Source organism: Marmota flaviventris, chromosome 8 (genome assembly GCF_047511675.1).
Source record: "Marmota flaviventris isolate mMarFla1 chromosome 8, mMarFla1.hap1, whole genome shotgun sequence".
Taxonomy (NCBI): Eukaryota; Metazoa; Chordata; class Mammalia; order Rodentia; family Sciuridae; genus Marmota; species Marmota flaviventris.
The window spans coordinates 115,354,957-115,427,045 of NC_092505.1; positions in this window are offsets into that span (position 1 = coordinate 115,354,957).

A 72,089-nucleotide genomic window follows, 5' to 3' on the forward strand; every position below is an offset into this window, starting at 1 on the left:
GATCCCCCACTTCAGCTTTTTAAATGTTCCTTTTTTCAGTTCTTCCCATGTTCTTCACAGAAATACCCAAGACTTTCCTGGCCAGTCAGTCACGCTTCAGATGCCTTCTCTCCCTATGGTTTGTCCTTATTAGGATGATCAATAATCATTACAATTTCTATAATTGAAATATCTTGCCTCTGAATATATTTGATAATTGCAATAATCCTTCCTATCCCCTGTGAGTCTGGAAATCAATTGTTCTTAAATCTAAAATGCATATGAGACCACACCTAGAGTTGCCTTCCTTGGCTAATATATCAAGATATGTTTCTCTAAGTAGCTTCCTGCCTCTTTCATCAATATTTATATTCAGTTATAATTAAATCTAGAGCAGCAATTACTTTTGTTACTTCCATTGCCTCAATGGACATTAAAAAAAAAAAAAAAAAAAAACAAGATAACTTAATAGCAGTTGCTTTGTTTTGGTCATGAGATTTCTAGCCAAATCTAAATTTGTGAAATTTCTCCATTCTTGGTGGCTATCTTTGTTATTAAAAACAATTTGATTTGGACAACATATTTCATTGGGTCAATCTTCGTCATAGTTAGCAGCACCCAAAGTATTTTTAATAAAGTGAATATGATTATTAAAGTCAGTAGATGAGCAGACAAGCTTTGATATCAAATTCCTCTTGCCATTCTACCATCTTTCACAGGTAACGAGTCTTCTGAGTCTTTTTATCTGTTATGAAATAGAATCAAATAGACTAATGTGAAAGAGGTATTTTTAAAAATAGTCTAGAAGTTAATCTAATGGCAATAATAACAGAGTCTCTTGTGTTTTTCTCCCCTTTTGATATCCTTACTTAAATGACTGTCTACTAAGCTAAAAACAACCTCAGGCAGTCATTTGTTTTTGTTTTGTTTTGGGCTTTTTATCAAGCACTAGCTTTAAGGAATATTCTAGAACTTTGTTATTTCAACAGAAGCCCTTAGTTGAAATATGTTGGCGTGCGTTTTTATGTGTAACAATTTAAAATGACACAGTATTTTACTAACTCCAAGATGTGTAAATGCCTATTGGTATCATAGAGTAATTGTCATGACAAATCTGTTTCCTTAGGACTCAATTACATGGAGAGCTCTGTAGTTTTGCAAAATCACAACATTCTTTCAAATATTTATATAAAAGTAGGTAATTTGTGAGCTTACATGCCTTGGCATCAGACAGACCTGTGTTTGAGTTTTGGCTCTGAAAATACTGGATGTGTGATCTTAGGCAAGTAGTTATTTTAACTCTCTGAGGCTCAGTTAAAATATCTCAAAAAGTATTGATAAAAGTCTTCAATTGTTTATGAGGAATGAGTGAGATATTGTGATACATTTTATATGTAAAGTTCTTTATCACCTGTTAATTGCTATAATTATTCTTTAAAAGCATGCCAACATACACCAGTGAATAATTAAGGGGTCCATGAAAAGGTGTACAGCAGTATGCATAACTCCAGAGGGGGCCATTTCCAGAGCAGCCTTTGTAAATGGCATTCCCTGTGAGACTTGGCTTTGGCTTCCAGTGTCTTGTGTCCAGACTGCCATAACTCACAAAGATAAAGTCATAAAGATATAGCAAGGTGATGGGAAAACAGACACATAGGGCTCAACAAATCACATCATTTAATTTCAAAAAATAGAGAATTACACTAAAGAGAATCCAGAAGTAAGACCCTTTGTTTTCCTACCCAACTCCTTAGTCCCCATTTGGGAAAGGCTCATTCTTTAGATAGAGGAGTTATCAAAAGCTGTTCCAAGGAGGGTGTGTGGAGGGGCAGAGTACAAGTGTCATGCTACAGCATGGAGGGATAAACTCTGCCTCACTTCAACTCCCACTCAGGATATTTTAGCAAAATGCTGTGTGGAGCACAACTCTACCTGGAGATCCTAAATTCAAAGTAATAAAAGCAGATTCACTTTCTCTTGGGATATGCTGTCACAAAAGATCCACAATGACATCATCCCTTGGCTTATGGGTACATTCAATGAAATATGACTCTGGCACTTACAATAATGGAGCAGCAATTTAAATCTTTATTGCAGTCTTTGGAGAAAATGCAGCATAACTTCTTCATTTTTTTTCCTTTATATCTTTCTCTTTCAATATCTCAAAGCTATGGGTTGGTGGGGATAGAGGAAATAGTCTTCCCATCCCATTTGTTTAAGGCATCAGAATTTTATAGGAATTGGCTTTATTTACAGGTAGAATGAGGATGAGAAGTGATGTATGACAGGTGCTCATTTGCATACATTATGGAAGTCTACATAGTTGGTGGGCTAACCTGCTATATTCCCTTTTTATACCATACAAGTTGAAGTTAGCAGTCTTGTATTACAAATTACTTTTCTTCTCAAAGTCTTGTAAAACATACCGTGAACTAAAGTTTAAATAAAACAAACCACTGCACTTCTTTTTGACTCCTAACCCTAAAAGCTCAGGAAAAAATATATACACTTTGGGATAGGGAGCAGATAATTAATGGTTGCCTGTAATTCTGAAGCTGAGCAGGTTCAATCTGGGTAATTACACCAAATCAGGCAGAAACACTATTATCAACTGTTAAATGCTATTGTACCAGTAGGCTTTTTACCTTTGTTTTTCCACTTGAGATGAGACATGACACCTTAATTGAATATATCCTTAAGTTGATGACAAATTTTAAAATATACAAAAGTACTTTCCCCCTACTGAGTTCTCAAGAACAGTTCTAAAAGTAGCTGAGACCAATCTCACGAGTGTACAGATAATGATGTATTTTACCTGATCTTTCTAAATTCTCTTCTGAGGGCACCAGCTTCCTCTATATTTATAATTCATATTTTAGACTTTTAAAAAATGCTTTCAAACTTTCACTTATTTTATTCATATTCATTCACAGTTCTGAGTCAGATCCTAGTCTGAGAACAAGTTTGAAAAGCAGAACATACCAGAATTAGCAAGTATGTAAGAAATTGTTTTGCCCCAAACCCATTTGTAGATGTGGACACTGAAACTTATCAAATTTAGTTCTCTGCTGGGTGCAGTGGTACATGCCTATAATCTCAGCAGCTCAGGAAGCTGAGGTAGGAGGATCATGAGTTCAAAGCCTGCCTCAGCAACAGTGAGGTGCTAAGCAACTCAGTGAGATGAGACCCTGTCTCTAAATAAAATACAAAATAGGACTGGGGATGCAGTTCAGTGGTTGAGTGCCCTTGAGTACAATACCTGGCACCCCACAAAATTAAAAAAAATAAATTTAGTTTTCTTTCTTGCTTTTATTTTTTTAAGTCATACATGTTGCTTGTAGCCTATCAAGAGCTAATACCACATTTCCATCAATTAACATACTTTGTTTTTAAAGGTTTAGCATTCAGAGCTCAATCTTCACTCAAGAGATGAAGGAAATAACTATTTAAGATCCAATGTAGAATACTCATGAAAATAATGTGCTTGTCATTTTATCCACTGATGTTTATTCCAGAAAGGTTAAAAAACTAGCCTGTGGGAGAGAAGAGAGAGAAGCTAAAGATGGATTTATAGAACCACTGAGGACATGCCAGATAGAACACTCGTTTGGGAAAATTTTAGCTCCAGATTTTATATATATTTAACTTGCAGTGATGTGGAACCATCTAGTTGAAATGGACTAATAATCACAGAGGGATCTGGCTCATAATCCCACAAATTCTAGTTAGTCATTTAGATTGTGCAAGTTTCCCAAGGGACATTTCAACAAAAGGAGGACAAAGGGTCAAGAATGAGAACACGGAACATTCTCAAATGAGACTAAAAATCCGAGACATCAGGAAAATCCACACAAGAAGCACAGGAATTGAAAGGGAAGATGGAAACCCAGTACTGTCTGCCAACGGTGGAGGCAGCACAGCAGTTTGCCCGGGCCAGCCTAGCTGAGCCTAAAGTGCCGCAGGTGGGAAGGGGGCTCAATGCAGACTGCTACCCAGCATGTCCGAGGTCACTGGGGCCCCATATTGCATGCTTCTCTCCTTCCTCCATGTGGATGAACTTGACATGGTAACTCCTTCTTCTGGTCTGAGCCCATCTCCTAAGTTCTACATCATTCAGAGTTGAAACAAAGAATCACAAATATGTTCTCAAATGTTTTACCCTGAGTGGCTGTAGACAGCTATATAGAACAACTGTTGAATCTTAAAGCCATCAGATCTCTAACTGAATGCATGGATATTTTAAGTTTGATGCTTAATACTCCTCTTGAATCATCATTTTCCTTAATGCTAGGCTGGTTTCTTGCAATCTGATCTCTTCTTTCATGGTCTATTATGCCAGTGTTATCAAGACTGTTCTTAGATATTCTTCTCTGATGCTTAGATCTCATGGGTAGCTTGGGCATTTACCCTATTTAACCTCATTTCATGGGAAAGAAGCAGCTACAACTAGACTCAATACTTTGCCAAAAAACACAGCTCCCTGGCTTCAGAGACCGGTCTAAAGTTTCCAGAATGACATTATGAGTTAACTATAATTTATCTCATTTTAAGTGCATATTTACACTATATTAAGGATAGAGCTATTTTATTGGGGAATAATAATGGCAAAATCTCAGCTTTACCATTACTGTTTGAACTTAGATAATTTACTCCAACTTTCAGCCCTTCATTTTTTTCATTTATAAAATAAACATAATGTACTTCTTTAACAGAGTTGTTGTGATAACACACATAAACTCTGAGAAAAATTTCTCCAGATATATAGCAGTCAATATATGTGAATTACATTAGTATTCTTGTTATTTTTTCTTGTTTTGTACAAAACAAACTTTAGACTTCTTTTGGAAGAACGCACAGTGTTGTATACTATTAAGATAATTGAATTAAACTACGTTCCTGAGAAGTTGGTAGACTTAGAAAAATTTTAGTTTGCTTCTAGCTCTGCTATTTATCCACATACACCTGGGAAGTCATGAGCCTCAGTTTCTTCTTTTGCAATGGAAGTCAGGAGATGATTTGGGACTCCTGGAATGGCTACATAGATCAAACAAAAAACATACTGAAAAGAATTGTGTAAATAATAAAGTGCTGTATATATGCAAGGCACTAATTTTCTTCTCTGACCTTGCATGGGACATTAAATTCAGTGGAACTCTGACCCATAAAATTGTTGCTTAAAATAGAATGTCACAGCAGGTTGGGATAACATCATTCATCTTTTTATTTGTACTGCCTGTGCCTGATTCACTTTTCTCCCTTTCCTCCTTCCTCCCTCCCTCTCTCCCTCCTTCCCTTCCTTTTTCCTTCTTCCTTTGCATTTCACCCATTATTTTTGAATGCAACTACAGGCCAGGTCCTAAAGCAAAGAATAAAATGAATTTCTTCCACAAAGCATCTCGTTGTCTAGCCTGGAACACACACACACACAAACACACACACATAAACACAAACATGTGACAAGTACAAAAATAAGTACACAAAATAGGGAGATTTGGTCATTTGATTATTGTACTAGGTCTTCAAGGCTGTGTCTTCACCTATGTGTGTTCTATTTTTATTGCAAAATCTTCAAACATAGAGCAGCTGAGTCCTAACCATGGAGGCTTCGTAGGTTGGCATAGCATTCATCATAGGCTTAGGAGCTGGGTGTACAACAAAGTAGGGAAATGTCTATTTGTCAGATCAATGGAAATGATGATATTTGTGAGACTCGGTCTGAAGACTGCAAAGGGAATTCCAGGAAATGTTCCAAAGAGCCTCTCATCTCCCCTTTGCATGCCATCCTCTGAGTTATTTTCTTTGGTTATTTGTGGTAATTGGGTCACATCCTAACCCTCTCCCCTTCTCAGCTGCGTCATCTCTGAACACCTTTGCATGTGCCCTGGTCCTTTCATCCATGCCCCTGTCTCACTGCTCCATTGCCTCCTGCTGTGTCTCGCTCCTGTCACTCTGGCCCAGCTTTGCTCCCACCCACCTCTTCCTTTTATGCTCCAGTGCACAGTGAGCTCAAAATGGCACGAAACCGATCTCTCTTTACTGGAAGGATCACAACACCATTGCTGCAAAGTGCAGGAAGTTTCTAAGTTGATTTGGCTTCCTTGTCTTTCTGTCTGCTAGTTAAACACCATTTTTAAAAAAGATTTCAAATTGCTTGATTTGGATTGTATCATCTCGACAGATTCCTTGTGGAACTTGAAGATTTGTTTCCAATTCTCAGACTGGAGATTGCATTATATTAACAAAAACTTATTGCTAATAAGGTTTACAAAGTTCACTTTCATATGTAACCCCATGATGAATTCCCCAATTAAATACTTTTATATGCAGGGAAATGATATGTAGGAAAGAAGTAGTCAGTTAATATACTGAGAACTTTTGAAAGTACAGCCTTCTTTTTCTTAATCTAACAGAATAGTTCATCAATTTATTAGTTATTATTTCTAACTAAATTGAGTAAATTCTAAAGAGACAGAGGAAAAAAAAAACACCAAATAATTAGGTAACAAAAGAAGGGAGCTATGACCTGGAGATGGTTAACTGAAGCAGCCAACATGGTGGAGCCATAGGTGCTGTGTACTGCTTCTCGTGAACCTATGGTTCTGATGTAGGTGCCATCAATGTCTATACCTCCCAGATGAGAAGCCTGAGCTATAGGCTGCATAAACCATGTCCAACCTGAGCCAGCAGTATGAGGCCACCCCAGGGCTTGGGCTCAGACGCCATGTTTCCAGAGCTCACTCCCTACCTGCACTCTACTCAGTAACAATATTCAACCTTCTATCTCCCTTCAACATATTTTACATAGAACTTAATAGTTGGGCTCAGCTAGAGGCAATTGATATATGTCATATGTAAATTTTATATTTTCTTATTAACTCTCAAAAACAATAAAGTCAAATGGACCTGCATGATGAATTGATATATGACCTGGTTTTCTCGGGAGGTCATTAAATAGCTTTGAGCATCATTTTCCTCAGTTGGAGCAAATAATATATAATTTATATTATTCATTATTTACCAAAAGACTGCTATTCACCATGACATAATAGCACTAAATGATATTATATATAATTATAACATCATTATATAATATAATGTCATTATATATTATCATTTAGTGCTATTATGTCATGGTGATTGGCAGTCTTTTGCAAATTCATTTCAAGTATTTTGAATTTCAGTGTCCTGTAGTCATTTGTAGTACAGATAATGAATGTGAGCATGGGCTATCAAGAGCAGTTCTCCTTTAAGAACATCTGTTTCCAAATTAGAAATTGTGGAAATTTTTGTAGAACTTCCAGCATTTTCATCTTCTTTTGTCAATGGTCATGTATTTCCTGTGTATTTTCTCATACAACAATGTAATGCCTTCTTCCCTTCCTCCCTCCCTCCCTTCCTTCCATTTTTCCTTTTCTGCCACCTCTGTCTTTTCTCATGGACATTTTTTTTTTTTTCAAAGAACAGGTTATTTTACTTTGTGTTACTGCCACAGATTGGTAGAGAAATTACAAAGTTTCATTGAGGTGTAAACATAAGGATTTTGTTTCTGACTTACATTTGTATCTTCACAAGAATAAACAATCATCAGATGTCATTGATCTTTCATTTTAGTGGAAATAAGTAGAAACTGTGTTAATTCCTCCAGTGCCACAAGTCTAGCGAATTCCCTATGAGTTTAATGCTGTCAGGGTGCTGGGCAACTGTAGGTGGTTGTACTTGTCACAGACTGCAGTTACTCAATGCAAATGGCAACATTCTATGTACAAACAGAGAAAACGTGTGTGCTCACGTGTATGTTTGTGCGTTTTATTTCCAAAACTTTCACTTGGAATGTCGTGTGGAGCAAAACGTGAAATGCATTTTGCTGTTATTTTCTGTTAAAAAAATAAAAGAAAACCGCTTGCCTATTAGATAAAATAAAATCCATATGTTTATAATTAATCCATGCACAGCTCTTTAAAAAAACATTGCCTGTGGAACAAACCACCTGATGTCCACAAAGCCTTTTTGCTTTTTAGAAACTGTCTTTCTAAACAGGAAGTCATACTTTTAACAGGATAAACAAATCTAATTCCCCAAAGACTTAAAGCAAGTTCAAAAAGGTCAGATGGGTTCTAATCTTGGTAAAATCATATTTTCCAGATGCAGCTGAACATATTTAAGGGTTGCTTATTATTATTATTATTTATTTTGGAGACAGAGCTTCTATAACTCAACAACATTAAAACATCCAAAATAGGTGGATTTTAATATACAATCAAAATATCTACATTTTGTGTGTATGTGTGTGGTTTGCGGGATGGAACCTAAGGTCTCATAAGGGCTAACCAATTCCTCTACTTCTGAACTTCAACCCCAACTAAATGTCCACCTTTAATTGTATGAAATTATCAGCAGTGTACAGAACCCTGAACATGGAGACACTTCACTAATCTGTTTGGAAAGCAAAAGTGAGAAGAAAAAAATTAAAGGGAAATCCCCAGGTTTGTCTTCAATTCTCCAAATTTCTTGTTTGGACTTTTCTAAATTCTCTGGTTGTATATTAAAACTTTATTTCTGTTGTACCTTTATAGTTAAGTGATTAGGTTATTACTCCTTTACTCTGAGACATGAAATTGATGTAAATGTAATGTATGTGAGCATCTGACTTAAAGGTGCAGTTTTACATATTTCTTCAATTTTCCATCATATAATATGTACTATATTACACACCTTTAAGTTGTAAATTTTCTTTCACATGGTTAAAAGTATTATTGCCATATTTGTACCAGAAAGTAATTTTTAAGGCTTGTGTATCCATGAAATTATTCCTTTTTATTTTTGACATTACCACAGATTTGGTTACACCGTTGCCTCCTTCTTTTTTTTAATCTGATCCTTCCCAATGTGACTCGTTGATTTACTTCTTGCTCATTTTAAGCAGGTTAATTCTTTAGACTTTATTGTTTTCTCTCTCTCTCCCTCATTTTCACCCTAGGTAAGCTCAACTTTCTCCAGGAGATCAATGACCACATATAACCCATGGCTCCTGATCTCTATTTCCATCTTAAATTTCTATCTTTAAATCTGTACATCCAATTGGTAATTGGAATTTTTTAACTGGAACTTGCATCAAGATCAACATAACTAAAATGAATATAGTACCATCTTTTCCAAACCTACCATCTTTCCACACTCTCAGTCTCAGTTAATAACCCCAGCCAGTTGATTTAACCACAACCCTGGGAATCCCATGAGATCCCCCATCCTGGATTACATGACGTCAGGCACAGATCATGCTGTTCCACTCATAAGAATGACTTACACTCGGCTGTTCCTCCTCTGGCCCTCTGCCACCACCCTCGCTGGAAAACACATGATCAGTTGCACAGACTCTTAGGACACCTTGCTTCCTGGCCTCTTCACTCTACTGGACCTTCCTTTCCATTCACTAGCTTTAAAATCCTCAACCAGCTCTTGCCTCTGTATGGTAATGAGTCCTTCCTATATCTGCTCTAAACTCAAACTAATGAATTTAGTGTACCTTGCAGAGGGGCTGTGCTCTCTCACCCACCTTGATGATGGCCCAGGCTGTTTTCTACCTTCCTGTTCAATTTCCAAACCCTACTCTCTATCAAGTATCTCTCCTTCAGGAGGGAGTTACTTCTCTATTTCTCTGAAGGTGTTCTTGTGATAGATTGTGATCAATTTATCAGTTGATCTAATTACCTAACATATCTGTCTATCTCCTTGACATTTTGATTATGTGTATTTTTATATTTGGCTTTTGTTTTGCTTTTAAAAAATTGTAATTTAAAGGAGACCTAAATATAGAGCTAGGGATATAACTCAGTAGTAGAACACTTGCCTAGCATGTCTGAGAGACCCTGAGTTCAACTTCTAACACTAAAAAAAATGTGTATATATATATACATATGTGTGTGTGTGTGTGTGTGTGTATATATATATATATATATATATATATATATATATATACACACACACACATATATAATGTTTTGTATATATTAAATATAGTTAAAATTTATTTTTATAGGATATTAACATTGTAGTATGAATAGGCAAAAAGAAGCAGAAATCAAGGCCACTGTTTTAGGGAAGCTCATATTTTAATAAGGAAAATAAGACAAATCTCCCTACTTAGAGATCTTCTAAGTTTTATTTAATAAATTTTAGGAACTCTTACTGTGTCAGACATTGTGGCAGACATTATGGATTTTTAGAGTAAAATAGGGTTCCTGACCTTAAGGTCTGTTTTACAAATAAAGAAATGATTCAGATTTTTATCAACAATAGAGAAAAAAAAAAGTTGTTTTACAGACCATTAGTGTTGCTGTTTGACCACAGACACTTATTAATTAGGGTCTTCCACCTACATCCACAGTGCTGATGTGGCTTCCTCAGGTAAAGTGTCAGACTTGTAAGATGCTGACTGATAGCCTTCATCCAAGTTATTAAAACAGAACTTATAATTTAAACAAAGAATTAACTTTACAACTGGAGTGTAAAAACAAGTGCTGTGGACATTAAGAATGTTACGATCTCAAGCGATATGTGAAAAGTGGCAGAATATGCCGTTCCAAACCACACTACTCTGTCATTAGGATTTGATGGAGCCAAAGACACTTGAAAAATATTAAATGAAAAAAGAGACACTCTTCCCTTTTTGTGCCAGGAAAACAAAACTCAAAACAAATAAACAAGAACATACAAACAAAACCCCCTGCATTCTTCTAACCAAAGACCAGAGAAAACTCCCATATGAGAAACAATTTCTCTGTACCAAGAGGGACTTGCCTATACTGTCTTGTCACCAGAAACAGGAAACAGGTACCAGAGAAAGGTGCACATGCAGATCATGTTAAAATAACTTCTTCCTTCCTTTCTTTTCATACATCATCCTTAGTTTTCTAAAGTTGCTGATTTTTCTTTAACCTATTATTTAAGTATTTAAGTTTGGCTTCTGCTTTTGGACTTCATTTTTCTTTGGGGGCTCCCATAAGCAGATAAAAACCCTGCATTTCTTTCTCCTGTTAATTTGTCTTAGCCAGTTTTATTCTCTGGCCTTGCCAGTCACCATGGGGGTGGAGATAAAGTTTTCACTTCCTTCCACATGCATCAAAATGTAAACAAAAATAGAAGCAAATCATTAGCTATATTATATTGCTAATGCATGAACATATATTCTACATGTAATGACTGTAATACATTACCCTACCTATACATTTGGATGTTTGGCAGCATTGCTGGTTACCAGGGAGGAATGAATTTGTGTTGGTGTATGTGCTTTAGTCTCATGATCATATAAACGATGCAGCACTTCTATTAAGTATGTAGCTGCTCATTTGCTTTTGTGCTAGAAAACAAGCAAAATGTCTTAGTGTAAGTGAAAGTCTGTTATAATATGGCATGTTTGCCTTTCAGTCACGTGGAAGTTTTCTGCCAAAATAATTTTATAATTGTACATATATTAAGAAAAATGGAAGCTGTATCTTACAAAGTTTAATGCCTATAATGGCAAAAATAGATAGCCATTCACATAGGGAAAATGATAGCAGAGTTTGTGTGTTTGTTTAATGAAGAGTATGGGGAAGCTACATAAAAATAAAGGTTAATATCTCAAACAACAATGTATAAATGTGATATTCCCTGAGGCACAATTTCTTTAAAGTGAGATTTTGCTTAAATAAATGAACATTCATTGAACCTTCTTCTTTTTTCTGTAACTAAGTTTAAGTAAAGATCCAAGTCGCTTAACTTAGAAATACTACAAAAGCCAAATTCTCAATTTTATTTTATTTCTTAAAAACACAATAAGAATTGTGGTGATTGTAGTTCTGTTCCGACTATTGCAAATGCAGTATAACTTGGAGTACCTCTGGCTAAGTGACAAAGTTAAAGTGATATTCAATATTTCCTGTAGATTCATGTTAATTTGTAGTTTTAATTTGTTGCCATTCTCAGCAGAACAATTTCCTCTCCAGGTCTCCTCATTGAAAACAATCCTCAATTTGCCAGAGCTCCAACCACACAATCTTCAAAAGTAGAGAGGCAGAATTGATTTTCAATAAAAGAGGCAGATTACATCCTTGTACAATGTCCATTATCTCTGAAATATATGTAGCTTATGATAATATGAGTTCTAATTACCTCATTACTCCTAGTTCCAATTATTTACTATGAAATGCCTAGATTTTTTCCTCTTCATCAAGAGAATAGAGTGCTCACCTGATAATTGTTTCCTGACCACAGATTAGTTACTATAAAATGAGTTTGCTACAAAACAAAAAATGGTGAGCAAAGTAGAAGTGAACATTAAATGACACTTTTCAGAAAGATATAGTCAAAGTTGTGGCCTCGGAAATGCCTTTCCTCATTCCCTTAAAAAATGAAAAAAAGGATCCGGGGAATAAAATACTATCAGGGAATACTAATGAGAAATATAAGCAACTATTTTCTATTAAACTTCAAAGCATTTTTTAAAAGATATTCATACTATGTTTAAACATGACTCTGGGAACTGATATTCAACTTCTTCCTCCAAATATCAGTGTAGTTATAAAAAGTCAGTGGAGAAAATACCACCAAATTCTAGTAAGTATTTTCATGAAAGATGGAAACTACTTCCTATACAGTAGATAAACAGCATCCCATGTGTCCTGTGCTGAGATTAAGAGAGAGAGGATTTGATCATGTTTTACTGTTCCCTAGAAGTGGCATTGTTTTGGGATCTACTACCCTTGGGGGTAAAAAATAAATAAACACCACTTTTTTTGCCCTATTCTCCCTTTGCATAGATTTCTATAAGCCAAGATCCTAAAATTTATTGTGGGTCTAAATAAAAAGATGAAAAGAGAAGAGGAAAATTAGAGTAAAGACAAAGATGTTTATCTGTTCTTTCCACACCATATCCAGAGCCCCAAATTAACTACCTGGTAGGAGATGGCACGCAACCACCACTGGGCTGTTGACCACTGTCTTCCCTTCACTAGAGTGGTTGAACAGTTTAGGAAAATGTAATGAAAGTAAACAAAGACCAGGAATTGGACCGGCCCCACTGCCTGTTACTGGGATCGTGGCCTTACAAAGGAAGCCATAGAGAGACCCTTCACCCCTTCCATCATGTTAGGTCACAGGTGAAAAGAAATCACTTACGAATCAGAAAATCCATCCTCAATGGTCACTCAATCTCCCAGTTCCTTGTTCATGGAATTTCTACTCGCCAGATCTGTGACAAATAAATTTCTATTATTTGTAAGTCTTAAAAGTTTTCTGGCATTTTCTTGTGGCAGTCTGAATAGACTAAGACAGAAAATTGCTACTGACAAGGTGCTATAACAAATTTCCAAAAATATGGGAGCAGCTTCAGTGCTGGGTAACAGGTAGAGGTGGAAGAGTTTTGAGGTGAATGCTAGAACAATCCTATGATGCCATTAACAGATCCTAAAGATGATTCTGTGAAGGCTCAGAAGGAGGGAAGTAGAGTTGTAGAGAGAAACTTAATCTTTTTAGGGAATATCTAAGTGGCCATGAACAGAATGTTGGAAGAATATGGATGATAAAGACCATAGTGATGAGATCTCAGATGGAAATGAGGACAAGTTATTGAACAGTGGAGGAAAGGCACCTAGTTAGAAAGTGGCAAAGAACATGGATGAATTGTGTTTGTGTCCTAATGTTTTGTGGAAAGTAAAACTTGTGAGATTTAAAAAAAAAATTGTTTTTCTGAGGAGCTATCTAAACAAAGTGTTGAAAGTGAGTGAGGCTTAAGTTGTCTTGACCACCTAGAGTAAAAAGCAAGGCTGGAGGTATGATTTGAAAATAGAATTCTTTATCAAAAGTGAAGCAGACCTTAGTATTCTGGAACATTCCCAGTCAATCTGCATTGGAACAAAACTGAGAAAGCTTGTTTAGAAGAGAACAAGGATGTGGTCAAATGAACGTTTTATAAACAGATTAGTATGGACCAGCCATCACAAAGGAAGCCAGTTGCCATTCATCAACCCAATGGCAATGGGAAGATTTTTCAGTCATTTAAACAGTAGCCAGGACCTATTGTACCAAAAAAAAAAAAAAAAAATGGAAGGATGGCTCTAAAGGCATTTCATAGACCATTAAGGCTTTTTCTCCCATTACAGGGTTAGAGTCCTAGGGACTGGAAAACAGAACAACTCCAAAGGAGGGGCTGTCCGTACCCAACAACAGCTCATATAGAGGGCTCTTTTCTTTGTACTCCATCCTTTTGATCTTTGGCTGTACTGGGTGCAGCTCCAGTGGGCTACATTGCAGTGTGCTCTGTGATCAGAAACTCTGTGAGGGTGTGGTTGCTGCTACCTGAATTTCACAGGTTGCCCTATTGAACCACAGTGCCAGGATGAGAACTGCTATGGGAAAGTTCTCCAGTGGGACAATGCCCAATGGAACTCTGAGACCAGGGGCTCCTCCACAAACCAAGGCAGGTAGAGCTACACATTTGGGTATATGATTCACATTGGGGAGAGATACTGGCATGCACTTGCATCTCATGAGAGGTATAGTATATGTTATGCCTAGCAAATCCAAGGGAGCAGGTCTACCCAGAGCCTTGCAGGCCAAACCTGCCAAGCCAAGATTCAGAAACTGGATTCAGCACATATGTGCCCAGATGGCAGCACCTCCATCCCAGTGGGTATGGAGGGAAAAGCATTAAGATTTAATACTGAAGGGCCTATGAACTTAATTCAGTGGGAGAGTGGTTTCCTAGCATGCACAAGGCCCTGGGTTTGATCCTCAGCACAGAAGGGAAAAAAAAGTTTTAATATTGTATATCCTGTTCACTTCTGCACTTGATCAGAGAACCGTCATCCCTGTCTTCTTTTCTACTTCTTCCTTTTGTTACTAGAATGTGTATTTTATGCCTGTGCACCCATTGTTTTTAGAAATGCATAACATGTTGGATTCTACAGGTCCATAGTTGGAGAGCAATTTGCCTCTGAATGTATCATGCCCTGGATCTCACACATATCTAATTTATTACAAATTCCAATAAGTATTTCGAAGACTCAACTTCATAAAATACATGTTCTTCATGATATTCTTTAGAAATTAGCAATTAGCTGTCTTGTGTCATATTTTGTAAAATTCTGTATCTCCAAAGCTTGTTTTCCATGATACGGCTTGTTTTCCATGACATTTAAGAAAAGAATTACTCATTATTTTCTTAAATAAATCTTGTAAAGTAAAATTGGTGAATGATATATGGCATTATGTGCATATTGGGTAGAAGTTTCTGGAGGGAGATATCTAAAATTCCATCAAATTTGACATGATTGAACATGAATATAAAAAACATAACTGAAGCCACCTCCTCCAATTGTGATCCAATGACAGAAAAATGAAAAATCACCTATAGAAAACCTTATGCTACAAAGCTTGTCTTCTATCAAATGTATTGCCAAGATGGCGGCCTTGCCCCACTATAGAAGAGTAGTATAAATTGGAATGTACTCATCAATCACGTGAGTCCTCCCTTCACATTCATTTAGGCTGAGTGGTCTCCTGTTTTAAAAGTTTTAACAAGAAGGGAGAAAAGGCAAACAGAAACAAATCACTCAATTCCCACAACATCAAATGATCTTCCACAAATTCCTTAATTTATGCTATTAAAAATGAAAGTCTAGAGCATGCTTAAAACTTTGATGCTAAACAAAGCAAAAGTAAGCAAATAAACAAATAAAACCTTAAACATAACCCTATTAGGTTAGGTAGAACATGACATGAGGTGTTTTTTCCCTATTGTAATTTTTTTTTAATAATTTTTATTGTTGGTTGTTCAAAACATTACATAGTTCTTGATATATCATATTTCACATTTTGATTCAAATGGGTTATGAACTCCCATTTTTACCCCGTATACAGATTGCAGAATCACATCGGTTACATATCCACTGATTTACATATTGCCATACTAGTGTCTGTTGTATTCTGCTGCCTTTCTTCCTACTGTAATTTTAAAAGGATAAAGAGCTACTGAACCACACAAGAAAATAAGAATAGAAAAATTGATGCTAAATTATAATTACTTACATATTACATGATTTCACACCAAGAAAACCAAACTACTAGAATTAATATGAGTTAGAAAATAAGTTGCTAAAATAAACAACAGTAATTCCTTTGAAAGCTAACAACAATAAGTTTAAAGACAATTAAATAAAGATTTATTCCAAAAAAAATCTTGCTAAGAAATATGCAAAACATACATGAAGAGAAAATTCTACTTGGGAAGATAAAAGGAAGATAATGGAGAAATACACAATCCCTGGTAGAAGTATTTGATGATTTTTTTTTCAAAATTCTGTCAGGTGTTTTATTTTTGTGTAGCAGTACTCAAAATTACAAAATTTTTGTTTTAAAAATAATTGTATAATATTACCAGAAAATAAGTGGATAAAAATGTGTGGCAATATTCTAAAGAAGGTGTGTAATGAAGGGCATGGCTATTATTAAACATGAAAGTGGAATTCAATTACATTGATTGGAAATATGTAATATTCCAAGAATAGAAAGATAAATGGAACAAAACAAAGTCTTAATAAAGAAATAGAAGAATTGAATAAGTGAGGAACCCAGGCTTCTAGAATCTCCAGGCAAGGTTTTGGTCATATAAACAACAACAATAGTAACAACAACCAAGGAGAGGTAATTGGATACCTGAGAACCAAAATAAAGAAAACAAATGAATTCCAAGTCACCACTGATGTCATGGTGAACTACAAATATAGTAAAGATGTAAGATAAATGAGAAGTTATAATAAATCACTATGTTAAAATCTTTGGTATTATTAAATCCTGAAAACAAACATCAATTATAGAATACACACACCATAATACTGGTACGTTTGACTAAATAAAAATTAAAACATTGTGTGTGGTAAATGCTCTATGAAATAATTAGAAAATATATGACATATTGATATACATATTACTATATATAAATACACAAATACACAAACAAAATATTTAAACTTACAATGTTCTTATTTACAAAGCAACAAAAAATTACTGGCTAATGTAAGCCTAGAAATAATTTTGGAAGTTTCTCAGAGACCAACAAGAAGGCTTGAGTTGGAATCAGAGGTGAGGCAGAACAAATATAGCAAAATCCTGTAATAGAGTAGCAACTTCTCACCCAGTAGTCATTGTGAAGTTTCTGGGCCTTTTACTGAAACAAAACCACCTCAAATTATCCCCAAAGACTCTCTTTGGACATGCTTCGTCTACATTCAACATCCCAGCAAAAGCATCTGATTGGCAGTCCTGGTGTCATGTGACTAATCTGGTTGCTATGGAGATAAGCTCTCTATAGAGTGGAAAGAGAAAATGGCAATTATCACTGGGCTTCCAGTGGGAGGCAGGGTGGAATTCTCCCACAGTAGAAAGGGAACTTGACTGCTGGGCAGCCTGAAAAATTATTCTTCATTAAAATGTTTATATTTCTTTTCCTTTAGAAACCTTTTATAAATCAAATAAGGAAAAAAGGTCAGATAGCCAAATAGAAAAAAATGAGCAAAATACATAAAAAAATCCAGAGTAGAAGTGCAATGCCTAATAACTCTATCATATATCAACTTCTCTAGTAATCAAATGATGCAAAGTATTCAAACAATTGAAATAGGCAAAAACAAAAATTGGCCAAAATTATAAAAATTTGGAAATATCCATAACTAGTGAAAATACAAGGAAATGGATACTTTGAAACAGCGTTGGTGGGAATATAAATTGTTGGAACCATCTCAATTATATTTCTATTGGGGACACTAGCAAAACATAAGTAAATAGTACATTAGGTCATGTTATCAGGACATAAAATCCATAAGAATAGCCATTTTTTCCTAATTTGATGATTGCTGCATTTATAAGGCCTATAGTTGAGCCAATCACATTGTAAGATCTTAACAAGTGCTTTTTTTAAGGAATTAGTATCAGCCTGTGAATTCTGTATAATCTTTTGCTATACAATTCCACTTCTAGAATTTTACCCAAAGAATGAAAACAAGCATCTCAGATTGTTTTATGCTGGTGTAACAGAATGCCACAGATGGGGCAATTTATAAATAAAGGAAATATATACCAGAAAACCAAACATCCCAGCACCTTGATCTTGGAATTCAAGGTGCTGGGAGCTTTGGTTGTCTGATGAGAGATGCTTTCTCAAGAGGAAGGAACTCTGTGTCCTCACATGGCTCGAAGCAGAGGGAAGAGCTACAAAATGTGTGTGAAGCCTCTTTAATAAAAGCCCTAATCTCCACTCTCAAAAGAAGAGGCCTCCTGATCAGTTCAGCATACAGAGGATCTACCTCTTAAGACTTTCACTGGGGTTAGTGGCACACAATAATCCCAGAAGCTCTGGAGGCTGAGGCAGGAGGATCACAAGTTCAAAGCCAGTCTCATCAATTTTGAGAGGCCCTAAACAACTCAGTGAGACCTTGTCTCTAAATAGAAGATTTTTTTAAAGGGCCTGGGGATATGGCTCATTGGTTAAGTGTCCCTGGGTTCAATCCCCAGGACCAATAACACAATAACAACAACCAAAATAAATAAATAAATAAAAAAGACTTTCACATTGGTAACACCTGGTTCAAAGAGACACCTTTGAAACATAGCAAGAAGCATGCAAAATGAAAATTGAAAATGCAAAGTTCTTACTTTGTCTATGAGGTTCAAGCATGAGGAAGAATTTTTGAATGTTCAATAATTTGCTATTGATTAAATATACTGTGATAATTAAAAACAATGATAAACAATAGTGAAATAGTGTTCATGATACATTACCGAGGGCAAGAAAAGCCATTTGCCAAATGTTATTCCATTTGATCTGATTTGTGTTTTAATTTTTCATAAGAAAGTGACATCTCTATAGCTACATATTTGCACAGATAAAAGTTTGCGCTCTCTCTCTCTCTCTCTCTCTCTCTCTATATATATATATATATATATATATATATATATATATATATATATATATATATCAACAATAGATCCTCCTCTATTCCTTCTCATCTCTTTCCTCCCTGAATAATTCAGTCCAAAGATGATTAGGCACATCTCTATGAGTCTCAGCCACAGTGAATGCTGTTAATTTTTGTAGTTGCAAACCTTCCAAGAGCCCAATTTCTAACAAAACAGTCTTGATTAGTACTTCTTATTTTTTCATACTCATTCACCCTAATTCTCTGATCCCCAAATTCTTTTCCATGTATAATTCAATAATTGTTCTACATTTTGCTGTCTGATACCTCTTTCTCCCCCATATATTCTCACTTCCTCATCAGCTTAAATTTCAGTCAATTATTTAATCACCACCTTGCCCCTTCAGCTTATTCTTTGCCTCCTCTCAGGTCATTATAGTCTCTTCTTGGGGGACACAAGCAAATCATAAAGTAAATAATGTTGCAGTTGGCTAGGTAATGTTAATAGCTAAGGAGAAAAATGTGGTTGTAGTTTTGTATTGGTCTCTTGAAGGTAAGCGATGGTTTATCAAAATGTCTGGAGGAAATAAGGGAGTAAGCTATGCAAATTTCACATATTTTCTTGTGTTCTTTTTTTATATAACTGAGGTTATGTCAGTTATGTCACCTATTTCATATTCTTGCATTAAACCTAAATTTTAAAACATTACCCCTTTAGTATATTTTACTATAATACAACACTTCCAACTTATTTTAAACTGCTGCATAGTATGTTACTATGTATGCATATTATATATATAATATATATACTATATATTATAATAGCAATATATAATATATATTTTATATATGAGCAATGTCATTACTACATATGGGATCTTGAGGGTTATTTACAAACAAAAATAACATGGGCATCATGGGCTAATGATGAGACTTAGCATCAGACCGCTCTATTCCAACTCTGTCCTGACTCTGTGAAACAGCTTCTGTTTTGTTTCCAAGACTGCGTTACCTTCTCTCTTTTTCTTTTCTTCCCTTAAAAATATTCCTATTTTCCTGTTTCCAAAGTTTGAAACCACTGAAGTCTTAGAAAAACATTGATCTCTTAAAAAAAATTCCACTTCTCCAGACCTATTTCTTACAGGTAAAATAAAGGAGTTAAAATGTTTAATTGTTATATATTAATAATCTGCAAATCTATGATTAAAAATACATTAGCACATAGACAACTTCTAATTTTTCAATTATCAAAGGCTAATGTGACTTTGAGTACACTGTATTGAGAACCTTATTAGTTCAGTATGGTACAAACATCCTAAAAAGAATTCAAGAGACCTTTGAGCCACACAGAAGGGATGTGACTAGAAGCTTTCTCAATAGTAGGGAGACCCTAAAGAGAAACATAGAATAAAGATTGACAGGGAAGGCACAGAGCAGATATGTCATCTCCTCCTTCCAGGGAAAATTCTAGAGATCCTCCCAAAATGGGCCATGAGAGGTAGGGGTAGAGCAGGTAACTATGATGATCCTGAAGTAACTAGGAAGCTTGGCATTGTTAGCACAAAGCTCTGCCAGGAACAGCAAATGTTAGCTTTCAAATATTAAGATGCTTCTAAGCCAGCAATTTCCACCTAGGAACGCAGGGTTTAGAGACATAAGTTGAATCTTCAACCCAAATGTCATCAGAAGCTCTGTATCATCAGATCAGCCTTCATTAAGTACTGCTGTATATCCAATGTGATGCTGATAAATTTCTTTCTGCTTCTGAAGAATCTTGTTGCTTTAGCAAGGTAAAATATTTATTGTTACTTGACTTTTCAAAGGCCCTGGATATTATTGTACTTGCCACTGTTTAAACAGTATAAGAGACTACTAATTCCCCTAACCATCACTGCTTCTTGCTCTCTTTGTACTGTAACAGTATATCTGCATGTGTATGTATGTGGGGCGGGAGGTGGAGGTGGGGATATGTGGTATTTGAAAACCACAATATTAGAAACAGCATCTTTGTTCACTGCAAACTTCTACTCAGAAAAGCAAACCACAAAGAGAAAAAACATTTGTATACTGAAGATAAATAACCATTTTGTCTTTTAAGCTTATGGAAGTTTCTTCCCTCAATCTCCCCCAACACATCCAGATTATGGCTTCTGGTGGAGCCCCCTAATCACACAGTGGGAAAGATACATTAGTGGAAGGTAGAAGGAGTGTACTGAATAGACTAATGGAACCTTTTTAAGAATTCCGAGTACTCTTCATATTAGAACCTTTGTCATAAAGGTGACAATATTAACAATAATAATCCTCCCTAACAAAAGACTAATATCAGGTCCAGGGTGGTAAGAGCCACCGGTTTCCTCTGTGCTCTGTCCGTGGATGCCCTGATTTCCACTACTAGTCTTGAGTACATATTGTTCAATTCAATAACCTAAATTTTCACTGATAAAACAGACTGTAAGAATGAATTCAGTAATTAGCTTCCCTGTTAGGAGGCTCATTTAATTTCAAAGCTAATGCTAGCCATGTTTCCGTTTCTAATTAATTCAAATATAGAAATGCTATAGTAACCAGACAACATGTTCTTTGAAGAGCTGAAGCTATGACATTGTCATGGCGTCAGCAAACTTTCATTAGGCATGTGATTATAGAACACAGGCTGAAACAAATGGAACCTTCTCTCTCTCGATGTTTTGTTTTGTGATTTTTAAAACATTTGAGTAGTATGCGATCTCTCCCAGTCTGATTTTTTGAGAACTTTTTGAATCAATTGCAAACAAGATCAATGTTTTTGTGAGATTCAGAATAGAAGAATAGGAGTTAAATAATTTTGAGATTAAATTCTAGAAATTTACAGCAGTTATAAAATTTCTTTGAGAAACTATATTTTTCTACCTGGTGGCAAAGGGTAGTAGATTTTATTTTATGGTCAGATTTGGTGTATGTGGACTTACATACGTCTAGTATTGAACTTTTAGTTCTGCCTAGCAGTATACAGACATAAATACAGATATGTAGATAATTTGCATTTTATATTGTATATGTATTTGAAGCTACATATATAATTATTCTCCCATAAAAAGAAAATTATTATTAAATTGAATATGGTATTAGCCTGCTCCCTATCCAGCAGTAAAGAGGATTATTTAAGTGTGGGTAATTCAGCATAAGTCACATTTTCAAATTATTCTGAATTTTCCTAGAAGAAGGGTAGAAGTAAAGATTTTCATTAGGTAAATATGCGAACATATAAATATACGTATTATGTTTTCTATATGTACATATAGAACACATATATGTTCATGCTTATACAAGAATCAGAACGAAGTAAAGAAGGGTTAACTAATCAATGGGTTTGTTGAAAGAGAGTCAAAGTCATTCTGACCATTTGGAGGTCAACCTGGAAGATTTTGTCTGGAAAAAATAGTCTGTTCAATTCATAGAAACAATAGGCTCGAGACAACCCCAAAGAAAAGTGTAAGAACTATGTGATCAAACGGAATCACAAACAGAGAAAATGAAAAGAGGCAATCAGGGCGAGATCCAAGGTCTACTGCCATCAAAACGAGTGTCGTTGCGCACAATGAGACAAATTGGATCCTTGCCGAGTGGCTGGAATTATGATTAGATGGCTTTCGAAGGATGGGTTTTAAACGGGTAGGATGAGGTTTTCAAGTGAGAACTGCACATTAACAGTTTTTAAAACCTCCACAAATTTGGTCAAGCTGTAAGGATGTTTGACCTCTGCTTCCTAGAACCAAATCAAGCAGGCTGTTTCCTAAGAACAGAGCACCACCTTGTGTTTGCAAGTTATTACACCTCCCTGGGACACCTAGGGAGGCCCTTTCCATCATATTCCACAAGCGCTCATTAGCCACGCACTGAGGACAGCAGGGACAGGGACGAGCTCCTCAGCCACTTTAAACTCTGAGTCTTATGTGTGTTTATGTTCCCAGAAAACAATATTTCTAGATGATGCATCTGACAAAACAAGTTTTTGTTTCTTTTAATATAAATGATTTTATTTTAAGAAAGAGTTCTATAAGCTAAATGCATAGCTCTGATCTCAGGTTGGTTTTGGGTTTGACACATTAGACTCCTTTCTTATCTTGAGCCAGGTTAAGCATCAACTCTCAACAAAGCAATTTTGGGTTTTATTTAGTAAGAGCATTGCTTTGGGGGGGGATATTCAGCAAATAAGAGTAATTCAGAATCATCAAAGATTACAATAACCTTCAAATGCAAATAAATTCATCTTGTTTTCAGTAAGTAAGGAGAACATTAATCAAATATTACACACCTTTACTTGTCTGGGAATCGCTGCTTTGAGGATTTTGATGCATAAAGTGAGCAAATTAAAGCCAGGCAGTGGATGCAAATGAAGTCTCCTTGATCTTCAAAATCCACCTCAGATCTTGATCTGCAGTCTTCTGCTGTCCTGTGGTAAAGTAATTTTTGCTTACGTCTCATATTCAGCATTTTCAGGTCTGTGATTCCAGGAACTAGCTCTCAACCCCCTTTTAGGCTCCCCAACTGTGGAGAAGAATTCTGGTGTCTTGGAACTTTCTGTGATGTTAGAAGCGTGTTTTATACTGTCCAATAAGGTAGTCACCAGTCAAATGCAGCTTGCTGAGCAATTGAAATGTTGCTAGTGTGACCAAGGGACTGAATTTTTAGCAAATATAAATAGTCACAAGTGACCACTACCTACTCTATGGGGAGGGTTGGTCTACAAAAATGCCTTTGAAAAACATCAGTTGATGGCAAGTTATCTGGACATGACGCGTTCAATTATTTCTACATTTTTGGTGCAGGAGATAATTATGATTTTCAGCTTTAGGTTTTATATTTCATCTCAAATAATTCTCGAGAACTCAGTAACTCAACCATATAAGAATTGTTTTATAATATATAATCCTGAGATAGTTTTATGTCTCTCCTATGTCACTTTTTGTTTTTTTCATCATATACTTAAAAAAAAAAAGGTTTTACTTTTCAATCCTGGATAAATTCTGAAAAGATATTCTGAGTCCTTAGAACAACATAGGGGGATTTTTAAGCATATGCAATGAGACTTGAAATCTGTATGAGTAGACTTGAAATTGATTACAATGTTATTCACATTTTCAAAGTAAAGTCACAGGGAACCCTTTACCTCCGTAAGTCCTTCTCTCCCTCCATCCCCAACCCATGACTTAGAATATTATGGAATTCTGAAAAGCTGTGGTTGACACCTTGCAAGTATATGAATATGCATTAATATTTTGTATTCAACCCCCAATTTTATTTGCAGTGAATTTATTCAAAAACATTTTTATTATATCTATATTATATGTAGAGTACTCCTCCAGGTACTAGGATGGATATAAAAGCAAACACTATCAACATTCTTAAGGTTTTCAGTATTAGGGTAAAGGAATTTTAATTTAAACACTTAGTGAGATATAGCGAACACTTAATTCTTCCAGCATCTCTAGGAAGTGCTATCGCTACACTCATTTTACAATTTATGAAAGGAGGTCCTGGAGAGGTTAAATTACTTCTTTAAAGTAATACAGCTAGTAAATGGAAAAGTCAAATTTTGACCTCAGGTCCTAGTACTTAGCAATCCAGAAACTGAAAAATCACCATGGTATACTGAATCCTCTATAAATAGTTACTATAAACAAAATAGTATGAATGCCTGCAGAGTTGGGTGGAAAATGTTTTGAGAGCAAAGATGAGGTCATTTCTCATGAATCCTAGCACATTGAACACATCTCCCACTCTCTTTTTTTGAGAATGGGAGAAATGGATTCAAGAATAAAGGAGGTAAGGGCTGGGGCTGGGGCTCGGTGGCTTAGCACTTGCCTAGCATGTGTGAGGCACTGGGTTCGATCCTCTGCACCACATACAAAAAATAGGCAAATAAAATAAAGACATGCTGTCCACCTATAACTACAAAAAAAAAAAAGTAAAAAAAAGAAGAATAAAGGAGGTAAGAGTTTGCTTTATAGCCAGATAAATGCATATTTGTCAAGTAATATCTAACTTGAGATGAAACAGATGCCTGGCACTTGAAGTTCTGCAGGCATCACTGGCCAAGGCTTCTCACAGGCTTCTCTAAATCACTGTTTGAATAAGATCTCCCCAAACCTCATTAGACAGTGTTTTGTGTTTAGTTACCACATATGAAATGGGAATCACAATTGTATTATCCCAGCAGAATGCAGGTGGAAGGGCATAGATACATTTAAATTCTGTTTGGTATAAAATGCATATTCCATAGCTTTTGGAAGCCAGAAAATCCTACATTTTTAAAACTGCACTTTTATTTTTCCAGTATTGGAATTTGAAACTGGGGACACTTTCCCACTGAACTACACCCCAACCCTTTTACACTTTTTATTTTGAGACAGGATCTGCCTTAGATGCTGAGGCTGGCCTTGAACTTGTGATCCTCCTGCCTCAGCTTCCCAAGTAGCTGGGATTATATGCATGCATCACCATGCCTGGCTTGGTTTTTGAACTGTGATGGTAGTGATGGTGACCACCCTTTGTGCAAAAACTATGTTATTTTCAAACAACTGTCAGCCACATTCAGGTTAAGTAAAATAATTTGAGAATGAATTCTGTACAACTTCATGTCAAAATAGCAAATTCTTGTTCGGAATCTATTTTGTTTATGTTTTTATATGAACATTTTCCTTTGTCTTGAATATATAGGAATTAAGATTTAAAGATTTTTGAAATTACTGGTAAAAGTCTTTTATTTCTTTTATTTATTATGCTTTGTCATATCTGGATTTCATGGCTATACAGTCATGTTATGAAGAAATTATTCTTATTATATTTAAATCATTAGTTCTTCAGTTATTCCTTTTTTGTTGATTGAAAATCTTCTATATTATTGATTCATGAGTATATATATATATATATATATATATATATACTCATATATTATTAATTTATAAGTGTGAATATTATTAATTCATGAGGATATATACTCATATACATACATACATATATAGCGTGTATGTATATATTCATATATAATTTGTATATGTGTATATATTAATATATGTATATTTGGAATGTTTACAGTGTGTTTAGCACTGTAACAGGCAACAAAATATGTGAGAAATATAGCTTATGTTCAAAGGATAAGCAAATTTTTGGCTGCCAGAATTAATAAATATCATCGATATTATTAGATAAAATAAAGATGAAGATAAATGCAAGAGAAATTACAAAAAAGCAAACCTTAGTGTGGGCTCCATAGTATTTGCACGACATCCTTGAGGAGGCGTTGGGCTATTTAATTCCATTTTACAGATGAGAAAAGCAAGAATCAGAGGCTGTTCTGTGGCTTTTCAGTGTGGTGATTTGACTCCAAATCTTATCTCTTTTTATTTTCAAAATAAATATGTACTTTTTTTATTTGTTAGTGGACACAATACCTTTATTTTATTTTTATGTGTTACTGAGGATTGAACCCAGTGCCTCACGCGTACCAGGTGAGCACTCTCCCACTGAGCCATGACCCCAGCCCCCTTATCTTCTTTTTATTGTGTCACCAACCTGGGGAGTTGGAGATGATACTCCCAAAACATGTTTGGGGCTGGAGACAGAATGGCTTCGAAGTCAAGCACACTAGTAGCTGGCTCATTACATGACAGAGTCCAGAGCAGGGCAAATACATATTTAAATGGTCATTTAGAAGGATTTCTTTTTTATTTTTTTAATATTTATTTCTAGATGTAGTTGGACACAATAACTTTATTCTGTTTACTCATTTCTATGTGGTGCTGAGAATTGAACCCAGGCCTTGCATGCACTAGGCGAGTGTGCTGCTGCTGAGCCACAATCCCGGCCCCTAGAAGGATTTCTTTAGGGGAAATGGTCATTCTTATCAGGAAGGCAACTTGTCTATAAGACATTATAGAAAAGCATCTCACTTGATTCAGGGTTAGAAGAAGAAACTCTGTTTACTCTTCTAAACTCTAAACTTCTGGAGTTGTATGTATTCCCTGTCTCTCTGATTCACCCGCCTCTCATGTTAATCTACTTAATGTGCTTCCATAACCACCATTTCTAATTGTATTACTCAGCAATAGAGTAATTTGCAAGGTACCATTTATTGTAGATATTCCCCAGAATGTGTGTACCTTGAAGAATTTCTTATTCATTTCAATATTTTTTGAAGTCTGAATAATCCTGGCACATAAGAAGTTCTCTAGGAATGGATACTTTTGAATTTTTATTGGCTTTTCTTTATAATCATTACATCTTTCAGTTTTAATGTGTGGACATATTTGAATGGCAGGATTAGAAATCGATATTATGCAGTGCATTGCAAAGGTGTTTGTGTCCCCACACTGGAATGCAACAAAGTTTAAAATGGCCTAATTCCAATTACTCAGAAGCTGATTAGTTGGCGAATTGTCCACAGGACCCCCTGCTTCTCTTCCATCTCACCACTGCCAACTTTTGGCTAATTCCGTGCTCATTAACGCTTCCTCTAGAGCTTGGGCAAGGCAAGGTTGTGACCTTTGAGTCTGTCCATTTTTCTGTTTATTAACAATCTTGGGGATGGTTTGGTGGGATAGAAGTTGGAACGGTTGGCAAAGATGAATATATTATATTATTGTGTGTAGATTTTTTATTGATATATTATTCTTCCTCCTTTATACATGACCTATTTGAAAAGCAAAAGTGTACTGTGAATGTAATATGCATAATATTCTCTATGATCACAAACATTTGCTGACAAATTCATACACAGGGACTATAGTGGGAATAGGTCTTTGAAATCCAAAAGTCAAATTCAACCCAACTGTCATGACAAAGCTATTCAATATGGTAGCTTGTATCTGTTAAGTTTCTTAATGTTCAAGGAATTAGGCCAATTATATAATTTTATACATAAATATATGTATGTTTTTTGTACTGGAGATTGAACCCAGGGGCACTTTGGTACTGAGCCACATCCTCAGCCATTTTATTTTTTATTTTGAGACAGGATCTCACTAAGTTGCTGAGGGTTTTGCTAAACTGCTGAGACAGGCCTTGAACTTGCCATGCTCATGCTCAGTCTCCCAAGTTGCTGGGATTACAAGTGTGAGTCATAGCACCCAGCTAAGCTTTTGTTTTAATTAAGAAAAGTCACACATATTTTAAGGAGAGTCATGCTGCATTTTAATGACAATGTGGCCACAGATCCATTGATAGGTAACAAATATTCCAAGTTCCAAGATCAATTATAGGAAGGAGCAAAATAATGTGGCAATAAAACATTAATAGATGAATTTTACATTATACTTTTAGACATGAATAAAAAAGCATAAGAGAAAATTACTGCAAAAATTCATTAAGGTAAGGTTGAGACATGTATCAAGGACAAGAAGAAGTATTTAATAAAATAATTTGCCACAGGAATCACAGAATTTAGAATATGCCCAAAAGTTGCATTTTCTAAAGAAATGCAGTAAAAATGCTTGGCTGTATGCTCCTACCCAATTATTTGAGGAAATCTCTCTCACACCTGGTAGATACAATCATTCTATGATTCCCAAATAAGTTGGAATTTGCTACATAAAAAACTCCATTATTTTAATTGTTTATGTGATGAAGAGATCATATAGGTATAGAGAGAAAACTGGATCTTTCAACTTTAACTTTGGAGAAAATTTTGCAGATGAAAGTAAAAAGAAAATCAATCACATTATCTTTTTTGAGAACTAAACTCCAATGGATTCGGGCTGAATATTTTGTCTCATTGTACAGTGAAATAATACAGATGAAAATTAAGTGTATGACTTGACTGAATGAACAAAATTATAAAATATTTGTAAAGATGTTTTAGTGGCTTTGATTGCTGATCATCATTTGAATTAGCTTTAAATGGCCACTCATGAGTAAAATCAAAACCTGTCTTCGTGTTTCTTAATAGATAATATTTCTTAGTATAGTACAAATATAGTTGCTTCAAATTATGCCATATTTTACCAAATATGTTTTCAAGAATTCTTCATAACAGTCAGTGAAATTCTCACTAATCATATTATATGGTCTTCTAAATTTTAGATAAAGCAGGTTGAGTTATAAATAAATACAGGTGCAAACAAATCGGTTTAGTAATGCTGGAGTTCTTAATTTTAAGTGCATTGACGCTGCTCAGCTGCTTGCTAGTATTATCAGCATACATTTGATTTGTATGGGAAATTCTAAGGGAGGAGACAAACCTGTAGCACAGTAAGTTATTTATCTTAAAAATGTCTTTTGGACATTTGAAAACCTGTCAGAGAGATTTTTCTGTGCCAGTGACTTCTTGATGCACCTTTTAATTTTTCATTTTGTAACTAGGACTGGTTATAAATAGGACTGGTATTTGATTGCCACTCACCAGTGTCAGCTGTTTCTAGATGGCATCTGTTCTGATGAGTCCTTGCCAAAGACATTCTAGCTGTTAAATATTTTGAATATCATCCTAGTTGTAAATATAATTTTACTGGCTTATGTTCATGAAAACAAGAATATTGCCAATTAGGAAGCAAATGATTTTCTTTAAATTAATGACTACTTGTTCAGCTTAGAAAATAAGCCATGTTATTTACATCTTCTTAGAAGCTTGCTTCATAGATGTGTGATCCTGACAATAAGGCAGTACTGTGATTGACAGGGAATATCAACAGACACATTTCCAAGCCAAATAAGTTCTTCAGTAATGAAAGACATAGATACCTGTGCAGAATGAAGTGCAGCTGTGGATAGTGCAATGTGTTCTCAGAGAGGAGCTACTTTGCAGGCCTCAGAGATCCCCACAGATCATTTGCTGTTCACAAAACCACCTGTGTGGCAAGAGGAAGCTGTCATGTGCTAGGAGCTCTCCCTGTTCCACTATTAAGAGATGTCATATCCTCCTGAGGACTGCAGCCAGCTGCTCAGGGACTCTAGCAAACATGCCTGTCTGCCACTAGGCACAGGGTCAAAGCTACGCTTGCATGTCCCTCAGTCCTTCTATGCCACTATGTGAAACCTCCCTGGGTTCTCCAGTAGCTGCTGTCAGCATGCCCAGGCTGCAGGCTCCAGTGCACCCCTGCACCTGAATAACCATTCTTCCTGCTTTGTTTGGGTTACCTATTTTGATGATATAAATAGTGGAACACAGAATTTGCCTGTTGCTCAGTTCTCTGCTTTTCAAAGCTTTGCAGAACTGAAAGCTACCCAGCTCTCCTTCATCTTCACCCTGCACCCAGGACAAGGAGAGATCTTTGCCCTGATGAGTTCCTTTCTCCACACAGATAAGGCACGCTTTCTTTGTGTATACAGACTTCAAGTTCAGTTCTATAGAACCATATATTTATGGTTGGATGAACTTTCTTATTTGCAATATGAAATTTAGGGAAAGCAGAGGTTTTCATATACTGAGAGCTCTACAGGTCACTCCTGGTCTCTTCTGGGGTCCCCCACGATGGGAGAGACCTTCCTATGTTATTCTGAAAGTTTTTCAGAATCAACCTAGAAAAAGCATGCAAGAAGAAACACAGGAACTCACCTGCCTCCATGGGTATCTAGAACAGCATCCACCAAAATCACCTTCTAGCTGAGGGGCCTTCTCCTTTCCTGGTAACTTATTTTCCATTAAGTTCTATGTTCTGCTTCTCTTGAAGTTGGGGCTTTATAAGGAGTATCAGTAAACTTTCCCAGAGAACTAGGGTAAGATAAGCTCAAAGTGTATAATAGAGCATTCAGAAATCCACATTAAGAATGTACTAGACTAAGAGGTCAAGATATCTGCCTCCTTTTTACTCATCAGAGCACAAATGTCCTTTGCACATACAATTAGAAGGCAGAGAGATGTTGCTGTTTTCAGCTACATTCCAGTTTATCCCACACATGGAGGAAAAGGTTTATAGCTGCAAAGTGAAAAAACTTTGTTTTATTTCCTCCAAAATTTTAGCCTAGATTAGGAGGAATCTGTTCCAAAGCTAGGAAAACAAACAAACAAAAACAAAAACAACACTGTGTTAAGTAAATTTGCTTTTAAAACTGAATTTAAGGAGTCTGTATTTTTTGAGATTTTTAAAATCATTTTACTTTAAAAACAATGCATGCTTAGGGAAATAAGTCAAATAAGCAAATAAGAAATAAGTCAAATAAGGGATTTAAAAAACTATCAGCCACTGTAACCTCTTTGGTTAGTCCTCAATCCTTCCCCTTCAATGTAATAAACCTAATTCAGTCTTTCTGGGTAGTTTTTTTTTCAAAAGTTTATACAAACTGTATCCTTGTTCTTTCTTTCTCTTTTTGTTTGTAAGTAGAGGATTAAATAAGACTCTAGGAGAGAATGTTTGAAAGTGATTTTTTAATATAATATATGTGGAGACCTCACCAGACACTATATAAAACTCTGACTTTCTGGAAGCTACTGGACCATTCTCCTCCTATAAAGGACATAAAGGACATAATGGCCTTTATAGTTAGTACTTTCCAGTGCAGCGCTGGTGGCCTCTGGTAGAGCTGTGAGAACATCTTCCTCCATGTGTCCCTATGCCTCAGGATCACCCGGGTCTCCAGCATGAACTCTCTCACAAGCCACGTGACTGGGTCAACGAAGGTAGGTTTTTCTTGTTTTTATCTATATTTCTAGGTTATTTTATAAAATATTTTGTGAATTCACATTCATACAAATATTGATAATACAGTTTTTTAATAAAAAAAAATGATGCTCTGTATTTTTTAAATCTGCACTGTCCTGATTATCAACAAGGTTGAGAATCTTATTTGATGCTTATTGTCATGTATATTTCCCCTTCTGTTAATCCTTTCTTTCTCAATTTGTAAGTATTTTCATAACCTTATAGATGTAAACCTGTTATCTTGCATGTTGCAGATTTTTTATAGTATTTATTGTGATGTGTGATTTTTTTTCTTTTGGGGGGTTTCTGGGGATTGAACTCAAGGGCACTAGACCACTGAACCTCATTCCCAGCCCTATTTTGTATTTGATAGAAAGACAGGGTCTCACTGAATTGGTTAGCACCTGGCTTTTGCTGAGGCTGGCTTTGAACTCATGATCCTCCTGCCTCAGCCTCCAGAGCTGCTGGGATTACAGGTGTGATTTTTGATCATATAAATAGATAATCATATAAATTTCCTCTTATTATATTTCCTGGGTTTTATTTTATTGAATTTTGTTATTTTCTTTATTCTAATATCAAGCAAATACTTTGTAATATTTTTCAACTTTTTCTCTAAAATTTACAACTTTTTCTACTTTTTTTTTTGGTCTTAAAATGGTTTCAAGCAGACGCTCTAAGTTTTAAATTATAATGCATCTGAAATAAAATACTTTTGTTATTTACTGTATTCCTGAATGTTCTTTCTGTTTGAGGATTTCTTTTTATCATCTTGCAGTGGTTAATTTTTATATTTAGGTGTTCATAACTGTATTTTATTACAATAGACTCGTGGTATGTTTTGAAATTTAGTCAGGTACTTTCAGCCCTGCTCTGTAGGTTTTTCAAAAACTATCTTTTATTTGCCTATACTTTTATTTTTCCATCTGAACTTTAGTATATATAATTATATCAACTCCAATATAATTGTTTGATATTATTATATATCTACTTATGTATATAACTATAAATAGTTATAGGTATTTATAACTGTATCTATTTTATATGTGTGTATCTATTTCTGTCATATATCTGTGCTTTTAAAATATAAAATCTTTCCATTAAAAAACATGGCTCTTTAAGAAAAATTTTAATCTTCTCCCTATGTTTCTTTTTACAGCTCTTTGTTTTTGTGAATTTTTCTCTGAAGTTTTTAATATTTTTATTTTATAATAACAGATTTTCCCTCTGATTTTCAAGGTCTGATGTTTTATTTTAAGTTGGAGGCGCATATTTCATTAGCATATAATAGTAGAATTGTCAATATCTATGTAAAAATTATGTCATTTTATATTCAAATTTAAGGAAAAAAAAAACAAAGAAACACTGTAGATCAACTCTCCATACAGAACATTGCTCTTATGTGGGTGGAATGGCCCACCAAGAGTGGAAGAAAAGAACAAAAATGTGTGCAAATTCAATTAGACTCTGAGCTAATCCTTTCACTGGACTAAATCTTGGTGGTGAGGAGGAGACCAATGTCACCCTCAGCATTCTATCACCCCATTCAGGACACTGAGTAAGGTTTTAACATGAAAGTGTTAGTTAGTGAAAATAACTCTAATGTCCATTTAAATTCCCCAAATAAGAGCTAATAAAAATTTAATTATCATTTCCTGGGCTTGTCCTTAGTAGTGTTTGGTTAGAATGTGAATTTGTTAAATCATGTGGATTAATGTCTTGAATGATGGAATTCAAACTACAGTAAGGTGTTTTTAAATATAGAGGCAAGCCAATTTACTACATTATGTTATTTAACTGAAGTAAACTTTTACATCAATTTAAATATGGTTGTAACTTACAATGATGAATTCAACACATATGTTATAATTTTCTTTCAAACTACAATGTCTTCTTTCTTTCCCAATTGTAGAAAATTCCCATGCCATCAAATTTTTGGAAATATAATCAAAGTCTTTAACCTCTAATGGTAGCTATATAAAATAGGCATTTCTGTCTTCATTGTTTTGGCATTTTAATGATGGAACCCACTTATTGAATCATATACAATCACAATATAAGAATCTCTGACATTTTGCCTTTTTTAATAATCCTGATCACAAGGTGAATGTCAGTTATTCATTTGTCTTTACTCTTGTACAAGTATATGGTCTAGTGTAGTATTAGATAAATAATTCAGCTCTTAATCATTGAACTTTCCTGCTCTTTATCTAGCAGAGAACTTATATAAACTCAGTAAAGTTTTCAGTATTCATGGTTGTCTAGGAAAACCACAATTAGATTTTTTATCTCCTCCCAGCAGTTTTTAATAACTCTTTTGAGGGACCTGTGGTTGAACTTGCCATAGCCCACCAGATATTCAGTCTCACAGGAAATGAAAGGGCTCTTTAGGTGGATTCTAATTGCAAAGTTCCAAAGAAAGCAAGTTCATTGGTCTTACCCTAGGTGCCCAGAGAAATAGAGTAAAAATATAGAACTAGAAGCCAAGCAGTAAAAACATCTTATTGCAGGAAAATGTCACAGTTTTAAAACATAGTCCCCAAATGGTTTGGCATTCCTTCCATTGAGATATGAGTCCTATGTCCTATCCCTGCCCTGGAATTGGGCCCTGAGACTGCTAGATCAAGAGAACACAGTGGAAGTCATGTGGAAGCCATTTCCAGAACATACAAAATAAGTACTTCTACTTTGTTCCTTTGAACCTTCACCTTTGGAGTACTTACTATTTAAGAAATCTGAGTCTGCCTGCTGTGAAGAAGTGACCACAGTGAGACATTGGTGCTCTGTGTACATTTTCTGTCTTGACTGAAAGCCAGCATCAACCATGGGACATGAGAACCCAGGAGTGCTTGAGATGACGTCAGCTTCCAGCCATCAAGTCCTTCTAGCCAATGCCCCAGACAAAGCAGATGATCCACTATGGTGTGCCCTTTTCAAATTCCTGAACATAAATTCTGAAAATCTAATAAAATTGTTGTCTGAAGTCTCTAAGTTGTGGAGCAACGTATTAAACAACAGAATAGTAACTGGAAAAGAAATTATACCTAAAACAATTTTGATGTGTCGGCGCAACAGTGAGAGTCACAACTGCTTCAAAGGTGGCTGGAATGTGGGTGGGATGCAGTCTGAAAATTATGTCAGGAAATTCAGATATGTCCTCTGGCCCAGAGATATATTTATTCCTAGACTGCAGTATCGTGACTGATCTGTTAATAATGTAGATGTTCAGCTGGGCTGGAAGTGTATGCCTCTAATCCCAGCAACTCAGGAGGCTGAGGCAGGGGGATTGCAAGTTTGAGGCCAGCTTGTGCAACCTAGGGACACCCTTTATCAAACTAAAATTTCAAAAGGGCTGGGTTGGGTTCAGTGGTAAAATGCCCTTGGGTTCAATTCCCAGTAATAATTTAAAAACAATAACAAACAAACTAATCTTTTCTGCTAGGTTCATTGGTACAAATACTATAGATGTTCTAAGTTCATATCCTTAGATTTTTGTGCAAGATATTTGAATCTTGTGCTATAATTTCCATCTAGATTACGATGGCTCTGGGCTTTTTTTTTTTTTTAGTAAGAGATACAATTTAATGTCACTGACGTTGGACCAGGGGCATGAGACAAGGAATCATCTATGGTTCCAAGATGAGTTTGAGCACAGTCCACTCCATATCCATGGTACAGGTCATTGTTAACAGCAAGATTGACAGTTTGCACATAGTTTGGGTGCCATGCTGGTGGACTCTGCCTTTGGGGATAGTCATACAGCAGCAATGTGCCTACGTAACCCGTGAAGTATAAGATCCAACCAAGACTTGCTTTGGTCTCCTCTCTGAGGCCTTCCACACTCATGTTGAAGGATCCTGATCCAAAAGAGAAAGTGCATTGAGAGAATGACGCAGTCTGGCTGGGCACAAATCACGAGCCACTGAAGCAGGAACAAACTTTATTTCTGAACTCCACCAGCACAGCCACACACGCTCCCCGGGAACTCTTCAGAATGCCACCCACGCGGCTCCTCCAGGAACCACCAACCGGAAATCCCTCCTCCGACACTTCCCCAACCAATGGGAACTCTCTGGGAATCCCCGTGAGAACTCCAAAGTAGCAGGCCAAGGCGGACAGCAGGGGTCTAATATACACTGCTTAACATAACCATTATCATCTCAATGGCTTGCTGGCGTCACCTCTCAACCACTCTGTTCTGGCAAAAATGCCATGCGTCATTCGGACTCGGCTATGGCTCTCAGCAAGAGAGCTCCAAAGAAGGGTGACAACTGAACCCTTCTGGACCCCTTGCTGTGAAGCCTCCTCTACCTGTTTTACATGTCTTTAATTCAGTACTGAAACTATATTTTCTTTTCTTCCTTAAATAAAATGTAGATTTGTAAGCATTGTGGCTAAATCTGATGAGTCTTCTTTCGTGTCTGTTTCAGTCTTTTACAGGGGAAGAAATTTATCTTCCTAGGTTCAGTAGTTGGATCTATGGAAAAAAAATGACACCAGATTAAAGAAGAAATGGTATACAACTGTATTAATTTTTAACATTATTTGCACAGGGGCATTGCAGGGAAAACAAAGTTAATACCATCCAAAGCTGTGAGATTTTAAAGTTTACATAGCTTCTCAATAGGGGAAGTGGAGGGAGATATAGGTCGCTTGGAGGAGAGTTGGTGATTGTTGAGAAAGATGAATAGGCCCTTGGAAGAAGTGATGGGAGATCTGAGAGTGTGTGACAAAGTTTTTCAGAGTGTGGTGCTGGCTTCTGGATGCTACTCCTGTGCTGAGTTAGTCTTCCCAGGTACGTGGAACTCCCAGGGAGAGGATTTATGAACAGAGCTCCTTTTGCAAGGATCTGTCTTTAGGCAGATAAGGGGAGTTCAAAGAAAGCCTCTTCCTGTGTTTGGTGTTTTTCAAGTGTCTTCACCTCAAAATAATCAAATAACCTCAAAATATACCAAGTGAGGTACGGATACACAGGACAGCAGCATGTCCCTAACTTCTTCTCAGTCATATGTAGGGATGATGGATTCTGATCTCTGACACTTGTAGGCGTCTGACTGCCACTGTTAGTGTGGATGTCCTTAAACCTCTTTCTGGGCTATTTGAAGGTACATGCGTAAGACATGTGATGTCATCCTTAGTCTCTTCATTGGTTGGATTCCTCTTTTTCTTATTCCCCTCTATGGTGACCTTTAGTCTTTCTTATTCTTGAAATCCACTGTGGTTTTGACCAGAATCAAAGGTTAAAAAGGCTGCTGCCAAGGTAAAATATAAAAGTACAAATTGAAAAGGTAAGTTTGAATTTAATATAACATTAACACTGTGGGCTACTAGGGAAATATCACAATTCCATTGTAGGAAATGATTTTTTTTTAATGACAGAGTCAAAGAAAATATTCTTAAACTCAAAAGAATGTACTGATGTTCTATTAATGTTCTCCCACCACGAGGGAGTACTCCAGTAAAGTTCTTCATTGTAGACGGTCTTGTTACAGTCATTGAAACACAATAAAAGCTTTAAAACATGTGGTCATTTCCCAGTATCCCCGTTCTCTTTCTGGATATCATTCCCCATCATTTTCAACTTACACACAATCATATATTTTTTTCCAATGCAATGTATGAGTGATGCAAGTCACTTTTGAATGAGAGTAATAGACCATGCACAAATTTTCCAAGTTCTCTCCGAAGATAATGGGAGAATATGACAAGATGAAACCTGGGTTCCTGAGCAACTACAGATAGCAGTGATCTCTGCTTGATTCTCCTTAATTTTGGTGTGAGCAAAATATAAATTTTGTGTATTAAGCCATTAGGTAGATGTTTGTTACTGCAGCATAGCCTAGCTTAACCTAGCTGATACAGGTTATTCCTATCTTAAATTTGAACTTCTGAGCTATTCAATCTTGTTGGCTGATTCTTCCATAAAAATTCATCTTCAAAAAATGTTTAAGTTTTTATTTTTTATTTTTGAATTTGAAATAGCATATTTAAAAACTATGTTTTTTTTCAATTTTTATATTGTTTGACTAGAAAATAAACTTCCTCAAAATACAAATATTGAAATCTAATGTTAAAATGGACTATATGTCTACATCTATGTATCTATATCCCTCTCTATCTATATAAACACACACACATATACACACATACACATATATATGTTTAAGTATATACGTATAAAATATATAAAAAGTCCTCTCTCTATAATGTTTCTTCAAAGAAACATTTCTTTTTTTCTGGTTTTCCTGCAATGATGTGGTAACTATGTTTTCAATCAATGCCCTACTTCAGTGGTTACTGGTTACACCCATTTTTTCACAATTACAAAAGGAACACAAGCAACAATAATTTTGAAATTCATTACAATGCCAAGGTTTATATGCTCTCATTAAGCATTAATTGGTAGTTGATGGCTATTGCTATTTTTAACACCATTAGTTCATAGCAATATAATTAGTAACGCTAAGTACAGGAACCACATTAATAGCATTACTAATTGTAAATCTGGAGATAGAAACACAACATGACTGGTTAATTTCCAGGCAATATCTCATGATAATTAGCTGTAGGACATTTGTGCTGAACTAGAAAGGTAAATAATTTAAGTTTTTTTTTTTTTACAATATTTTGTGGTTTACAATACTAATCTTATCTATTAATGTATGGATTGCATTTCACCTTTGAATATTAACTTTTCTTTTTGGTTCCCTTTTGGTGTGTGCTAAGCAATGATTCATTTGTCTCTGACAAGAAAAATGAATTGTCATTTTTTAAAAAAAAATTATCATTCCATACCCTAGTTGCAAAAAGGAAATCTCTTAAATGATTTTCTGCTTTTATTATATTGCAATTGGTTCCCAATATTTAGTGCAAAGCCTCTTAAACATCTTTGCTATGCCTACTTTCTTTCCTCACTTCTTTAGCTGGCAAGGTTTATAAACCTTTTCAAATGCAGTTTCATGGTAGTAGAACTAAGGGGAAAGTACTCTCAAACAACAATAAGTAAATTAAGAAAAACTAAGCATTCCATAGTCACATTCATGTTTGTCACTGATTCTTTCTGCTGTCAATTATAAGAGCTTTAAGTCTATAATGCACACAAAAAATGTGGAACAATTTTCAGTTGTCTTTGCTTACTAGAGGACAGGATTTAGAAAGCAATTCTCTCATTTTTTTTTTTCTTTTCTTTTTAGAAGAATTTTGGTGGAATGCCTATGAGGATATTGGGAACAATAAGACGTAATGATATAATCAAAACTATCTGAGTCATTGTGCAAGATATTTTGAAGTAGACTATTTAATTTTGTGTTCAGCCTTCTAATATCATTTTTCAGTTAAGCTGTGAAGCTCTTCAGTGACAATATTGATAACGTACCATTTCAGGCATGCCTTTGTGTTTTGCTTTTAGGTTTTTGAATAAACTAGACTACATTTGCAAATACTAGATTTCCTCTCTTGACTTGGGTTTTCTTTCTTCTTTTCACATCTGAGAGTCGCCCCGTGTATCTTGCTGCTCTATTGGTAAAGAGAAAAATGGCCCAAATTGATGATTCCAGCATGTTGAAACATGAATGTCAGTAGATTGTATGATTTATGATTGGACATCAAGGAAAGTGAATTGAATTAGTTTAGAATATTAATACGAATCCACAGACTCTTTATACAGCGTGGAAAGAGGGGAAAAGAAAGACACCTGAGTGGTGAAGATTCTTGAAGAGTCTATTTTCCATTTTGGCATTTGAGGATCTGTGAGAATCTGAGCTTTATTATTCTTTCCTGAGCTTTCAACTCTTGAATAGAATGTGTGTTAACCTGCCAAAAGGTGCAATGCTATTATTTAGTTGTAATTAGTTAATGATTAGATCGTTTCTTTTGGCAGGGAATGCCTTCACAGATGAAACAGCCTTCTAAAAAACATACATAGATAAATAACAGGAGAGAAAGCTCTAGGAAGGCTTGTGAGTGAGGGTGCTTTTCCATCCGTGGCTTTAGCACATTAATGTGTGGTGAGTTTAAAGAAGTGGCGTGAATAAGCTGCTTCACGGTACTGTTGGTAATATTGACTTTTATGGACAATTTAATTTGAAGTCTATAATATATGATTTAACACAGTACTGCTTTCCCAGAGACGGGTATGAAGACGATCCCAGTTCAATAAAATACCAAAGGAAAGAAACAAACTTTCATCCTTCTGGTGATGGTGAAGGTTAGTAGAAACAGTACTACTACTCTTAACTCTCACCAAGTCATCATTTTTACAGGTGATAATTAATTGGCTGCGAGTTATTATTACTGGCAAACCTCACATGATGGAGTGGAAGAGGAGTATTTTAACTTGATAATAAAATGAAGATATTTTCCCTCCTAAAACTCAGAGGCCTGAAGTTTGAGAAGTTTGTAGCATTACCCAATTGACTTTGCTTTGGGTTTGCAATTCGGGAACTGAAACAGAGTGTTGTTGTTGTTATTGTTTCCTTCTCCCAATATTTCAGGTGTGACCTAGAAATCCAAAGCAGGTAACAGAGAGGGGAAAGGCTTATTGTACTCCAAGTACTGTGATTCTCATGCCGTCTGCCCCACAGCTTGTAAGTTTCTAGAGAGCCTGAGGTCTCCAATAGTCAGTTTGCAAAATAAATAAATAAATAGAATAAAATAGAATACACCTGTGACTCTGCTGTGGGAACAAGGCACTCATGGAATGGAGGAATGTGGTGTGACTTGAGAAAGATCAGCCCATGAAATGATACAATATTTAAATGGTGACAGATATGCACTATCTGAAGCAGATGCATGGGAAGCGACAGTCTCAGTGATGCCCCAGCAAACTCAGACACCACTTGATTGTTCCAGACCTTTATTTATCTGCCAGCAGATGTCCCTATAAGGCAATAATATCTGAAAGCTGAAACAGCTGATTATGAAAATAAAAAATTGAACCACTCATCATATTTCCAAAGATTCATGGGATTAAACCCACCATGGACTTCAAATGTTTCCAGAGGTAGATAAAATGCACTATAGTACAAAAGTAAATTTTGTTTACTTCTGAAGACCACATGGAACAAAATTCTTTTTTTTTAATTTCTAGATGTCCCCAACATGTATCAGCTCTAAAACCACTCTCTGAAATAAAATAAAATTCCTGATTATGTTATTAGTTATACTTTAAGTATCCATTAAATGTCTCAATCCAAAAAGCTAATCTGAATTTATTTCTTTAAGTTTGATTTTTAACTGGGAGTATTCCCTTCACACATTTTAAAATTAATATAAAAATTAATGTGTTCCATGGGATATTACTCAACTCGCAGACATTCCAAAATGCATGTACAGTATAGAGATTCTGGAGACAAGTCTTGAGGCTGCCCAGGGGGTTGGGGCTGGGGCTGAAGGATGCAAAGTAGCAATTTCTTCCACACTCTAGTTTCATTCTTCTGTGCTGTGCTACTTCTTAAAAGGTGGAAAATGGTATAAAGCAAAGTTATTGAAGGAAAGTTAAAGCTGGCTTACAGAGTAAGTCCTTCATTAAGAAAACAGATCAAAATACAAAATCAATATCAATACTGATTGGCATTTCTGTTTTTAGAAGGAAATAGGTTGATTTGGTGTTCTTTTCTTACATTAGCAAAGGCTATAGAAGTCAGAGAACTGGCCGAAATAAAATAGAAAATTATACATTTTGAAGTTAAATAGACTCACATTTCTAACGCTCTTTGCTACTTTCTAACAGCGTCTATAAGGGCTTGTCCTTTGGCATACCTAGCTCATGCGTCTTCATTCGAGAATAACAATAGAAGTCTCTAGGAGTTGGTGTGACATTAAGATAATTAATAAACATATGGCATACTGTAGAAGGTCAATAAATAATAGTTCCCTACTTCATATTTTTTGATCAGTTCCTTTACTTTTTAGGACCTCAGTAGATCTTAGTTGACTTATATTTCAGGAGAACTTTCCACTGTTTCCTGTCATCGGAATTAGAGAATGAGTCATTGCCATGGAGGAAGCGATACTGGTGCTGGGTCCAGAAGGATTTTTGTCAGGCAAAAGCAGATTAAGTAAAATGTTTAAAAATTATTTTCAGTAATAGTACTTCTTTAGAAATTTCAAAAAGCAAAAGTTGGCATAGATGGTGATTCTCTACTGCTGAGGTCAAGAGTGACCTCCATGGATCCCATCTGCCCTCGGGTTCCTTTCTAGGAATGAACACAGTCAATGTTGCAAATCCAGGGCCTGCCTGGCACACAGTGATAGACAATCCATTTTTTTCCAAGATAAGCAATTGTCAATACTATTTTATAGTATTTCAACAGGCACTATGTTATGGTAATATAGGAGAAATAAGTTTGTTACTCAGCATGGTGGCAATACATAACAATAATGCACTGTGTATTTAAAAAAAAAAACTAGAAAAAAGAAACTTGAGTGTTTTCAACAAAAAAAAATGATAAATATTTTAGGAGCTGGATATACTTAGTTTGATTTGAACATCACACATTGTATACATGTACCAAAAGATCACACAGTACTCCATAAACAAGTACAATTTTTATGTCATTCATTAAAAATTAATTTTAAAAATACCATTTTAAATCAAATGGATTAGAAAATTGACTTCCTGTGTATTTTTTTAAGAGAAAACACAGGTCTTAAAATGAAAGTTCTGTTGGCATTGAAAGAGTTCAGAACACGTTGTCTCACAATACGCCACTCTAGCATACCGATTATTCTGAGTTCAAGAACTTTGAAAAGCGTGGGGCACTTGACTTTTCTCTTCTCCTGAAAGCAGGGGTGAGCTCCTGAGTAGAAAGTTCATTTCCTGCAGAAGGAAGACATGCTTAATTCCAGAGACGGGGAGTTGAGCCCCAGAGACAGGCCCAAGAGAGATCCTCACAGACCTCACTAATCTTGAGCCTCCTAATTACTTTTTGCCATTCATTGTGCCCGTCCTTTGTCATGTTGTGTTGTCACAATTTACCACTCTTTGTCCAACCTAGTGTAGAAGTGCTTGGTTCTGTCTCTTTGAGTCTTCATGTTAGGACTTCCATGTACATTTAAACTTTTAATAAATAAAACGTGTATGTTTTTCTCCTGTTCAGATGTCTGATTGTCAGTATAATTCTTCAACCTGAGGTAGGAGTTTAGGGTTGTCAAAATGGCAGAAGCTGGGTACAAAAAAAAAAAAAAAAAACGCTAGCTGGAGTACAGAAGGGTTGAGTTGCGATGTCCCCATATATGACAAGACCCATTGTCATGACAGCTTCCACCACTGAGAGATTATCTCCATGGCAACTCCCACCACAAGTTCTCTATTCTAACTAGGTGAAAATAAAGTAACCAATAAGAAGAAATAAGGCAAGATCTTCAATCATATCCACAGGGAGGAGACCAAGGAGAGCTCAGCATTAAGATCAGACTCACCCAGACATGGGAGCCTCAGCCCAGCTTTTTCCTGCGGCCCAATCAACTTTCATTTTCAATAGATTTATGTTCTACTTGTTATTTCTATATGTATTGATTAATTCTTTGTTCAGGTTACCAAGAAACTGGCTCCAACTGGACCCCCCATTGGTATCAGACCTAGCCAGAGAATATAAGAGTGCAAAGGGTACATTTTTCCTCCTCTACAGCATGTATTCACTCTCCCCTTCTACAGTTAAGGGCACTTTGGTAAAGATGTAAGAAACCATTGAGTCAAAGAAGAGGCGCGTTGGGGTGATTGTTTTAATTATAATACTAGCAAACTGGATTTTTTTTCCAGCTAAGTTTAGAAAAAGTTTTCTCTGTGTAGAAGCTCTAGTGCAGCTATGACTATACATTTATATATGGTTCTTTATTTTTGGAAAAAAAATTCTTGAGAGATAAATATTAAAAAATTTACCTCCCCCATAGCCCACATATGGGCAGAATAACACAGATTAAGGGATCTGTACCCATACTTTATATATGGTTCTTTATTTTTGGAAAAAAAATTCTTGAGAGATAAATATTAAAAAATTTACCTCCCCCCATAGCCCACATATGGGCAGAATAACACAGATTAAGGGATCTGTACCCATACTTATGTACAGAACACTACTTACTCACATGTTAGGCCATATGCTTCTCTCTATGTATGTCAAGTAATATGGTAAATAAAAAATGAGGAAAGAGCAAAAAATCATGGGCAAATATATTAAATATACTCATAGGAGAAATTAGAGCGATACAGTGAAAAAGGAAAAAATGGTGGCCTTCATCCCATGATTCTTTGAACAACCAATTTAAAGGAGTTTACAAAATTATATACAGTATAACAAAATACAAAATGAGTGACAGAAAATGACAAAATAACACTAAAAGTCAGAAAAACTAAGATGAATCCAGAAGTCAGATGAATATAGAAAATGTACACCATAAATCTCTGCACGCATTGTAGTGATAAACTGAAATTTTATCCTGAGCCTTTTCACAGACAGTGCAAAGAGGGAAGCAGTCATCTATTCACCCCCTCAACAAGTATCTGAGCATCTGCTGTGTGCCAGCACTATGGAGAGAATGCTGACCCCTTCCAGTGCCCAAAGATAGATAATGGACAAAACAACTGGAGGAAATAAAGCATAATCTAGATTTGGAAATTAGTGTAAAGCAAGGGAGAAGAATTGGAATATGAGACAAAAAGCCCACCATGGGCAGCCGCTAAAAGGGTCTTGCAGAAGAAAAGGAGGAAGAGAGAACTGAGAAATCAAACTTCAGCTATTCCTAGCCACAAGGACAGTTCCTTAACAGCCCCTAGACAAGACCAACCCCAAAAGGCATCTCCTCTTGCACCAATAGACCCTCACCCCAACTCTTGTGCTGATTAAGATTTAAAAATATTTTTTCTCCAGATTTACTGAAGAAGGCAAGATAGAGTAAACTGGCTCCCTTTCTATTTCCCAATCATCGCTAGGAACAGATCAAGTTCATACAAACTTGATGGTTGCCATGAGCAACCCTCTCTTGGGCCCCCTCCCTCTTCGAGAGCTCTGCTAGATGCTTTCTTTCAATTACTCTAGTAAATCCTGTTACTTGCTCTCACCCTTGTGTCCATGGATTTCATTCTTTGAATTTGTAAGCAAAGAACTCACCCATCCATCCTCCATGTAATGGAGGTACTGAGGGTAGTATTTATAAAATACCTGCAATTTTATAAAGAAGTGGCCTCACTCACCAAGAAAACAACTTCCACTATAGGGTTAAAAGAGGGAATTCTGAAGCTGAATCTCATGTGTGTCTGTGGACAGACTCCCCATTTCTTTCTGGAACACATGAATGAGTTTCTTGGGTGTTCCTGGAGGGTTTCACAAAGTGCCTTGTTGGCCTAATGTTAGGGAGTAGCTCTCTACAAATAGTTCTAGAAACACCCAGATGACGCTGCTCAGAGATACTTTTTTTGATTTCTTTCATCTGGAGAAGCCACAGCTCATCTTCTTTCATAAACTCCACAGGCCCAGATTTGTGTGTGCTGTGGTCTTATGCATTTTTCTGAAAAAAAAAAAAAAGGTTGCTAGTTTTCAGCAGATCCTCAAAGGGGTCCATGATCCAAAAGGATTAACTGCCCCAGGTATAAACTGAAAGACTGTATACCCCTCAGCCAATCTGCTATTCAGTTTTCTTATTCCTTTTTAATCACTGTTGGATTTTCAAACAAGTGGGTGGGAAGTTATACTCTGCAGTTGTTACACTTTCCTTATCATCCCAGAGAGAGACAGGCAGCCGTCAAATGCAGTAACAAGTGAAAACAGAAATTAGTGAACTGGGAAAAGACAGGGATTGAAACCAGGGGTGCCTAATCACTGAGCGACATCCCCAGCCCCTTTTTTGTATTTTATTTAGAGACAGGGTCTCACTGAGTTGCCCCTGGGATTATAGGCGTGCACCACTGTGCCCAGCTTCATTTGCTTTTAAAGCAGGTAATTTACATTAAAAATTCTATAACAGTAATATATGAGATATTTCTAGGGAAAGTCAACCAGAAAATCTTTAATTTCGACATTCAACAAAGCCTATTTCTAAAATCTTCGAATTTAATACTATTATCCTGCTAATAACAAAAAGAAGACGGTAAACAAAAACTAAGATGATAAATGAGGAAAAGGGAAGAACCGAAAAAAGGTTTTTATAAGACAAAAAAAAAAAAAAATGGGAAGAGACATTTAAAAAAAATCTCTTAAATTCTATCTACCTAATATTTTGTTTTAGTTATCTTTTGTGACCACCAAAGACCCAACAAGAACAATTAGAGGAGGAAAAGGTTTTTTTGACATAGTTGTAGAGATCTCAGCCTATGGATGGCTGACTCCTTATCTCTGGGCCCTAGATAACCCAGTATGTCATGGCAGCATGGCACAGCAGAGAGAAGCATCTCAAGATATGACACCACAGAAGCAGAGAGATCTCTGTTCACTGGGGACAAAACATACCTCAAAGGCACACCCCCAGTGACATACCTTCTCCAGCCACAACCTACCTGCCTACAGTTACCACCGAGTTAATCCATTCAAGTGGACTAATCCACTGATTAGGTTAAAACTCTCATAACTCAATCATTTCACCTCCAGATTTTCTTGGTTTGTCTCACACTTGAGTTTGGGGGAAGCACCTCATAGCTAAATCATCACATGCTTCCATCTCGTATTCTTGTACTGTATCATTTAGAAATGGAGAGTCCAAAAGAAATCGAGTATGAACTTGAACTGTGAAGGTGGGTGTGACATGCCAGAACAGCCTGCTCAAAAGGAGCTTCTAGAATGATCTCTTATTTTAAAAACAGAAAAGCCTCATCTCCCTGGGACCATTTGGATCTTCTGCCTCCCCTTTCCTGTTGCCTCCCTAATTCTTTACCAAGGTGAAGGAGGGGGGAAAGAGTAGATCACTTTTCAACTTCCTTCCGCCTTGGGATTTCAAAATCCCTGGTATCCTTCCCATCCACCTTCAACAGGCAAGGATAATTCACCAACACTCCTCCTTGCTTTTCTAGGGAGTCCTCAGGCTCCCAGGCACTACCAAACATATAATTAAGGAATGCTTTAAAGCTTGAGCACGCTCAGTTTTAACACATACCCTTCCTATTTGAAAGGCAAACTGGAAACGCTAATGAGGGTTTCCTTGTTTATCATCAGTTTCCAAGTGGAGAGAAGCAGAATCTCAGATATTTGGGGGTTATTTCTTCACTTAGTATTATGGATTGCATGTGGAATGTTCCCCCAAATCACACATGTTCAGAGGCAGGACTTTCTGGAAGTGATTGAATTCTGAGGGCTCTGACCTCAGGTAGGTTAATTCACTGTTACCTGAAAGGACTCTGGGGAGGTGGGATTTTGGTGAAGGAAGTAGGTTGCTAGGGATGTCCCTTTTTGGATGTCTTCTCTTGAGCCCCTTCCTGTCTTTCTGACCCTGCTTCCTTTTCTGGTTGCTGAGCAGCTTCTTCCCACTTCACCTTCTGCCATGATGTTCTGCCTCACCTCAGGCCTGGAGCAAAGAGGCCACCCCACGCTGGACGGAACCTCTGAAACAGTGAGCTAATGCCAACTTATCCTCCTGGGAGTTGTACGTGTTGTATATTTTGATCACAGCGATGCAAAGCTGACAGGTGTACCTAGGTAATGAAAAACTCTGGAGGCTCTTTGCATGAGGTAACTCTACATGTTAATGACAGGCCCCCGAGTCTTTATTAATAAAGGCAGACTCATACTTTTTACAGTGAGGTGGTGATCACTGAGCAAACCTCAAGCCTTGCTTTTAGGATAGGGATCGTCCAAATTTACATTAGGATGTGCCTTCTTACCTCTCCCTCAACCATAGCTTGCACCTCGAGTCTTGCCCCAAGGAGTCGGCTACTCTTCTTGGATGTTTGATTGGAGACCTTGAGAAAGCATCCAGGTGCTGTGGAGAGGGCCCCAGAAGACCCTTATATCCTAAGAGGCAAGCTATTTTATAATGTCTTTGATAACTGCTGGCTCAACCTATCTACCTTGAACTTGGGACTCGGCAAGTTCCAGCCAAAGGCATCCTCTATCGCTGTTTTTTGTTGTATCATCCTTCTCGCAGTAACTCAGGACCAAATCCTCAACAGTTTATCTCCCCTCCCTGTTTCTAATCTTGAGCCATGGTTTCTTTCACTTCCACTGTACTTTGTAGAGATATCTCTTCTTCGCCAATTGTTTTAGTCAGGTTTTTTAAGGCTGTGACTAAACGATCTGACTGGAACAAATCTAAAGGAGGAAAAGTTTATTCAAGGGCTCACGGTTTTGGAGGTCTTAGTCCATAGAAGACTGGCTCCATTTCTTGGGGATCAAGATGAGGCTGAACATCATGGTGGAGCATGTGGGAAGCAGCTCACATCATGGTGTTCTAGAAGCAGAGAGAGACTCCACTCTCCAGATACAAATATGTGCAATAAAGCCATGCTCCAATCCCCACCTTCTCTAGCCACACCTTGCTAATTCAGTTAATTCCATCAGGGATTAACTCACGGATCAGGTTAAGAGTATAATCCAATCATTTCTCCTCCAAACTTTCTTGCATTCTTTCACATGTGAGCTTTCTGGGGACACCTCACATCTGCACTGTAACTCCAATGCCTCAGAGTTTGTTCAGGTCCTCATCTCTTCTAGCTTTTAATGTGTAACTGTTCTCTTTCCTTCTGACGTTTTAAATTAATGTGATTTCTTGAAGTAATACTCTGATCATGAACCATCACTGATCTCTTCCCTCCTGGGAGTGGGGCCTAACCTCTGCTCCACCACACTCCACTCTTGGCTGGACTTGAAGACCTGCTTCTGAAGAGCAGAGTATGGGAATAGGAAAATGGTAGCTTCGCAGTTGAATGGTGTAGTAGCTCCTTCCTTTGCCAAATGATGAAGATTAATTAAAATAACCAGTGATATGTTGATATGATGTGATGAGGAAGGCATTTTGCCTCCATGATACTGCCCTCCAAACCATATAACCCCAGTCTAAACCAAAGAAAAACATCAGAGAAATCCTACATTGGGGATGTGCACTAAAACAATCTGACCAGTATTCTTGGCAGTTCCCAGTGGTAAAACTGCCACAGACTAAAGAAGACTAGTTCAGATCTTCTTTCTAAAGGGTTGGCCCCCAGGCTGGTATTGGGAGATGGGGCCTAGTGGGCAGACCTTAGGTCCTTGGGAAGCTTAGGGCCTTGAAGGACCCCCACTCCTTCCTTTTCTCTTTTCATTTTTGGCTATAAGGTGAGCCATTTTGGTTTACTTCATGGTCTCGCCATGACATGATGCCTGCCACAGGCCCAAAAGAGCGGGGCCAACTGATCATAGACTAGAACCTCCAAGAGTATGTGCCCAAACAAACTTTTCTCTTTATAGGTTGATTATCTCAGGCATTTTGTTATAGTGACAGAAAGCTGACTAACAATGAGACTTGGAAGACATAATGACTTAAAGTATTATAGTATCCTGTATTAGACTCCAGATCAGGAAAAAGGGATACTCAGTGCTCATATGGAGAGATCTGAACTAAGCCTGGAGATTTGTTTACAGTAACTCATGTTAATTCCTTAATTTTCATAAACATGTCATGGCTCTTATATAAAGCTGTAACATTATAGGATTCAGAGTCATTGTATATGGGAAGTCTCAGTCCTAACTTTTCAACTTTCCTATAAATCCAAAGTTATTCCTAAATTTTTAAAAAAATATGCCAACAAAATAATCTTATTGCTTTGTTGAGAGCCACAGCCAAAGGGGCCCCAGCAAACTTCCAGCTGATTGGCTCACCTTGGCCCCAGCAAACTTCCAGCTGCCAGCTGATTGGCTCCTCTGCGGTGATGCTCATTGGGCTGTTTCCCCGCCCTTTCAGACCACCAAATGCAGCAGTCTGGCAGGGCACAATTCAGGAGCCACTTGTCAAGCAGAAACAAACTTTATTTTTAGAACACACACTCCACACCACAAGAGCTCTTCAGGAATTCCCTCAGAGCCCAACTGCCACCAAGGGCTTCTGGTGAGCCTCTCAACCCCCACTCCTCCCACTCTTGAGGCCGATTTGCTGGGCCATGTGGGTGGAGCCAAAAGAGTCCCCCAATGAGCAGCTCTGTGGTCTGAAAGGGCAGGGAAACAGCCCAATGAGCATCACTGCAGAGGAGCCAATCAGCTGGCATCTAGAAGTTTGCTGGGGCCACAGTGAGCCAATCAGCTGGAAGTTTGCTGGGGCCCCTTTGGCTGTGACTCTCAACATTGGTTCTTGATTCTCAGTATCATTCTGTATAGGAACTACTGGAAGAAAACTTTATAAAGCATGTATTTCAGGGCTACATCCTTGGTGGTACTGATTCTGTGGGCTGGACATGATTCTGGAAGTTACATTTTTAAGGTCTCCAGAAGATTCTGATATGCCTCCTGGTTTGGGAATCACATTGTCTAGATTTCACACCATCCCTGGAATCTGTGGACAACTTGAGCCTTTAAATTCTTTCTTTCTTCCCACATAATCTGTAGATAATTTCACCTTTGCCTAGCTCTTAAAGAGATTCCAGAACTCCCAGGTTTCTTTCAGGCGTGTTGCTCACCCATCAATTTTACTTTTTGGAAGAAAACACAGGCTAAGATGTAAAGATTCTCAAACAGTGAAATTCCAGCCTGCTTTTAACTCATTAATAGTGAGAAACTAGGTATATCTAAAGACAGAAAACCTAGGTTAACCAGTCCAGTTCTTTCAAAATCAAGGTTTTATTAGTCTTCATTAAAGCACTACTAAGTACTGCCTATCTCATTTGTTTTAATAAATAGATGAGAACCAAAGTAAGCTACTCTTTGATTTTAAGTAAACTAAAGGTGCTCTTGAGAAAATCTAGTGTCCATTGGTAAGTTAAATAGTGCTCTTTTTATTTTTAATTAAAATAGCAAATGTCTCTGCATAATGTATTTGATTTAATCCCCAGAATTATTAGTTATCAACTCCACATCACAAATGAGAAGGTGTGGGCACAGAGAGGTTAATTAGTTAATCCAAGGCCATATAGGTGGTAAGCTGGGGAGCTGGCTTTGCATTCTAGGATGTGACACTTTGGTGTTACTCTCTGATCCACTGAAATGTTCTGCTGCCCTAGAAATAAGTTTTGCAAAACTTTAAGACAGTGAAACTGAATTAGAGTATACTCAATTCTGAAATGGTGAAATTGGTACACATGGGTATATGCCATTTGCATAATATTTAGCTTAGATATAATATGTAATGTATTTTTCCATAGCTCGTAATTTTTCACACAGTGTGTGTGTTTATGTGTGTGTGTGTATGTGTGTGTGTGTGAGACAGTCTGATTTTCATGTTAAGTCTCTTTGGTGTGCTACATTTGACTCTTGTCATAGGCAAGATTCCTGGATTGGAAAAACTCCTCAAGAAGAGAAAGATCTGGGGCCCAACACAGTGTACTTTAAATACATTTCCTTAATTGGGTGTCTGGTGTGTGGGGGGATGATAACATTTTTTTATATAAAAATGGAAACTTTTTGTTAAGGTTTAGAGTTGAGCTGTTCCCCAAATGCTCATATGTGAGTCAATGACAAAGGATGTGGAGGTAAATGAGTGGTCCATGAGCCTTAACCTAATCCACATGTTAATCCCCTGATAGGATTAACTGGATGGTCACTGTAGGCAGGCTATGGCTGGAGAAGGTGGAGCGTGGAGCACGGGGGGGGGGGGGGGTCTTCAGGGTTTACATTTTATCCTTATTGAGCAGTACTCTCTCTCTGCTTCTTGGTAACCATGTCGTGACCTATTTTCCTCCACCAAACTCTTCCACCATGATGTTCTGACTCACCTCAAGTCCTGAGGAATGTTGCCTGCTATCTATGAGATCTCCGAAACTATGAGCCCCCAAAATTGTTTCCTCTTCTAATTTTTCTTGCCATGTCTTTCGTCACAGCAGTGAAAAAGCTACCTAAAACATTTTTAAAATGTCAGAAGACCAGCAGGAAAACATCCCAGTCAGACATGAACTGACCCTGCCATCCCAGGTCTCTACAAAACCCACTACTCTATCTCCACGTGGCAAAAAAGACTGGGCATTTTTGCTTATAATGTGTTCTCAGTGAATCTCACAAAAACAAAACAAAACAAAAAAATGAAGCTAGCCTGCACTGTGGGTCCTGAAAAACACCATCTACTGCAATAAGAAGAGCACCTGTTTCAAAATATCCAGGGTGATAAATCACAGAAGGTTGCATTCATCAAGACAGCCTACAGCTGATAAGGGCAATTATGGATTTGTCACCCTAGGGAAATGTCTCTATCAGGGCTCCTCCAGTCCTGCATAAACACCCTAGCAAACCTGGAGTTGTTGCTCAAAGACGGCTGCACCTAATTTGGGGACCCAGCACATCTTATCCTCGGGGTATTGAAAGCCTTCTGGCAGGGCCTTATCCAATATCCACAGTAATGAAACCTTGTTCTGGTGAGATCTGTTAATGGGGCAGTGATGGAGTACCTCTCCTACCAATCGGCATCAGTCTCCACACATTACAAGAGAAAAGAAACCAACAAACGTGAAGCTCGAGTCTCATCTTCTCCTGCTCTCATATACGGCAGGAATTTTACATGAGCAAACGGGGAGAAACTAGCTGTCTCTCTTCATTCAGGGAGATGCCCACACTCACCCTACTGGATTGTTTCAAGATGTTAACATTTCAAGGCAGTTTATTTAATTTTAAAAAGTACAAATAAATATCTATTTCAGATCAAGATGTGAAGAATTAAAAAAAAATCCTTGTTGAATTTTACTTTTAAATGTTTAAATATGTCTTCTCAGTGGTAGTTACTATGATAGCAACGTGAAAAACAAATGCTTTCCTATTTCAACAAACTTAGGTGAATCTGTTTGGGTGGCAACATATTCCGAGCTCCTGTTTTAATCAGCTTTTTCGTTGGGGTGACTAAGACCTGATAAGAATGATTTTAGGAAGGGCTGGGTGAAGCCAATGTGGAAAGCAGTATGGAGATTCCTTGGAAATCTGGGAATGGAACCACCATTTGACCCAGCTATCCCTCTCCTTGGACTATACCCAAAGGACTTAAAAACAGCATACTATAGGGACACAGCCACATCAATGTTTATAGCAACACAGTTCACAATAGCTAAACTGTGGAGCCAACCTAGATGCCCTTCAGTAGATGAATGGATTAAAATGTGGCATATATACAGAATGGAATTTTGCTCAGCAATAAAAGAGAATAGAATCATGGCATTTGCAGGTAAATGGATGGTGTTGGAAAAGATAATGCTAAGTGAAGTTAGCCAATCCCATAAAAACAAATGCCGAATGTTTTCACTGATATAAGGAGGCTGACTCATAGTTGCGTAGAGAGGGGGAGCATGAGAGGAATAGATGAACTCTAGATAGGACAGAGGGGTGGGAGGGGTAGGGAGCGGGCAGGGGGTTAGCAAGGATGGTGGAATGTGATTGACATCATTATCCAAAGTACATGTCTGAAGACACAAATTTGGTGTCAAAACACTTTATATGCAAACAGAGATAAGAAAAAAAATTGTGGTATATATGTGTAATAAGAATTGCAATGCATTCTGTTGTCATTTTTTTAATTAACTAAAAATAAATAAAAGAATGATTTTAGGGGAAGAAAAGTTTATTTGGTGCTCACAGTTTCAGAGGTCTCAGTTCATAAACAGCTGACTCCATTCTTTGGGGCTCAAGGTGAGGCTGAACATCCTGGCACAAGAGTGTGGTGGAGGGAAGCAGCTCACATGGTGGATCAGAAGGAAGAAAGAGAGAGAGAGAGACTCCACTTTCCAGTTACAAAATATACCCTAAAGCCACACCCCCAAGGACCCACTTCCTCTAGCCCCACCTACCAGCCTTCAGTTTTCATTCAGTTAATCCCATCAGGGGATTAATTCACTGATTGGGTCAAGAGTCTCATAACCCAGATGTTTCTCCTCTAAACCTTCTTGCATTATCTCATACATGGAGCTTCTGGGGGATACCTCCCATCTGAACTATAACAGCTCCTAAATTCTGGTATTAGGAATCTACTTTCATTTCAAGGAAATTTCCCCTCTGACAAAGTTAGCCTTCTTATGGACTCTACACTCTGTTCACTTCTGACATAAAACCATATATTCATCTGATAACTAAGTCCTTATAGATTGGGAATTACCACACACTTATATTTTCATATTCTTGTTTCTTCTTACACTCGATTTATACTTGATTAGTGACGAAGTTTGCAAGAAAATTGGTGCCACTTGTGCTTTTTAAATAATACAGAATCCTAAATGAAAAGATGTGATGTTTCCAGAAAGAGATTTCAGCATAGAAGAGAAAGAGTTCTTTCCTTACCCATCTCTACGATTGTGACTGAGACCCCTAAAATAAAAAAATAACAAGAGAAACTACACAATTATTTAATATAAGTTTTACAAGACACAGGAGCTTTCAGAAATGAAGACCTAAAGAAATAAGGAAAAAGTCTGTATTTTGATGCTTAGATTTTATGAAGGGTGGAAGTACAATTGGACAGAATGGTCTAATGGTGATGGATAGGGAAACTCAGTTCTGTTTGTAAGGGTCTTCTTGGGGTCTCTGAATGACATTCCTCCTCCTTGGGTATCGGGCAGGACAGGTGTCACATGGGTCTTCAGGGGAGAAGGAGGAAGTTCAGAGAGAGGCCTTTCTAGGACATATGGCCTGCTTCAGGGAACAAGGGTGACAGGAGGTGAGAGTGACTTTCTGATTTAGCTGTTTCCTAGGTACCACATTTGGGAGAGCCTTTTCCTGCTTCCCATCATCAGAGTACTCATGAATATACTATTAAAAACAAAAACTCAGCATTTCACTTCAGCTGAAAATAATGGTTAATTTAGTAAATGATGCCAATATATTGCTGTTAATCTAGAAAAAAATAAAAATTTCCAAGTCCTATACTATTTCTTTAAAAATTTCATATTAAAATTTTAAAAATAAAAAAAAAAACATATGTTTACCACAATCTTAGAGGACTAGCTAAATAATAATGGCCATGTGGTTAGAAACTTCTTAACCCAAACAGAAAACACAGAGATTTTAAAAGGAAGATAGACTTATTTGACTAAATGAAATTGAAAACTTCTTCCATATACCCTTATGATAGTAAATAAATGACAGACTTTCGTTTAAAAAAATTAAAAATTACTTATTCTTTTAAACAAAGGGTTAACAGGTTACTTCTTATATTATACAATATATATATAATCCACGAGGCCAAAAAAATTGTAAATGATGTCCAAATATCCTCCTAACAAGTTCATGAAAATTAAAGCAACTGACATATCATTTTATTCCCATGAACATGATGAAACTTAAAACAGTTATCGCTGCCAGGAACACAGAGAAGAGAGCGCCTTCACACGCTACAGCTGGTCATGAGAATAGTTACAACCTTCTGGAATCACGATCTGACAACACCTGTTAAAATCAATAGACACCTCCTCCCTGTAGTTCCTGATGATCTCTTTCATTATAATGAAAACATCAGCTAATAAAAATATACATGCCTGTATATATATTACTGCATTACGTAGAGTGGTGAAGACAGGTTAACATTATTTCTATAAATAGTGAATCAGAGAGGATACCCATGGGCTTGGAGGGTTTGCCCTGGGGATTAGGGAGTGAGAGGAGTGGGATGGAGAAAAGTAGGCCTGATAAAATACAGTTTATATAAGAAGACCATAGAACCTCATACTGGAAAATAAGGAATGGAGGGTGTGGATGATTGTGGACTTGGGCATTTCACAAGTTATTGGAGCGTGGGAAAACAACCTATGTAATAGGTTGCAAGCATTCAAGATTGTTCTCTGGGGAGAATATGAGAAAGAACAGAATGTGAAAAAAATGTAGTTGTGCCTCAAAAGCCAGCAAGGTACTTCCAAATGTTAGAGTAGATTCAGAAGAGGCTCCTGGGGGAGGATGGGCATCCAGCAGAGGCTGATGATGAGGATTCATTCCATTAAATAATTATCTGAAATTATCTACCCATGCACACTTATAAACTTTTCTAAATGTAATGAAATGTAGTGAATGTGGTCGTTCTGCAAAATGTCTCAGCAATGCAATTCATTGAATCCCCAGTGGTTTCATTTACTGGTCATTCCAGCTCGTTCCTGTGTCCTTTTCCTGAGCAAAAGTAAAAGAAAGCTAAGAATTCAGTCTAATTATTTTGACTATTCTCAGTGTATAATAGTTGAGGGACCTTAAGCAGAATCCTCCTGGAGACAGCATGATGGGGTGGGAAAAAAATCTATTCTTCAAAGTCAAACACACTGAGGCTCAGAACTCAGTCTGGTCACTAAGGGTCTTATGACCTTGAACAAGTTGCTTAATGTCTCTTGCTTTAGGTTCGGCCTCTACAAAGATGGGAGAGGTGCTTGGGAGGACTGTGCTACAGACTGGATGATGTCACATGTGCAAGTGTGTCTAGCGAAGTGCTTGGCCCAGTGCAAGACTCTGAAGGTTACACTCAGAATAAATCAACATAAGCTGGAGATTGGGAGCCAGAAAAATCATGTCGTGCTGAATTTAATGGACATGTTTGGTGTGGAAGCCATTTGAAAAATGATTATGCACAATTAGTCGCCTTCATTCCCCGTAACACCAAGGCGCAATAAATAATCTTCGAACTGCCGGCACAGGATTCAGGTTTGCACAGTGGGATCTCCTCGCTGTGGCTGGCTTGCGCAGCCTGGGCTGAGTTGTTTTTATATATTGTACAGATGAAGCATGCTTTCAGATACACCAACTTGTCCTCCACAAAGGAAGAATTTATGAAGTCCTGTGGTTTTCATTTCATGAAAAGTGGATGTAATTTTTTTAGATCATTCAGCTAAGATTATAGGTGCTTTCTCCTAATAGAATTTTCTTCTTATGTATTGGCCTCATTTTTAAGAAAATAGGTTTACTTGTACACTAAATCCACCCAGACAAACTGGAGGTCTGGCTGTGTAGGAGCCAGAGAAATAAGATAGCATTGAATTTAGTAGGTATTTTTGATAGGGGAAAGGTTTATGGAACATGATTATGCACAATTCACTTATGAAAGAAAATGTTCACATTGAATTAAACTATAAACTATTACAGTTAATAGTCTGAGATATTAAGTAAAATACATAAAGTTCATAAAATCAAACTTTACCGAACATACAGAAATTCAATGGTGTCTGTATGTATGTAACACAATTGCTTTTAACTTATCCTAAAACGTTTAAATTTTTTTTGCTATAATTCATAGTGCAGACATCTTTCTGATATTCAGGTTTTCCACTTACAAATGGGATCCACTTGTAAATCCATTAAAGGTGTTTTTAATAGAAAAATTGAAAAGACCCTGGAGGATTACTATTGGAAAACAGTAAATCCGGTATCTTTCCTTTCTCTACTTCCAATCATAGTTTTCCTCCCTTGTTAAAGCTCCCCATCAGGAAAGCAACTTCTTCATATTTTTCTAGTAGCCTTACACTGTTTCAAAAATCTTTAAGAGTATCCCATAGAGCAACACTTCCTGAACCAAAGAAGTTGATATGGCAAAAATCTAAAACAACTACTTTCTTTCCAAAGTAACCCTGGAATTTCATGAAATCAGTCTTCATTTCCTAAAGTTATTGTACCAGTAAAAATTTGGTCTGCTCTGAATGACCCCATATGGCTGATTGGCTCAGATGGCTACCTCAAACCAAGACTGCACTGGCTGTTCCAGACAAAGGTGCCCTGGGTCACCCCTGTGCTACCTGAGCCTGTTTCTCCCTACACATCATGCTTCTGAGAGGTGTTTCATTTCTTTTAAGTGGCTCCCAGTTCTGCTTTTAGAAAGTAGCTCTAAAATTCAACTTTCAGAATGGTATTGATGTATTCTTGTTACATATCTTTTTTTGGCATCTGTATGAGTATTTTATATGGTATTTTTCAACGAAAGAATATTTTCTTGTCATATTGGTGAAAACATATACAGAAAAGATGTGATAAAAATGTCAGTTATTACACATTGTTTTCTCTCCCATTATCCCGAGATTAACAATTTCTCTTATACAAGTGCACACAAGCATATCAAGGCAAAAAAGATAGAGCTTGTGTTGGTTGGTTATTTTTATTTTCAAAATAGTAGCATAGTGTTATACATTTCCTTTCACTAGCTTTGGTTCACTTAATACATCATGGATAACCGCCTATGTCAGGGGATATTCATCTGTATTTTTCTACTTGGGTACACATATCTAAACAAATTTTTACAGAAATGGAAACAAATATTACAAGCTGATTTCCTATCTTTTAGAATAGCGTTTTTCTTCTTTGGATTTATGTCCCTGAGTTTGGCATATCTAACACACTTTTTTTCCCCTGTTCTTTATTGAGGTATCGTTGATAAGTAAAAATTGCATATATTTAAAGTGAGGGATGCAATGTTTGATCTACACTGTGAAGTCACTGCCACAATCGTGGTAATTATCACGCCTATCATTTCACAGAGGTATCTACTTTATTTTTGTGGTGATAATACTTCAGATCTACTCCTGGTGAATTTCCAGTATACAGCAGCACCTCATTGTTGACTGTAGTCACCTATAGTCACCATGCTGTACAGTGATTCTGTTGCTAGTCAGTGTCTTGGTCCCCACCTTTGAGGGAATGAAAGGCATGAGTTACATTTGAAAAATTATGCCAGAGGTTTCTCATCGCTCAACATCTCCTTGTTGGACTTCCCAACTGACATTAAACACCAGGAAGGAATGAGATAACACAACCAATGGGAATCTCTCTCCTCGTCGGTAAGTCTTCATCTTGTGAATTGCTTGACTAAAATCTCAGAGGTGAGCCACTAAAATAACAAGGGGTTCTGCTAGCTTGACACTCCCCACATGCTTCCAGGGGGCCCTGGACTATAACTTTTTCCCCAAGGAGTGTCCTGATTGTGAATAACACATGGTGTCAGTTCAGAGAAGTGAAAGGTTAACCTAAGGGAATGCCACACCTAAGAAAGTGGGTTACACCACAATATATTTATATTTTCCTTTGGCATTCTAAACACTTTTCCTCACATCACCCATCATCACGTGGAGTCTGACTGGGCACCTGTCATTGCCATGGGCAGGTGATGTTCTCTTGAGGAGTCCTTTCAGGAAGAACAGCCTGCCGTCCTAGCTGCTGGGTGTCACTGACAGCCAAACTCCTAGGGGTCATCTTGGTCACGAGAAACCACGTTGCTCCTAACCAGGCCATGCCTCAGCCCTCTCCCGGTGACTCAGGGCAGCTCTGAAGGTCATCGGGCTTCAGAACTTCCTGCAGGGCTGGCTGGAGCTTCTAGTGAGATGGCACTGGTCCTCCAATCCTCTAGCAGCTTATCACACTTTATCTCTTTCCTTCCACCTGAAGATTCTCATACATACAACCACACTCAACTTTTCCTGCCTCCTTCTTCAATTTCTCCTTTAAGAGAAATATCACATTGGTCAGTTTTTTCTTTGTTGTGACCAAAATACCAAGAATCACTCAGAGGAGGAAAAGTTTATTTTGGCTTCATGGTTTCGGAGGCTTCAATCCATGCTTAGCTGTTCCTATTGCTCTGGGCCTCAGATGAAGCAGAATATCCTGGTGGGTGGGCACAGCAGAAGAAAGCTGTTCAGCTCACACAGCCAGAAGGAGAGGGAGAGGGAGAGTGGGGGGGGAAGGGGGAGATGGAGAGGTGGGAGGAGGAGAAAGAAAAAAAAAGAGAGAGAGGGAGAGGGAGGGGGAGAGAGGGGGAGGGAGTGGGAGAGGAGAGAAGATAAACTCTTCCAGGGCATGTCCCCAGTGACCTACTTCCTCCAATGAGGTCCCATCTCCCAGTATTCCATTCAGCTGTGAATGGATTAATCCAGAAAATGGATTAATTCACTGATAAGGTCAGAGCTCCAATCATTGCCTAGCATTCCTACTTCTGAACCTTGCTGAATCGAGGACCATGTTTCCAACGCATGAGCCTTTGGGGACATTCCAGTCCCAAATCATAAATGAACATCATCTAAGCTTGAAATTTTTTAGCCATCATCATCAAGATCCTTCCCTCCTACGCATGCGATGAGCTGGGTTTTCACATTTATTTCTTTACCATGTCTCCCATGGTTGTCTCCTTTCTTTTCCTCGTTCCGATGTTATTGCTGCTCCTAGAGAGTTGAAATAATCCTCCTCATCTCCAGCTGTATCTTTCCCATCTACTTTGCACTGTAGAACGACTCGTTCTTCCTAAACGAATGTCTCATCACATAGTGTCCCTCATCCAAAGCATCAGACATTCTGAGTGATCACTAGTGTTCTTCATCAAGATTTTTCCAGTTCCCTTCCCTCTGGGCACATAGTAGGACTGCTTTTTCTCCAATGGTGTGTAATTGAGTGTGACCACAGAGCTTGCTTTGGCCAATGAAATGCAGGTGCGATTAGATGTCACTTCCAGGTGGTAGCCTTTAAGAGCCTTAGAATATTGGGTGCCACTATCACAAAATGCCAAATTGTCCTTTATAGAAAGAAATTTCCTACAGTTCTGGAGGCTGGAAAGTCCAGGTTGAAGGCACCAGCAGGTCGGGTCTGGAGAGGGCCTTCCTGCAGCACCCTCAGGTGGCAGAGGGGACAAACCCTGTGTCCTCCTATGGGAAGAGGCAGAAGGAGGGAGAAGTTAAATGGACGTATTCCCTCAAGCCCTTTTTAGTCCGTTTAGAAAGGAGTGGCCTCATGGCCTAATAGCCCTTAAAGGTCCCACCTCTCCATATCAGGAATTATGTTTCAGCATGAATTTGGGAAGTGATACAATTCAAGCCCAGACCCTGTGCACGCAAGACTTGGTCCCATTTCCCTTCCATGTGATGCTGCAGGTGGTGGGATGTGTCTGGTGGTTCCCCCGGGGTCCCTGAAGCAAACCCCTCACTTCCTTGAGAGAAGCATGTGGCAGGAACCAGAGATGAACCCTTTCTTTGGTCTCCTCAATCCATGTCGTAACTTGTCTATCCTTTATGGTGTGACCACGATACAACTGTATCCCTCTTGAGCCTTTTATTCCAATGAACATTATTCCAAACCCTCCATTTGCTGCTATCCCAACTTTCCAAGATGTCTTCTCTTCTTTTCTTAAACAATCCCCAGATCTAGTGAATCTGATCTTCTTATTGTTTCTCCCTATAATTTATTCCCAAGTCACTTCTGATCACGTTTTTCTATTTCTTGGACGTCTGTCTCCTCCCATTTTCTCTTCCCATTTAAATTGTTTGCTGCCTTCCAGGCAGGCAATCAGAATCCTGCTCTTTCATGAAGCTCTCCTTGCCCACCCCAAGGGCCAGAGGTTGTGAAGTCATGGGGCCTTTTGAAGTTGCGTGATATCAAGTGAACAATCCATGCTGCTTCGTGCCTGTCTCTAGAGGCAGTAAAGAACATGACCCCTGCCCCGGCCCCTCAGAAAGCAGTATTACAATATCCTGAAATAGGATTTCAAAATGGTCTGAGTCCTTTATCACTATTCACTAAGAAACCACATGCACATTCTTCTAATTTAAAGTTTATCAGTAATGTCCACCATACAATGCAGCATGTCAATTATGCTAATCAAATGTGTCCCTATTGTGACACATGTGGTCTATGTTAATATTTATACAAAGAGCTCTTATACCATATAATTAATATATTATTGTGTTTTTTTAACATTATGCTAAAACACATACATCATTATTAACACTTTATGTTAGACATAGAATTATGTTTCTTTAGAATACCAAGTTTATTTCTTATATTTTCATAAACAGTTTTTTTTTAATGTTAGCCATCTAATAGTTTCACACCCCATCTCCATAGGCTGTCATATTGATTTTCATTCCCATATGTAAGCAAAATCATTGGTATCTTACAGCATTTGAAGTTAAAAAATGTACATATCCAATTGCTATCCACCTTAATTGAAACTGAAAGGAAGCTTAAGGGACATGTTCTACTGATAAAATACAAAATTTGTAAAATAATTTAAAAATCAGTATATGAGTAATGCCCTTGGGTATTAAATAATACCCTTTGATCTGGCTTAGTTCAAATAATACGTACATATCTGTATGTGGCGAGGCAGGGGAAGAGAGAGAGCATGTGCACAACTTCTGTTTTTGATTGAGCACTTCCTTTGATTGATATATTTGCACTAAATCCTTATGGTTATTAATTTTAATTGAGAGTAAAATTTAGAGTTAATTTGCAGATATTGATGCTTTCATTTTTAACTTTCCTTAAATTGCTAAAAGTTATTTGCTTTAGAGCATTCAAGTATTCATTCAACAAACTTTTATTGAGCACCTATTAAGTGCCAATCACTATGCAACTCGCTAGGGATATAATGATGAATAAAATATATTCTTTAGCTTCAAACTACTCACAAGCTAATGAGATCATTAGTGACTGTAGCAATTTTACCCTTTGCTCTAATTATCATGTGATTTCTGGAGTACTTTCCAAGCTTAGAGAATTTCATCTAAATTCTATCCATGCAGAAGCAGAACTCTGTACCTTTCCCTTCTATGGACAGTTGTGGTATAAGAAACAGCAGAATAGAATAGACATTATGATTGCTGTATGTATATAGGTGACTCTGACCAGTGTGATTCTGCAATCTGTACAATTAGAAAAATGAGAAATTATACCCCCATGATTCAAATGTATGAATTGCCAAGATCATTGTAATATCATGAATAGCTAATAATAATAATAAAAAAACAGTACTCAACTTGGAATAAAAAGATTGAAATTTGTATTGTGGCTTAGTTATTCCCTCATCCATCACCTTTTGAAAAAACAATTAAATTTTGAGTATTTTTTATTCTAAAATGGATACAAATTTATCTCATAGACTGTATAGAGGATTACAAATTAACAGCTATGAAAACAGTATCATGTATGACTCTAATGTGTTTTTTAATAATCTTCATACTATGTAAATTGTTTCTTTTCTTTCTTGAGTTCTTTGGGAAAGAAAAAGTTACTGGGACTATTTCACTGACTAAATTTTATAGCTGAAATGAATTCCTTTTGAATCAACATCATCATTTTGCTGGTTACTAATTTGCTGTACTCCTCTATTTATCACACAGTGGGCTAGCCTGCATATTCAAATCTATTTCTTAACCTTAAGTAACCTTTCAACCACATAGGTAATGTTCAAAAAGCCAGTGCCCAGGTTGTATTGCAGATGGATTACATCCAGATCTCCAGGGAAGGACCAGCCATCAGTACTTTATAAAGCTCCTCGGGTGATTCCAATTAAGTTGAGACCAACTGCTTTGATTAACTATCTCATTACATATAAAAACACAGGAAATAGAGACAGAGACGTTCATCTCCATTTTGTAGAGAGGAAGCAGGCTCAGCTAAATCAAAGACTTTATTAAATGTCACAAGGCTCACCAGGACCTTGGATTCAAACCCGGTTCTCTCTGGTTTCAGAATTTAGATTCTTTTTCCTGTGCTCTTTCCTTGTATTGTCACTCTTCTTCTGCTGGCACTCAAATTGGAGGGTCTAAGACAGGAGAATTCTGAGAACAGCTAAATCCTACACTTTTAAGATTCCTTTTTCCCTTTTGGAGTGCTAGGAATCAAATCCAGGGCCTTGGGTATGTTTATCACATGCTCTCCCACTGAACACCTCTGGCCCAGAGAAGTTCCCTTCTTCACATAGCATACTTTCTGTAAGTATGGATTAACATTTTAACCTGAGGTGTTTTGAAATTTGGCGATAAAAATGTCCCATCCCAGATAACAAAGCAAGAAGCTTCATTATTGAATGTGAATAATGGAGATGCTAATTCAATATGGTGTAAAAAAAATGGTGGGCAAAGGTGAGAAGGAAAGAAATATCAGTGTAGTAATAGCTTTTAGAAACCAACTAGGAATGCTGACCTTAACCTATAATTATTCTGGAATATATTGTTTCCATTTACTTATCTTCAAACTTTATATATTATTTTGTATTTGGTTAGAATCTTGTAAATGAAAGTAACATAAATGTAAACTTTTAAAAAATTCTTAGATTTTTTTTGAGTCTCATCCTTTTAATATCTATTATAACTCAGTCACACTTATTGTGTTTACTGGTTTATTTAATAATATGCCAAATTAGTCTGTGTTTTCTGATTTTTATTCTATGACTTTACTTTTTTCTCTTTTGGCTTTACTTTCTTTAAGATATTTTAGGTTTTATGTTATCCATACTTTTTTCCCCCTATGGTTTTGGAAATTGCTCTAGTTAGAGTTCTTATTTGGAAACAGTAGAAATCTACTTTCACCTGAGCAGAAAAGGCTTTACCTTTAATGAGAAAAGCAATTATGAGAAGCTCCTAAAATTGTTGACAAGGCTAACAAATTCTGCTAGGAAAATAGGCAGGACCAAAGAAGGCTGGGCAGCTAAGAGTGCAGCTAAATCAGGTCCCAGATACATCCCATTGGATACCACCATGGTCCAGAAGAGCATCTTGGCTGTAGTGTAGAACTCCATAGCCAACAGACCTCAACTCTGAACCCCTGAATGTTGCTTCTCTGTCTCTGCCATTGCTACTCTGCCCTGGGAAATGGACCTTGTTCTTTACATTTTGCTTCTTTGTAAAGATGTCTATGGATTCAGAGACCTAAGTGGGGTTATATGTTAGGCAGGCTCAAGTCTTATTCTTATGTACCAGCCTCTAGAGGGCCCAGGAAAGAAGCAAGCAACCCAACCATTTGAACTTCTATGCTCTGAAGGGAACTCTGCTTCTACCAACACATGCCGCAGAATCCTTCATTTGTAGGAAGGGAGTTGAGGTAGCAGGTAGGCAACAGAAGTAATAAAAAAGATAGAGAAAGAGAGAGAGGGACAGAGGGAGGAGGAAACAGAAAAGGAAAGGAAGAAAGAATGAAGAAAACCATGAGTTGAGTTTATAATTTCAGTTTTTCCAGAAAATATTAAAATATTACCTCAACATTATATCTTTAAAAATAACAGTCCAAGTTAAGCCATATCTGTACAAAATTAAGAACATTCTTTACTTCCTCTTATACATGGTTTTAGTCAGCTTTTTCACAACTGTGACTAAAAGACCTAAGCAGCACAATTGGAAAGGAAGCAAAGTTTATTTGAGGGCTCATGGTTTCAGAGGTCTCAGCCCATAGAACTTTGGTTCCATTCCTTGGGTTAGAGGTGAGGTTGAACATCATGGTGGAAGAGTGTGGCATAGGGAAACAGCTCACGTGATAGATCAGGAAGCAGAGAGAGAGAGAGATTTCACTCTCCAGATACAAAATATAAACCCCATAGCCACACCCCCAATGAACCACTTCCTCTAGCCACACCCCACTTGTCTCTAGTTACCACTCAGTTAATCCCATTAGGGATCAATCCACTGATCAGGTTAAGGCTATAATTCAGTCATTTTTCCTCCAAACCTCTTGCATTGTCTCACACACGTGAGCTGTTGGGGTATACCACATGTAAACCACAACACACCTTTTCTCACCTTCTCCTGACTTGAACTGGCTATTGGAAATCCCTCTGCTCTTACTATGCCATATTGATTCTATGATGCACACTCATGGAGACACTGTGGAGCAGGCTGGCTAAGGACCAAGGCTGTACAACTAAACTGCCTGTATCCCATCCTTCTTCACCATCCAACTGTATGGCTTTGAATAAGTTACTCAAGCTCCCCATACCTCAGCTCCCAGCTCTGAACAATGAGTACAATGATAAAACCTGGCTCATAGCATGGTGTGCAGATTAAATGCACCAAATCATTTAAAAATATTTAGATAACTCTTGAGATAAAGCAGATGTTCAACAAACACTTAGCATTATTATTTTTTAATTGTATGTACTGATTTCTTGAGCAGCTTTCTTTCTCTTGGTTTCAGTTGTGGATTCTCTTCTTTTCAGTTTAGCTTACATTCTACACTGCCTCCCTCCTTCACTGCTTTCCTGCTAGGAATTCTCAGTCTCGGGAAATGCCTGAGTGTGAGTCTGGTAAGTCTTTATCTCATACTTACCTTTAAACTGATGGTTTCAGGGTTCTAGCTACAAAACTTATTCTCCCTCATAACTTTAAAATATTATACCCGTATCTTCCATTTCCAGTATTAATTAAAATAAATCTGTGAGCCAATTGTTTTATTCTTTGCCAAAGAATATCCTTCTGTTTTTCTCTTGCTATTCTGAGATTTTACTACAATGTGGCTAGGTATGGATAGTTTAACTTCTTTGGTTCTCACAGAGAGGTTTAGCCCGAGCTGATTTGAATGGATGACAGTTCATGCCAGAGTGTGAGAGTTTGCTTCCGCAGGTCTCAAGTTTCTCACTCAGTGACAATGGACTTGGCAAAGCCATGTTCAGTGGGTAAAGTGTGACTATAGTCATAAAGGTTTTATTTCAACACCGCTAATTTTAAAATTAGAACACTCTTAAGAGCAAATTAAGGTGTTAATTAATTAATTAATTAATCTGGGATAGCCGTCATAATCAGGGACACATGTAACTCTTTTTATAGATAATTCATTAGAATGACTTTTAGTGAAATGTGTATATTGACCCTTGTCAATCACTTTAAGTTTGCAGTCAATCAATCAGAAAGTAGATATAAATATAAGGAAAAAGAAAAATTAAATATCTCAATGTGAATGTTTTATTCTACACTCAGCAATTTAATGTATGATTAAAGTATCACCAAAGATATGTAAGGCAAAAAATATGGACACTCTCGGTAAAGAAAAATAAATCTGGATTTCTATTTAACACTATATGGAAAAGTATACTACAGGTTGAGTAAATACTGATATAGAATATAAAGTGAATCAAATGTAGCATAGAAAAATTTCTGTGTGATCAGGAGTTGAAAAGCACATCTTAAAAAAAAAAAAAACCAAAAGCATTAAAGGTAAAAAATGTATTACTTTGATCATGTCCAATTAAAGGATTTTGGGACTCACCTCAGAACATCAAAAGCAAAGATAGAGATTTGGGAAAGATAAAACCAACAAGCAATAATAACAACTATGTAGGAATAAATCTAACAAAAGATGTGAAGATTTCTGTGTTGAACCATACAACCATATTAAATTATATGAAACAGGACTTAAAACATTTATGTGACTCCTTAGAAAGCAGTTTAACATTACTAAAATGAAAATTTACCTGCTTCCTGACCCTGTATTTCTGGTACTTAGGTAAATAACCAAGAGAAATCCACTAATGGTGTACATGCTTAACACAAGACACTTAAAATATCCACATAAGTGCTGTCCATGAGAGCAAAACACTGTGAAAAAAAGATCTAAAGGCACATCAATAGCGGGGAGCGGTAAGCATGGAATATGCACACATTCACATCCAATAGAATGCCCTATGGTGGTCAAAATAAACAAGTCACAGTAACCAAAACAATCATAGCTGAATGTCAGCAATGTAGTATATACTATTAAGGGAGACAAGTAGTCCCCATAGAAGAATGATGTGGTGCATGGTATCTTTTCTATCAAGATGAAATAGAAAGCATAAAATATACTTAAAATATATATGCTAAAATTAAGTTAATAAATGCCAATATGTGCATGTGTATATATTTGGAAGGGATACTGCTGTGTAAAAGGAAAGCAAGACAATAATGGGCAAGAATCAGGATGACAGCTGCCTGGTTTGGGGTGACAGGTGGGTGATTCAGAGTGTAAACTTAGATGTAGAGCATTTCCATCATAGACTTTTTGAGGGATTGTGATTTCCCACATACTTCTTATGTTATTAAAATTAGTAAATGGGTAATCAAAAGCAAGCAAGAAGGCTGGGGTTGTGGCTCAGTGGTAAAGTGCTTGCCTAGCACGTTTGAAGCCCTGGGTTCTATCCTCAGCACCACATAAAAATAAACAAAATAAAGGTATTGTGTCCACCTACCACTAAAAAATAAATATTAAAAAAAAAGCAAGCAAGCAGGACATGCACAGACCAATTAAAACTCTGGAGTAAATCAATTTTGTGTGCTCATAGTCTAAGAAAGAGATTAAAGTTAAACCAAGCAGAAACGAATACCTTTGGACCACACAGAGAACAGAAGATGTGTAATTTGCTGCCCACGTCAGCTTAAGCTTTCTTTGGACAGTGATCAGGTAGTTCAGATGTTCTGAGAAACTCAGAGATCAACAGCCCGTGCCACTAAACACAGCCAGTCTTATGTGCTATTTTATCCCAAGGTTTTGGATCTGAATATATAGCATCGTAACTACGCTGAATGAAACTAAGCTTCAACATTTATGCCATGGCAGAATTTTCTGGAGGTAAACTCTGCCTGGGACTTGACACAGCCATCACCCTAACGGCATCCCTGAACCATGTGTAATTCCCCTGCCTCCCTGGCTGGATTTCACTCTAGTGACTGACTGACGTGCTCTCCTCCCTCCCTCCACACTCGCCTGACTAAGTCCTTTGTATCCTGTCATTTTCAACTTAGATGTCACCTGGGAAACCTTCCCGACCTCCCTACCACCCACTCCTGCCTGGACTAAATTTATCTCTCTGTGCTCTGGAGTCTCTATGTTGCAGAATTTAGAAGATGAAATCGCTTCCCAGACAGAGATCTTTCTTGGAGGGCAAAAATCTGTACTCCATGCATCTTAGTATCACCTTAATTTGACTGCTCATCAAAGATCAATGCTTTCTTCATGTACAAGTGTATTTCTTTATGTGCAATTTAGGAGTCAAGTAAAAGAAAACACTCTACTTCTGATATTTTTTTGTGCTACTGTGTTTTATAAACTATTTGCAGTTCTGTTTATCTGATGAATACTAAGTGAGATCTGCAAATCATTCATGTTCCTGCAGCTCACCGCTCTCCCCACCTTAGTCAGAAATACCACGTGTTATAGCTCTGGCTACCATTTAGTCTGTTACCAAAGGCACCCATCTCACTAGAGAGGGGCTCATTTTCCAATCAGACATAATGAACCTTTGAGGAAGTGCAGCACTTGGAAGAAAACACTGCTTCATGGAGTTTATTTCAACCCATTGACCACATGTCAATGTTTATAAAGACACTTGCTTCCTCTGGTATCACTGGGTGGGATTTCCCTATAGATTTCTGGAATTCCAGAATGCTTTAGAATTTCTTAGAGAAATTAATTAGCACAAGATATACCTATTGCCAAATTATTTTATAATCGGAATCCAAAACTCCCAGAGAAAGTAATTATACCCTAAGAAGTGATTGGTGATGGGATTAATCTCTCTTTGATATTCATATAGAATATAAATGATGACAGCATAAGAATTTAGAAAATTTATAACACCCTAAAATATTCTAGAGCTCCTTTTTATTTATTCTCACGAGGAGATTCTTTGCCCCACCTATGTTAATAAATATACCTTAGAAAGATAATGTGGTTAATGGAAAGGGAGTGAGGTTTAGATTGAGGCAAAAAAAGTTTAAATCCTGGTCTCAGCCTGTCACTTTAGTTAGTTACATACAGCCTCAGTCTCCCCAGTGCTAAAATGGAGAGAGATCTGTGCTGTAGCTTAGTTTTCATAACGCATTTGGCACACAGTGGCAAGCTGTCATGCTTACTGGACATGACAGGAAGAGATGACCAATTACCTAGTTCTTTTTTCCTTTCTTCTTTGGATGGGCTTAGATGTTTAGATGTCTGTACATCCTTTTTCACAGTGAGTGTTTGTGAGTGTGAATGATACTCTCTGTAAGCCATCACTATCAGCTGGGGAAAATAGCCTTTCTGTGACATGGGTGCTTTCTGACTTCCTCTGAGTAACAGTTGGGGTTTATAACTGGCCTGATTGCAAACGGTATGCTCAGTTTGTAGAAATGGTTACATAACCAGAGGAAACAGGGATTCGGAGATAAACATGCTCCTTAATACTTTGAATGCATAGGTTGCCAAGTGAAAGAAAACCTGTTCATTTCATTCAGATTGGTTCCATCAAAACCTTGCACACAATAAACAATTCTTGATTTAATCTGCACTTTTCCATGCTGCTTTAGAGATACATCTTCATTTCTGAGCCTAGTAGTGAAACTTCCGATCAGTGCTTGCTGTGAACGTGATGCAGAGAGTGTGGGGAGATGGGCTGGAGATTGGTGCGGCTTCTCCCCTGGCCGAGGAAATGTGCTCCTTTCTTTATGCAGATCTGTAAGTCTTTCCCCAAGGTTAGAATTTCCAACCAAAAATCATCCTCCAGGTTTTCTTTAGCTCCCATCTCTTCACTTCAAATACATAGGTGACTTTTTTCTTCCTTCAAAAAAAAAACTTTCTTCCTGATTCCGAATGAGGATTTAGTTAAATGCCTGTTTAAGAATTGATGAGTAATTTAAAGGATTTAGGGGAACATTCGGTGCTATTATATGCAAATACATGCCATGCATGGCTCCCTATGTCATTAACCTGACAGTCATTTCATGCATGACTCCCCATCTTATTAAGCTAGCAGTATGGAATATTTGATTTACTAAACTGGTATGAACTACTTAGTGTGCTAATATAGGAATATAACTTTTAAATTTCTTTGGAATAACTATCTTCGAAACAGATTCTTGAAGACGATAACATTATTTTGACAGCTGTGTTCAGTTTCTAAAAGTCTATTTTAGGAAGCATCTTATAACTGGTGGAAATGTACCTGTGTGATTTGAATGAACCATACAATAATTGAAAATGAAAACCATCATAACAGTAAGAGCTCTTGGAATTTTGCAGCGAGGGATTCAACAACACAGGTAAATAAATTTGGTGGAAACGTTTGCTTCCAGACAGGATGTGTAACAGTGTGTGGTTGCCTGATAGTCTGCCGCTAGGCTCCCAGTTACCATGATGCTCTAAACACTCTCTCTTTACAGCCAAGGCCCCCCTGGCTTTTCCAGCTTTTGTTGCCATAGCAGCATTCGTTGGCCATTGGATTTACAGGGAAAAAAAAGAGGGGGAAGGGGGCTACATATTTGTAAAGTTGGTGCAGTGCCAGATGTAGCAGGAATTATAAATTCAGGATGCTGGAGTCTTCCGTTAGTGTCCATTTCAGCTGGCGCCTAATGTCACCCACATAATCACAAACCACTTTGTCATCATTCAGACCAGCTGCATGAAATGAGACAAAGGGAAATTTAGCAGCAACGAAGGGAATGGTAATTTAGAAGGCTTTTAAATGATGTTTTCTATGTTCTTCAATCAACAATATTTTAAAGCCTTTAATTTTTTTTTTCTTATAATAGGATCTCCACGTTGTTGCTGGCTTGCCTGATGACATATTAGCACCAGGTTGGCCAAAAAAATGTCAGAGACTAGAAAGGAGGTCAAATAGATAAATGCAAAAGGAGTTGAAAGGAAATATTTACAGTCATCTTCATTTCTGCTAGACTTTTTGCATTTCAATGACATAGGTAAATGTGCCTTTGCTCTTGGACAAAGGTATAATTTGAACGGGAATGTTCAATGTTTACCAGATCCGCCCTCAGTGCAGACTTCCAGGTCTGTGATATTATGTTCATCGCTCTTTTCAGTCATGACACGTATTTCAGAGTTCACAAGGCAACAGGGAAAAAAAATGGTCATGGGGGAAGAAAACCACGTGAATAACCCAGAGAAGTTGGTGAACTGCGACATGTGCTGAGCTCACATGAGCCATGAATATGGAAGGGGGCTGGCCGGGCCAGGAGGGGGGAAGGATGTTAGGCGGGGAATTTTTCCAAGAGAGAGGGAATATAAAATGTGTTTGCTTGCAGCAATTCCATGATTTTGGCCAGGATACCCACTGGGATATACAACGGATGAAGTAATCTGTGAAAACTGGAATGGTTATTGGTAGATCGTTGAAAATAGAGAAAGCTGTTACCAAAGAGTCTTTTCTTGGTTAATTTTCCTCTTTATGAACCCTTTATCCTCAATTGTCAATAGCGCCTACATATGAGGATAAACAATTAATTAGATGGATGGAATAGGACAAGGATCCCAGAAATCAGCTCACCATTATCTGGGAAACTGGTCAACCGCAGCGGTAGGCTTGCGAATCAGTGGGGGAAAGGAAAGACTTCAGATTGGGGACAATCTATATGGAAAAAAAAATAATAAAAGATTTATATACTACACCACAGGGGAAAAAATGGAATTGAAATTTGAACAAAATAACAGTTTAAAGGAGGTATTGATTTTTTAAACAAGCAACGAAAGTACAAATTTTAAAGCAGAAATAACATGTTTGTTTGACAAGGGACAATATAAACACAATGAAAAGACAAGTTAAAATCCAGGAGAAGATATTTGTAACACAATAGCTGGCAAAGGATTATTTATCTGAATAAGTAAATCACTCCTATAAGTTAATAAGAAAAATAATTTTTTGAAACTCGGTTAAAAGTGGCTAAATAATATGAACAGATCACTCACAGAAGGACCATAAATAGCCAAAGATCACATGGAGATGCTCAGATGGTGAACTATTTTACCAATATCAGATTGACAAACATTTAAACTCTGATAATACCAACGAT